The following is a 71,707-nucleotide window of genomic DNA, read 5'->3' on the forward strand; positions in this document are numbered from 1 at the left end:
TCTGCCCAGGCTCCTCCCCCTTCCTCTCTGACCCCACCCAATTTGACTAGGCTCCTCCCAAACCCCTCCTCTGCTGTCTGACCCCACCCAATCTGCCCAAGCTCCTCCCCGTTCCTCTCTGATCCCACCCAATCTGACTAGGCTCCTCCCAAACCCCTCCTCTGCTGTCTGTCCCCACCCTTTGTGTCCAGGCTCCACCTATACTCCTCCTCTTTGACCCCACCCAATCTGACTAGGCTCCTCCCAAACCCCTCCTCTGCTGTCTGACCCCACCCAATCTGCCCAGGCTCCTCCCCCTTCCTCTCTGACCCCACCCAATCTGCCCAGGCTCCTCCCCCTTCCTCTCTGACCCCCCCCAATGTGACTAGGCTCCTCCTGAACCCCTCCTCTCTGACCACCCCCAATCTGACTACACACAACACCTGTTCCCTTGCTTTCACCTGTCTCTCTTCAGGCCACACCTATTTTACTTACCAACCAATCTGCAATCCCTCATTCGCTAGGCATGATTCCACTCTTACAGGCATTTACCGTAATGTACAGCCCCTCTCAGTACACCCAGACTACACTTCGTAAAATCATAAATACATGTTTTGCCCAACAGTAAGGCCAGGCCTATCCTCTGTAGTTCATAGCCAATGTAAGGAGGAAAAAATAAACTGAAGAGCATGCCAAAATTCTCTACAGACACTGCCAATCCTCACACATTTTACTTACCAATTTGCCATTTAGGCCCACCTCGAACTTACCTCTGCTCGGCCACCATCAGTCACCTGGTGCCGAACCCGGGATTTGAACCCTGGTTGCCTAGATTGAAGGCAGGAACTTACCCACTGGACCACACTGGCTTCCATGTAAATAGCCTTTCAAATTGTCCTAATGTCATGGTCATCCTTTTTATGTGCAATGGAAGCTGCAGGGAAGGACACCAAGGCCTGTATGTTGCTTATAGTTACTACTGCAATCCTCAAGACCACCAAGGAGCTATAGCTCAAAGGTAAGTCTTGTACCTTTGGTGGGGACAGCCCTCACAGGCCAGGGTTCGAATCCTGCCAATGCTGTAGAAGTATACCAAGGTGGGAAATTTTCAAACAGTAAGTTTTTTTTTTTTTTTTGCTAAGTTTTTTTTTGGCAGGTTTGTCCAAACATTTCAAATGTTTTCCCTCATGACCTTCTACCAACCGCCCTATTTCTCAAGTAGGTGCAATAGGGACAAGGCCTTATCTTCCTTTATCAATGTCTTCATTCTTTGTCCTTTAAGTTTGGTGAATTGCAGAGTGCAATTGTGGTATTGGGGGTTATAACTGAGCACAAGAATGCAAGGAAGGTGCTACACTTATTGTAAAATAGGAAGGATGATGGTGATTTTTCATTTTGGTGTGAGCCACTCGCTCAAATCAGGGGTTTGGTGCCAGTGAACTTGGATAGAAATAAAGGTCAAGTATGAACTCTGGCTAATGAAATGATGGGTTGAGTTTGAGGCAAGCTAGAGTCCATTTATTAGGTGCAATAAGAAGCTAGAAAGATTGTTTCCTTTAAGAGACAGACAAGGGCAGAGTCAAGCCTTTGCTCTAGTAGGTCTGCATCATGCCTGCTGCAGGATGTGAAGGAATGGACCTCCACAGCAGTGCGCTGTGCCAGACTGGGCTGCGCTGGGCTGGGCTGGGCCTGCCCTGGCACTGTGGATTTAATCACCCACCTCCTTCCTTTGAGGAACGCTCACGAACGCCCTTGTTCTGTTTACAGGCTGACAGCAGGCAATTTAGGACCCTGCTAAATGAGGGTGATGTCCCCATGTGCTTCCTTTGAGTGGCAAAATCCTTCGTCTAAGGCAGGTGGGCTTTTTAAAAATTTGGTTGAAGACCATATGTTGAAGGCGGTATCACGGCACAAGCCGCCGACCGTCTCGGAAGAAAGTATGCATGGGAGGACATCATTTGCATAGGACAGCCCTCTTCTCAGACCCATTCTTATGCTGCAGTTGCCATGAAGTGTTACTAGAGGGCAGCAGTATGAACAAAAGAGCACACTGAGGCTTTTCTTCTGCTTGCTGACATGATTCTTGTTCATGGTGGTCTTGCAGGGCCTAAGGAGTGAAGGACTGCGATGACTGAGGGGATGAGGAATGGCTGGCCTGTATTTGTGGTGAAGGGGGAATATTTGGAAGGTAAACAGCAAGATGAAAGCGTCAAAGTATATATGTTTGCTGAGTGATTGAGTCTGTGTGTCACTTGTCTCTTTGAAGGGACATGTGAGAAAGGAACAGCAGCACCATAGACTTCAGATGGGAGAGCAAGCAAGGATGAATATTTCCCTCAAATCCAAATACATACAGCACCTCAAAGATGACAAGTGCGATATGATGTTCTGCAATTGTAAGGATTTGCCATGTGTGGTGCATAAATATGCATGGTTAGTGAGGTTTTTCCCAGAATGTGAGTATCGTTAGGCTGGCAAATGTCAGGCACTACTTTGGGGGTATGAGGCCAAGAAAAAAATTGGGAAGTTTGATACAGTCATCTGTAGGATCGAAAGACACTGGGGAATCGTTACAGAGGGAGCCAGGCTGCACAAAATGTGGTAACAGTTGGACAGAAATCTTTAGCAGGGACTTTTGACTACCCCCAATGTGGGACCAGGACCACAGCACCTCTGTGCCTCTAAAACGTATTTTGACCTCTGGACACCACCATCTCAATACCCCTCAAATGTTCCTTGCTGGTACCCCAGCTTTGGTAGTGCATCAACTAGGTTTCAATCATTTGAGTGAACACAAACACCCTTCCTATGTGCCTTCTATATACATTCAGTCAGTAACCCAGCTGCTTCGTTCGCTGTTCAATCTCAAGCGACAGTTGGATGCACATTGCAGGGGTATACAGGCATTTACCGTAATGTACAGTCCCTCTCAGTACACCCAGACTACACTTCGTAAAATCATAAATACATGTTTTGCCCAACAGTAAGGCCAGGCCTTTCCTCTGTAGTTCATAGCCAATGTAAGGAGGAAAAAATAAACTGAAGAGCATGCCAAAATTCTCTACAGACACTGCCAATCCTCACACTTCTGCCTATTTGCATGCCGAGGTTATTCACTATGACCCACCAAACCAATTGCCAACAGTAGCCTCTCCCTGCCTCATTCGTATGCTCCGATGCCACCTTTATTTAGCAATTGTTAGTGCTCTAGGATTTCGTAGCGCGATTCGCTATAGCCTCTGTTTTCAACAGAAATGTCCTAAAGGTACCTATACCAATCTGCAGGGTGGGTAGGAGGGGGGCTGCTGCTGCTGGCAGTAAAATGTTTGGGCACCCCACCTGCAAAAATACAGCCACATGCTCCTTGTTGTACCTTTCAATACAATAACTGCAGCAGAATCGTATGGTCACCCCTGTTGGTAAAAGAAACTGTCAAACAGCCTTTTGCCGCCCCCTCTCCCCCGTTGCCCCTAACCAGTTGGGGTACACCCCATGAGGGAGGATCAGAGCAATAAAAACTAATGGTAGCCCCCCAAAAAGTACCTAGAAGCCATGCCGTTCTGTGCACCTCATCGCCCTTCACGTTGCGCCCAAGCACCTTTTAATACTGCTCCCCCAAATTTTGACTGCCCCCTCCCAACAGAAATCAGAGAGTATAAGGGGTGCATTAAAAAAGTTTTTGTAGTTCCCCACCATAAGTCAGGATCCCTTCATAGTCCCTCAGTACCTACGCCTATTCCTCTGCTGTCTGACCCCACCCAATCTCACTAAGCTCCTCCCAAAACCCTCCTCTGCTGTCTGACCCCACCCAATCTGCCCAGGCTCATCCCCCTTCCTCTCTGACCCCACCCAATTTGACTAGGCTCCTCCCAAACCCCTCCTCTGCTGTCTGACCCCACCCAATCTGCCCAAGCTCCTCCCCCTTCCTCTCTGACCCCACCCAATCTGACTAGGCTCCTCCCAAACCCCTCCTCTGCTGTCTGACCCCACCCTTTGTGTCCAGGCTCCACCTATACTCCTCTTCTCTGACCCCACCCAATCTGCCCAGGCTCCTCCCCCTTCCTCCCTGAGCCCACCCAATCTGACTAGGCTCCTCCCAAACCCCTCCTCTGCTGTCTGACCCCACCCAATCTGCCCAGGCTCCTCCCCCTTCCTCTCTGACCCCACCCAATCTGCCCAGGCTCCTCCCCCTTCCTCTCTGACCCCCCCCATGTGACTAGGCTCCTCCTGAACCCCTCCTCTCTGACCACCCCCAATCTGACTACACACAACACCTGTTCCCTTTCTTTCACCTGTCTCTCTTCAGGCCACACCTATTTTACTTACCAACCAATCTGCAATCCCTCATTCGCTAGGCATGATTCCACTCTTACAGGCATTTACCGTAATGTACAGCCCCTCTCAGTACACCCAGACTACACTTCGTAAAATCATAAATACATGTTTTGCCCAACAGTAAGGCCAGGCCTATCCTCTGTAGTTCATAGCCAATTTAAGGAGGAAAAAATAAACTGAAGAGCATGCCAAAATTCTCTACAGACACTGCCAATCCTCATACATTTTACTTACAAATTGGCCATTTAGGCCCACCTCCAACTTACCTCTGCTCTGCCACCATCAGTCACCTGGTGCCGAAACCGGGATTTGAACCCTGGTTGCCTGGATCGAAAGCAGGAACTTACCCACTGGACCATACTGGTTTCCATGTAAATAGCCTATCAAATTGTCCTTATGTCATGGTCATCCTTTTTATGTGCAATGGAAGCTGCAGGGAAGGACACCAAGGCCTGTATGTTGCTTATAGTTACTACTGCAATCCTCAAGACCACCAAGGAGCAATAGCTCAAAGGTAAGTCTTGTACCTTAGGAGGGGACAGCCCTCACAGGCCAGGGTTCGAATCCTGCCAATGCTGTAGAAGTATACCAAGGTGGGAAATTTTCAAACAGTAAGTTTTTTTTTTTTTTGCTAAGTTTTTTTTTGGCAGGTTTGTCCAAACATTTCAAATGTTTTCCCTCATGACCTTCTACCAACCGCCCTATTTCTCAAGTAGGTGCAATAGGGACAAGGCCTTATCTTCCTTTATCAATGTCTTCATTCTTTGTCCTTTAAGTTTGGTTAATTGCAGAGTGCAATTGTGGTATTGGGGGTTATAACTGAGCACAAGAATGCAAGGAAGGTGCTACACTTATTGTAAAATAGGTTGGATGATGGTGATTTTTCATTTTGGTGTGAGCCACTCGCTCAAATCAGGGGTTTGGTGCCAGTGAACTTGGATAGAAATAAAGGTCAAGTATGAACTCTGGCTAATGAAATGATGGGTTGAGTTTGAGGCAAGCTAGAGTCCATTTATTAGGTGCAATAAGAAACTAGAAAGATTGTTTCCTTTAAGAGACAGACAAGGGCAGAGTCAAGCCTTTGCTCTAGTAGGTCTGCATCATGCCTGCTGCAGGATGTGAAGGAATGGACCTCCACAGCAGTGCGCTGTGCCAGACTGGGCTGCGCTGGGCTGGGCTGGGCTGGGCTGGGCTGGGCCGGGCCTGCCCTGGCACTGTGGATTTAATCACCCACCTCCTTCCTTTGAGGAACGCTCACGAACGCCCTTGTTCTGTTTACAGGCTGAAAGCAGGCAATTTAAGACCCTGCTAAATGAGGGTGATGTCCCCATGTGCTTCCTTTGAGTGGCAAAATCCTTCGTCTAAGGCAGGTGGGCTTTTTTAAAATTTGGTTGAAGACTATATGTTCAAGGCGGTATCACGGCACAAGCCGCCGACCGTCTCAGAAGAAAGTATGCATGGGAGGACATCATTTGCATAGGACAGCCCTCTTCTCAGACCCATTCTTATGCTGCAGTTGCCATGAAGTGTTACTAGAGGGCAGCAGTATGAACAAAAGAGCACACTGAGGCTTTTCTTCTGCTTGCTGACATGATTCTTGTTCATGGTGGTCTTGCAGGGCCTAAGGAGTGAAGGACTGCGATGACTGAGGGGATGAGGAATGGCTGGCCTGTATTTGTGGTGAAGGGGGAATATTTGGAAGGTAAACAGCAAGATGATAGCGTCAAAATATATATGTTTGCTGAGTGATTGAATCTGTGTGTCACTTGTCTCTTTGAAGGGACATGTGAGAAAGGAACAGCAGCACCATAGACTTCAGATGGGAGAGCAAGCAAGGATGAATATTTCCCTCAAATCCAAATACATACAGCACCTCAAAGATGACAAGTGCGATATGATGTTCTGCAATTGTAAGGATTTGCCATGTGTGGTGCATAAATATGCATGGTTAGTGACGTTTTTCCCAGAATGTGAGTATCGTTAGGCTGGCAAATGTCAGGCACTACTTTGGGGGTATGAGGCCAAGAAAAAAATTGGGAAGTTTGATACAGTCATCTGTAGGATCGAAAGACACTGGGGAATTGTTACAGAGGGAGCCAGGCTGCACAAAATGTGGTAACAGTTGGACAGAAATCTTTAGCAGGGACTTTTGACTACCCCCAATGTGGGACCAGGACCACAGCACCTCTGTGCCTCTAAAACGTATTTTGACCTCTGGACACCACCATCTCAATACCCCTCAAATGTTCCTTCCTGGTACCCCAGCTTTGGTAGTGCATCAACTAGGTTTCAATCATTTGAGTGACCACAAACACCCTTCCTATGTGCCTTCTATTTACATTCAGTCAGTAACCCAGCTGCTTCGTTCGCTGTTCAATCTCAAGCGACAGTTGGATGCACATTGCAGGGGTATACAGGCATTTACCGTAATGTACAGTCCCTCTCAGTACACCCAGACTACACTTCGTAAAATCATAAACACATGTTTTGCCCAACAGTAAGGCCAGGCCTTTCCTCTGTAGTTCATAGCCAATGTAAGGAGGAAAAAATAAACTGAAGAGCATGCCAAAATTCTCTACAGACACTGCCAATCCTCACACTTCTGCCTATTTGCATGCCGAGGTTATTCACTATGACCCACCAAACCAATTGCCAAAAGTAGCCTCTCCCTGCCTCATTCATATGCTCCGATGCCACCTTTATTTAGCAATTGTTAGTGCTCTAGGATTTCGTAGCGTGATTCGCTATAGCCTCTGTTTTCAACAGAAATGTCCTAAAGGTACCTATACCAATCTGCAGGGTGGGGAGGAGGGGGGCTGCTGCTGCTGGCAGTAAAATGTTGGGGCACCCCACCTGCAAAAATACAGCCACATGCTCCTTGTTGTACCTTTCAATACAATAACTGCAGCAGAATCGTATGGTCACCCCTGTTGGTAAAAGAAACTGTCAAACAGCCTTTTGCCGCCCCCTCTCCCCCGTTGCCCCTAACCAGTTGGGGTACACCCCATGAGGGAGGATCAGAGCAATAAAAACTAATGGTAGCCCCCCAAAAAGTACCTAGAAGCCATGCCGTTCTGTGCACCTCATCGCCCTTCACGTTGCGCCCAAGCACCTTTTAATACTGCTCCCCCAAATTTTGACTGCCCCCTCCCAACAGAAATCAGAGAGTATAAGGGGTGCATTAAAAAAGTTTTAGCAGTTCCCCATCATAAGTCAGGATCCCTTCATAGTCCCTCAGTACCTACGCCTATTCCTCTGCTGTCTGACCCCACCCAATCTCACTAAGCTCCTCCCAAACCCCTCCTCTGCTGTCTGACCCCACCCAATCTGCCCAAGCTCCTCCCCCTTCCTCTCTGACCCCACCCAATCTGACTAGGCTCCATCCAAACCCCTCCTCTGCTGTCTGACCCCACCATTTGTGTCCAGGCTCCACCTATACTCCTCCTCTCTGACCCCACCCAATCTGCCCAGGCTCCTCCCCCTTCCTCTCTGAGCCCACCCAATCTGACTAGGCTCCTCCCAAACCCCTCATCTGCTGTCTGACCCCACCCAATCTGCCCAGGCTCCTCCCCCTTCCTCTCTGACCCCACCCAATCTGCCCAGGCTCCTCCCCCTTCCTCTCTGACCCCCCCCCCAATGTGACTAGGCTCCTCCTGAACCCCTCCTCTCTGACCAACCCCAATCTGACTACACACAACACCTGTTCCCTTTCTTTCACCTGTCTCTCTTCAGGCCACACCTATTTTACTTACCAACCAATCTGCAATCCCTCATTCGCTAGGCATGATTCCACTCTTACAGGCATTTACCGTAATGTACAGTCCCTCTCAGTACACCCAGACTACACTTCGTAAAATCATAAATACATGTTTTGCCCAACAGTAAGGCCAGGCCTATCCTCTGTAGTTCATAGCCAATGTAAGGAGGAAAAAATAAACTGAAGAGCATGCCAAAATTCTCTACAGACACTGCCAATCCTCACACATTTTACTTACCAATTGGCCATTTAGGCCCACCTCCAACTTACCTCTGCTCTGCCACCTTCAGTCACCTGGTGCCTAAACCGGGATTTGAATCCTGGTTGCCTGGATCGAAGGCAGGAACTTACCCACTGGACCACACTGGTTTCCATGTAAATAGCCTATCAAATTGTCCTAATGTCATGGTCATCCTTTTTATGTGCAATGGAAGCTGCAGGGAAGGACACCAAGGCCTGTATGTTGCTTATAGTTACTACTGCAATCCTCAAGACCACCAAGGAGCTATAGCTCAAAGGTAAGTCTTGTACCTTTGGTGGGGACAGCCCTCACAGGCCAGGGTTTGAATCCTGCCAATGCTGTAGAAGTATACCAAGGTGGGAAATTTTCAAACAGTACATTTTTTTTTTTGCTAAGTTTTTTTTTGGCAGGTTTGTCCAAACATTTCAAATGTTTTCCCTAATGACCTTCTACCAACCGCCCTATTTCTCAAGTAGGTGCAATAGGGACAAGGCCTTATCTTCCTTTATCAATGTCTTCATTCTTTGTCCTTTAAGTTTGGTGAATTGCAGAGTGCAATTGTGGTATTGGGGGTTATAACTGAGCACAAGAATGCAAGGAAGGTGCTACACTTATTGTAAAATAGGAAGGATGATGGTGATTTTTCATTTTGGTGTGAGCCACTCGCTCAAATCAGGGGTTTGGTGCCAGTGAACTTGGATAGAAATAAAGGTCAAGTATGAACTCTGGCTAATGAAATGATGGGTTGAGTTTGAGGCAAGCTAGAGTCCATTTATTAGGTGCAATAAGAAGCTAGAAAGATTGTTTCCTTTAAGAGACAGACAAGGGCAGAGTCAAGCCTTTGCTCTAGTAGGTCTGCATCATGCCTGCTGCAGGATGTGAAGGAATGGACCTCCACAGCAGTGCGCTGTGCCAGACTGGGCTGCGCTGGGCTGGGCTGGGCCTGCCCTGGCACTGTGGATTTAATCACCCACCTCCTTCCTTTGAGGAACGCTCACGAACGCCCTTGTTCTGTTTACAGGCTGACAGCAGGCAATTTAGGACCCTGCTAAATGAGGGTGATGTCACCATGTGCTTCCTTTGAGTGGCAAAATCCTTCGTCTAAGGCAGGTGGGCTTTTTAAAAATTTGGTTGAAGACCATATGTTGAAGGCGGTATCACGGCACAAGCCGCCGACCGTCTCAGAAGAAAGTATGCATGGGTGGACATCATTTGCATAGGACAGCCCTCTTCTCAGACCCATTCTTATGCTGCATTTGCCATGAAGTGTTACTAGAGGGCAGCAGTATGAACAAAAGAGCACACTGAGGCTTTTCTTCTGCTTGCTGACATGATTCTTGTTCATGGTGGTCTTGCAGGGCCTAAGGAGTGAAGGACTGCGATGACTGAGGGGATGAGGAATGGCTGGCCTGTATTTGTGGTGAAGGGGGAATATTTGGAAGGTAAACAGCAAGATGAAAGCGTCAAAGTATATATGTTTGCTGAGTGATTGAGTCTGTGTGTCACTTGTCTCTTTGAAGGGACATGTGAGAAAGGAACAGCAGCACCATAGACTTCAGATGGGAGAGCAAGCAAGGATGAATATTTCCCTCAAATCCAAATACATACAGCACCTCAAAGATGACAAGTGCGATATGATGTTCTGCAATTGTAAGGATTTGCCATGTGTGGTGCATAAATATGCATGGTTAGTGAGGTTTTTCCCAGAATGTGAGTATCGTTAGGCTGGCAAATGTCAGGCACTACTTTGGGGGTATGAGGCCAAGAAAAAAATTGGGAAGTTTGATACAGTCATCTGTAGGATCGAAAGACACTGGGGAATCGTTACAGAGGGAGCCAGGCTGCACAAAATGTGGTAACAGTTGGACAGAAATCTTTAGCAGGGACTTTTGACTACCCCCAATGTGGGACCAGGACCACAGCACCTCTGTGCCTCTAAAACGTATTTTGACCTCTGGACACCACCATCTCAATACCCCTCAAATGTTCCTTCCTGGTACCCCAGCTTTGGTAGTGCATCAACTAGGTTTCAATCATTTGAGTGACCACAAACACCCTTCCTATGTGCCTTCTATTTACATTCAGTCAGTAACCCAGCTGCTTCGTTCGCTGTTCAATCTCAAGCGACAGTTGGATGCACATTGCAGGGGTATACAGGCATTTACCGTAATGTACAGTCCCTCTCAGTACACCCAGACTACACTTCGTAAAATCATAAATACATGTTTTGCCCAACAGTAAGGCCAGGCCTTTCCTCTGTAGTTCATAGCCAATGTAAGGAGGAAAAAATAAACTGAAGAGCATGCCAAAATTCTCTACAGACACTGCCAATCCTCACACTTCTGCCTATTTGCATGCCGAGGTTATTCACTATGACCCACCAAACCAATTGCCAACAGTAGCCTCTCCCTGCCTCATTCGTATGCTCCGATGCCACCTTTATTTAGCAATTGTTAGTGCTCTAGGATTTCGTAGCGCGATTCGCTATAGCCTCTGTTTTCAACAGAAATGTCCTAAAGGTACCTATACCAATCTGCAGGGTGGGTAGGAGGGGGGCTGCTGCTGCTGGCAGTAAAATGTTGGGGCACCCCACCTGCAAAAATACAGCCACATGCTCCTTGTTGTACCTTTCAATACAATAACTGCAGCAGAATCGTATGGTCACCCCTGTTGGTAAAAGAAACTGTCAAACAGCCTTTTGCTGCCCCCTCTCCCCCGTTGCCCCTAACCAGTTGGGGTACACCCCATGAGGGAGGATCAGAGCAATAAAAACTAATGGTAGCCCCCCAAAAAGTACCTAGAAGCCATGCCGTTCTGTACACCTCATCGCCCTTCACGTTGCGCCCAAGCACCTTTTAATACTGCTCCCCCAGATTTTGACTGCCCCTCCCAACAGAAATCAGAGAGTATAAGGGGTGCATTAAAAAAGTTTTTGCAGTTCCCCACCATAAGTCAGGATCCCTTCATAGTCCCTCAGTACCTACGCCTATTCCTCTGCTGTCTGACCCCACCCAATCTCACTAAGCTCCTCCCAAACCCCTCCTCTGCTGTCTGACCCCACCCAATCTGCCCAGGCTCCTCCCCCTTCCTCTCTGACCCCACCCAATTTGACTAGGCTCCTCCCAAACCCCTCCTCTGCTGTCTGACCCCACCCAATCTGCCCAAGCTCCTCCCCCTTCCTCTCTGACCCCACCCAATCTGACTAGGCTCCTCCCAAACCCCTCCTCTGCTGTCTGACCCCACCCTTTGTGTCCAGGCTCCACCTATACTCCTCCTCTCTGACCCCACCCAATCTGCCCAGGCTCCTCCCCCTTCCTCTCTGAGCCCACCCAATCTGACTAGGCTCCTCCAAAACCCCTCCTCTGCTGTCTGACCCCACCCAATCTGCCCAGGCTCCTCCCCCTTCCTCTCTGACCCCACCCAATCTGCCCAGGCTCCTCCCCCTTCCTCTCTGACCCCCCCCCAATGTGACTAGGCTCCTCCTGAACCCCTCCTCTCTGACCACCCCCAATCTGACTACACACAACACCTGTTCCCTTTCTTTCACCTGTCTCTCTTCAGGCCACACCTATTTTACTTACCAACCAATCTGCAATCCCTCATTCGCTAGGCATGATTCCACTCTTACAGGCATTTACCGTAATGTACAGCCCCTCTCAGTACACCCAGACTACACTTCGTAAAATCATAAATACATGTTTTGCCCAACAGTAAGGCCAGGCCTATCCTCTGTAGTTTATAGCCAATTTAAGGAGGAAAAAATAAACTGAAGAGCATGCCAAAATTATCTACAGACACTGCCTATCCTCACACATTTTACTTACCAATTGGCCATTTAGGCCCACCTCCAACTTACCTCTGCTCTGCCACCATCAGTCACCTGGTGCCGAAACCGGGATTTGAACCCTGGTTGCCTGGATCGAAGGCAGGAACTTACCCACTGGACTACACTGGTTTCCATGTAAATAGCCCATCAAATTGTCCTTATGTCATGGTCATCCTTTTTATGTGCAATGGAAGCTGCAGGGAAGGACACCAAGGCCTGTATGTTGCTTATAGTTACTACTGCAATCCTCATGACCACCAAGGAGCAATAGCTCAAAGGTAAGTCTTGTACATTAGGAGGGGACAGCCCTCACAGGCCAGGGTTCGAATCCTGCCAATGCTGTAGAAGTATACCAAGGTGGGAAATTTTCAAACAGTAAGTTTTTTTTTTTTGCTACGTTTTTTTTTGGCAGGTTTGTCCAAACATTTCAAATGTTTTCCCTCATGACCTTCTACCAACCGCCCTATTTCTCAAGTAGGTGCAATAGGGACAAGGCCTTATCTTCCTTTATCAATGTCTTCATTCTTTGTCCTTTAAGTTTGGTTAATTGCAGAGTGCAATTGTGGTATTGGGGGTTATAACTGAGCACAAGAATGCAAGGAAGGTGCTACACTTATTGTAAAATAAGTTGGATGATGGTGATTTTTCATTTTGGTGTGAGCCACTCGCTCAAATCAGGGGTTTGGTGCCAGTGAACTTGGATAGAAATAAAGGTCAAGTATGAACTCTGGCTAATGAAATGATGGGTTGAGTTTGAGGCAAGCTAGAGTCCATTTATTAGGTGCAATAAGAAGCTAGAAAGATTGTTTCCTTTAAGAGACAGACAAGGGCAGAGTCAAGCCTTTGCTCTAGTAGGTCTGCATCATGCCTGCTGCAGGATGTGAAGGAATGGACCTCCACAGCAGTGCGCTGTGCCAGACTGGGCTGGGCTGCGCTGCGCTGGGCTGGGCTGGGCTGGGCCTGCCCTGGCACTGTGGATTTAATCACCCACCTCCTTCCTTTGAGGAACGCTCACGAACGCCCTTGTTCTGTTTACAGGCTGACAGCAGGCAATTTAGGACCCTGCTAAATGCGGGTGATGTCCCCATGTGCTTCCTTTGAGTGGCAAAATCCTTCGTCTAAGGCAGGTGGGCTTTTTAAAAATTTGGTTGAAGACCATATGTTGAAGGCGGTATCACGGCACAAGCCGCCGACCGTCTCAGAAGAAAGTATGCATGGGAGGACATCATTTGCATAGGACAGCCCTCTTCTCAGACCCATTCTTATGCTGCAGTTGCCATGAAGTGTTACTAGAGGGCAGCAGTATGAACAAAAGAGCACACTGAGGCTTTTCTTCTGCTTGCTGACATGATTCTTGTTCATGGTGGTCTTGCAGGGCCTAAGGAGTGAAGGACTGCGATGACTGAGGGGATGAGGAATGGCTGGCCTGTATTTGTGGTGAAGGGGGAATATTTGGAAGGTAAACAGCAAGATGAAAGCGTCAAAGTATATATGTTTGCTGAGTGATTGAGTCTGTGTGTCACTTGTCTCTTTGAAGGGACATGTGAGAAAGGAACAGCAGCACCATAGACTTCAGATGGGAGAGCAAGCAAGGATGAATATTTCCCTCAAATCCAAATACATACAGCACCTCAAAGATGACAAGTGCGATATGATGTTCTGCAATTGTAAGGATTTGCCATGTGTGGTGCATAAATATGCATGGTTAGTGAGGTTTTTCCCAGAATGTGAGTATCGTTAGGCTGGCAAATGTCAGGCACTACTTTGGGGGTATGAGGCCAAGAAAAAAATTGGGAAGTTTGATACAGTCATCTGTAGGATCGAAAGACACTGGGGAATCGTTACAGAGGGAGGCAGGCTGCACAAAATGTGGTAACAGTTGGACAGAAATCTTTAGCAGGGGCTTTTGACTACCCCCAATGTGGGACCAGGACCACAGCACCTCTGTGCCTCTAAAACGTATTTTGACCTCTGGACACCACCATCTCAATACCCCTCAAATGTTCCTTCCTGGTACCCCAGCTTTGGTAGTGCATCAACTAGGTTTCAATCATTTGAGTGACCACAAACACCCTTCCTATGTGCCTTCTATTTACATTCAGTCAGTAACCCAGCTGCTTCGTTCGCTGTTCAATCTCAAGCGACAGTTGGATGCACATTGCAGGGGTATACAGGCATTTACCGTAATGTACAGTCCCTTTCAGTACACCCAGACTACACTTCGTAAAATCATAAATACATGTTTTGCCCAACAGTAAGGCCAGGCCTTTCCTCTGTAGTTCATAGCCAATGTAAGGAGGAAAAAATAAACTGAAGAGCATGCCAAAATTCTCTACAGACACTGCCAATCCTCACACTTCTGCCTATTTGCATGCCGAGGTTATTCACTATGACCCACCAAACCAATTGCCAACAGTAGCCTCTCCCTGCCTCATTCGTATGCTCCGATGCCACCTTTATTTAGCAATTGTTAGTGCTCTAGGATTTCGTAGCGCGATTCGCTATAGCCTCTGTTTTCAACAGAAATGTCCTAAAGGTACCTATACCAATCTGCAGGGTGGGGAGGAGGGGGGCTGCTGCTGCTGGCAGTAAAATGTTGGGGCACCCCACCTGCAAAAATACAGCCACATGCTCCTTGTTGTACCTTTCAATACAATAACTGCAGCAGAATCGTATGGTCACCCCTGTTGGTAAAAGAAACTGTCAAACAGCCTTTTGCCGCCCCCTCTCCCCCGTTGCCCCTAACCAGTTGGGGTACACCCCATGAGGGAGGATCAGAGCAATAAAAACTAATGGTAGCCCCCCAAAAAGTACCTAGAAGCCATGCCGTTCTGTGCACCTCATCGCCCTTCACGTTGCGCCCAAGCACCTTTTAATACTGCTCCCCCAAATTTTGACTGCCCCCTCCCAACAGAAATCAGAGAGTATAAGGGGTGCATTAAAAAAGTTTTTGCAGTTCCCCACCATAAGTCAGGATCCCTTCATAGTCCCTCAGTACCTACGCCTATTCCTCTGCTGTCTGACCCCACCCAATCTCACTAAGCTCCTCCCAAACCTCTCCTCTGCTGTCTGACCCCACCCAATCTGCCCAGGCTCCTCCCCCTTCCTCTCTGACCCCACCCAATTTGACTAGGCTCCTCCCAAACCCCTCCTCTGCTGTCTGACCCCACCCAATCTGCCCAAGCTCCTCCCCCTTCCTCTCTGACCCCACCCAATCTGACTAGGCTCCTCCCAAACCCCTCCTCTGCTGTCTGACCCCACCCTTTGTGTCCAGGCTCCACCTATACTCCTCCTCTCTGACCCCACCCAATCTGCCCAGGCTACTCCCCCTTCCTCTCTGAGCCCACCCAATCTGACTAGGCTCCTCCCAAACCCCTCCTCTGCTGTCTGACCCCACCCAATCTGCCCAGGCTCCTCCCCCTTCCTCTCTGACCCCACCCAATCTGCCCAGGCTCCTCCCCCTTCCTCTCTGACCCCCCCCAATGTGACTAGGCTCCTCCTGAACCCCTCCTCTCTGACCACCCCCAATCTGACTACACACAACACCTGTTCCCTTTCTTTCACCTGTCTCTCTTCAGGCCACACCTATTTTACTTACCAACCAATCTGCAATCCCTCATTCGCTAGGCATGATTCCACTCTTACAGGCATTTACCGTAATGTACAGTCCCTCTCAGTACACCCAGACTACACTTCGTAAAATCATAAATACATGTTTTGCCCAACAGTAAGGCCTGGCCTATCCTCTGTAGTTCATAGCCAATGTAAGGAGGAAAAAATAAACTGAAGAGCATGCCAAAATTCTCTACAGACACTGCCAATCCTCACACATTTTACTTACCAATTGGCCATTTAGGCCCACCTCCAACTTACCTCTGCTCTGCCACCATCAGCCACCTGGTGCCGAAACCGGGATTTGAAACCCAGTTGCCTGGATCGAAGGCAGGAACTTACCCACTGGACCACACTGGTTTCCATGTAAATAGCCTATCAAATTGTCCTAATGTCATGGTCATCCTTTTTATGTGCAATGGAAGCTGCAGGGAAGGACACCAAGGCCTGTATGTTGTTTATAGTTACTACTGCAATCCTCAAGACCACCAAGGAGCTATAGCTCAAAGGTAAGTCTTGTACCTTTGGTGGGGACAGCCCTCACAGGCCAGGCTTCGAATCCTGCCAATGCTGTAGAAGTATACCAAGGTGGGAAATTTTCAAACAGTAAATTTTTTTTTTTTTGCTAAGTTTTTTTTTGGCAGGTTTGTCCAAACATTTCAAATGTTTTCCCTCATGACCTTCTACCAACCGCCCTATTTCTCAAGTAGGTGCAATAGGGACAAGGCCTTATCTTCCTTTATCAATGTCTTCATTCTTTGTCCTTTAAGTTTGGTGAATTGCAGAGTGCAATTGTGGTATTGGGGGTTATAACTGAGCACAAGAATGCAAGGAAGGTGCTACACTTATTGTAAAATAGGAAGGATGATGGTGATTTTTCATTTTGGTGTGAGCCACTCGCTCAAATCAGGGGTTTGGTGCCAGTGAACTTGGATAGAAATAAAGGTCAAGTATGAACTCTGGCTAATGAAATGATGGGTTGAGTTTGAGGCAAGCTAGAGTCCATTTATTAGGTGCAATAAGAAGCTAGAAAGATTGTTTCCTTTAAGAGACAGACAAGGGCAGAGTCAAGCCTTTGCTCTAGTAGGTCTGCATCATGCCTGCTGCAGGATGTGAAGGAATGGACCTCCACAGCAGTGCGCTGTGCCAGACTGGGCTGGGCTGCGCTGCGCTGGGCTGGGCTGGGCTGGGCCTGCCCTGGCACTGTGGATTTAATCACCCACCTCCTTCCTTTGAGGAACGCTCACGAACGCCCTTGTTCTGTTTACAGGCTGACAGCAGGCAATTTAGGACCCTGCTAAATGCGGGTGATGTCCCCATGTGCTTCCTTTGAGTGGCAAAATCCTTCGTCTAAGGCAGGTGGGTTCTTTAAAAATTTGGTTGAAGACCATATGTTGAAGGCGGTATCACGGCACAAGCCGCCGACCGTCTCAGAAGAAAGTATGCATGGGAGGACATCATTTGCATAGGACAGCCCTCTTCTCAGACCCATTCTTATGCTGCAGTTGCCATGAAGTGTTACTAGAGGGCAGCAGTATGAACAAAAGAGCACACTGAGGCTTTTCTTCTGCTTGCTGACATGATTCTTGTTCATGGTGGTCTTGCAGGGCCTAAGGAGTGAAGGACTGCGATGACTGAGGGGATGAGGAATGGCTGGCCTGTATTTGTGGTGAAGGGGGAATATTTGGAAGGTAAACAGCAAGATGAAAGCGTCAAAGTATATATGTTTGCTGAGTGATTGAGTCTGTGTGTCACTTGTCTCTTTGAAGGGACATGTGAGAAAGGAACAGCAGCACCATAGACTTCAGATGGGAGAGCAAGCAAGGATGAATATTTCCCTCAAATCCAAATACATACAGCACCTCAAAGATGACAAGTGCGATATGATGTTCTGCAATTGTAAGGATTTGCCATGTGTGGTGCATAAATATGCATGGTTAGTGAGGTTTTTCCCAGAATGTGAGTATCGTTAGGCTGGCAAATGTCAGGCACTACTTTGGGGGTATGAGGCCAAGAAAAAAATTGGGAAGTTTGATACAGTCATCTGTAGGATCGAAAGACACTGGGGAATCGTTACAGAGGGAGGCAGGCTGCACAAAATGTGGTAACAGTTGGACAGAAATCTTTAGCAGGGGCTTTTGACTACCCCCAATGTGGGACCAGGACCACAGCACCTCTGTGCCTCTAAAACGTATTTTGACCTCTGGACACCACCATCTCAATACCCCTCAAATGTTCCTTCCTGGTACCCCAGCTTTGGTAGTGCATCAACTAGGTTTCAATCATTTGAGTGACCACAAACACCCTTCCTATGTGCCTTCTATTTACATTCAGTCAGTAACCCAGCTGCTTCGTTCGCTGTTCAATCTCAAGCGACAGTTGGATGCACATTGCAGGGGTATACAGGCATTTACCGTAATGTACAGTCCCTCTCAGTACACCCAGACTACACTTCGTAAAATCATAAATACATGTTTTGCCCAACAGTAAGGCCAGGCCTTTCCTCTGTAGTTCATAGCCAATGTAAGGAGGAAAAAATAAACTGAAGAGCATGCCAAAATTCTCTACAGACACTGCCAATCCTCACACTTCTGCCTATTTGCATGCCGAGGTTATTCACTATGACCCATCAAACCAATTGCCAACAGTAGCCTCTCCCTGCCTCATTCGTATGCTCCGATGCCACCTTTATTTAGCAATTGTTAGTGCTCTAGGATTTCGTAGCGCGATTCGCTATAGCCTCTGTTTTCAACAGAAATGTCCTAAAGGTACCTATACCAATCTGCAGGGTGGGGAGGAGGGGGGCTGCTGCTGCTGGCAGTAAAATGTTGGGGCACCCCACCTGCAAAAATACAGCCACATGCTCCTTGTTGTACCTTTCAATACAATAACTGCAGCAGAATCGTATGGTCACCCCTGTTGGTAAAAGAAACTGTCAAACAGCCTTTTGCCGCCCCCTCTCCCCCGTTGCCCCTAACCAGTTGGGGTACACCCCATGAGGGAGGATCAGAGCAATAAAAACTAATGGTAGCCCCCCAAAAAGTACCTAGAAGCCATGCCGTTCTGTGCACCTCATCGCCCTTCACGTTGCGCCCAAGCACCTTTTAATACTGCTCCCCCAAATTTTGACTGCCCCCTCCCAACAGAAATCAGAGAGTATAAGGGGTGCATTAAAAAAGTTTTTGCAGTTCCCCACCATAAGTCAGGATCCCTTCATAGTCCCTCAGTACCTACGCCTATTCCTCTGCTGTCTGACCCCACCCAATCTCACTAAGCTCCTCCCAAACCCCTCCTCTGCTGTCTGACCCCACCCAATCTGCCCAGGCTCCTCCCCCTTCCTCTCTGACCCCACCCAATTTGACTAGGCTCCTCCCAAACCCCTCCTCTGCTGTCTGACCCCACCCAATCTGCCCAAGCTCCTCCCCCTTCCTCTCTGACCCCACCCAATCTGACTAGGCTCCTCCCAAACCCCTCCTCTGCTGTCTGACCCCACCCTTTGTGTCCAGGCTCCACCTATACTCCTCCTCTCTGACCCCACCCAATCTGCCCAGGCTACTCCCCCTTCCTCTCTGAGCCCACCCAATCTGACTAGGCTCCTCCCAAACCCCTCCTCTGCTGTCTGACCCCACCCAATCTGCCCAGGCTCCTCCCCCTTCCTCTCTGACCCCACCCAATCTGCCCAGGCTCCTCCCCCTTCCTCTCTGACCCCCCCAATGTGACTAGGCTCCTCCTGAACCCCTCCTCTCTGACCACCCCCAATCTGACTACACACAACACCTGTTCCCTTTCTTTCACCTGTCTCTCTTCAGGCCACACCTATTTTACTTACCAACCAATCTGCAATCCCTCATTCGCTAGGCATGATTCCACTCTTACAGGCATTTACCGTAATGTACAGTCCCTCTCAGTACACCCAGACTACACTTCGTAAAATCATAAATACATGTTTTGCCCAACAGTAAGGCCTGGCCTATCCTCTGTAGTTCATAGCCAATGTAAGGAGGAAAAAATAAACTGAAGAGCATGCCAAAATTCTCTACAGACACTGCCAATCCTCACACATTTTACTTACCAATTGGCCATTTAGGCCCACCTCCAACTTACCTCTGCTCTGCCACCATCAGCCACCTGGTGCCGAAACCGGGATTTGAACCCCCGTTGCCTGGATCGAAGGCAGGAACTTACCCACTGGACCACACTGGTTTCCATGTAAATAGCCTATCAAATTGTCCTAATGTCATGGTCATCCTTTTTATGTGCAATGGAAGCTGCAGGGAAGGACACCAAGGCCTGTATGTTGCTTATAGTTACTACTGCAATCCTCAAGACCACCAAGGAGCTATAGCTCAAAGGTAAGTCTTGTACCTTTGGTGGGGACAGCCCTCACAGGCCAGGCTTCGAATCCTGCCAATGCTGTAGAAGTATACCAAGGTGGGAAATTTTCAAACAGTAAATTTTTTTTTTTTTGCTAAGTTTTTTTTTGGCAGGTTTGTCCAAACATTTCAAATGTTTTCCCTCATGACCTTCTACCAACCGCCCTATTTCTCAAGTAGGTGCAATAGGGACAAGGCCTTATCTTCCTTTATCAATGTCTTCATTCTTTGTCCTTTAAGTTTGGTGAATTGCAGAGTGCAATTGTGGTATTGGGGGTTATAACTGAGCACAAGAATGCAAGGAAGGTGCTACACTTATTGTAAAATAGGAAGGATGATGGTGATTTTTCATTTTGGTGTGAGCCACTCGCTCAAATCAGGGGTTTGGTGCCAGTGAACTTGGATAGAAATAAAGGTCAAGTATGAACTCTGGCTAATGAAATGATGGGTTGAGTTTGAGGCAAGCTAGAGTCCATTTATTAGGTGCAATAAGAAGCTAGAAAGATTGTTTCCTTTAAGAGACAGACAAGGGCAGAGTCAAGCCTTTGCTCTAGTAGGTCTGCATCATGCCTGCTGCAGGATGTGAAGGAATGGACCTCCACAGCAGTGCGCTGTGCCAGACTGGGCTGCGCTGGGCTGGGCTGGGCCTGCCCTGGCACTGTGGATTTAATCACCCACCTCCTTCCTTTGAGGAACGCTCACGAACGCCCTTGTTCTGTTTACAGGCTGACAGCAGGCAATTTAGGACCCTGGTAAATGAGGGTGATGTCCCCATGTGCTTCCTTTGAGTGGCAAAATCCTTCGTCTAAGGCAGGTGGGCTTTTTAAAAATTTGGTTGAAGACCATATGTTGAAGGCGGTATCACGGCACAAGCCGCCGACCGTCTCAGAAGAAAGTATGCATGGGAGGACATCATTTGCATAGGACAGCCCTCTTCTCAGACCCATTCTTATGCTGCATTTGCCATGAAGTGTTACTAGAGGGCAGCAGTATGAACAAAAGAGCACACTGAGGCTTTTCTTCTGCTTGCTGACATGATTCTTGTTCATGGTGGTCTTGCAGGGCCTAAGGAGTGAAGGACTGCGATGACTGAGGGGATGAGGAATGGCTGGCCTGTATTTGTGGTGAGGGGGGAATATTTGGAAGGTAAACAGCAAGATGAAAGCGTCAAAGTATATATGTTTGCTGAGTGATTGAGTCTGTGTGTCACTTGTCTCTTTGAAGGGACATGTGAGAAAGGAACAGCAGCACCATAGACTTCAGATGGGAGAGCAAGCAAGGATGAATATTTCCCTCAAATCCAAATACATACAGCACCTCAAAGATGACAAGTGCGATATGATGTTCTGCAATTGTAAGGATTTGCCATGTGTGGTGCATAAATATGCATGGTTAGTGAGGTTTTTCCCAGAATGTGAGTATCGTTAGGCTGGCAAATGTCAGGCACTACTTTGGGCTATGAGGCCAAGAAAAAAATTGGGAAGTTTGATACAGTCATCTGTAGGATCGAAAGACACTGGGGAATCGTTACAGAGGGAGCCAGGCTGCTCAAAATGTGGTAACAGTTGGACAGAAATCTTTAGCAGGGACTTTTGACTACCCCCAATGTGGGACCAGGACCACAGCACCTCTGTGCCTCTAAAACGTATTTTGACCTCTGGACACCACCATCTCAATACCCCTCAAATGTTCCTTCCTGGTACCCCAGCTTTGGTAGTGCATCAACTAGGTTTCAATCATTTGAGTGACCACAAACACCCTTCCTATGTGCCTTCTATTTACATTCAGTCAGTAACCCAGCTGCTTCGTTCGCTGTTCAATCTCAAGCGACAGTTGGATGCACATTGCAGGGGTATACAGGCATTTACCGTAATGTACAGTCCCTCTCAGTACACCCAGACTACACTTCGTAAAATCATAAACACATGTTTTGCCCAACAGTAAGGCCAGGCCTTTCCTCTGTAGTTCATAGCCAATGTAAGGAGGAAAAAATAAACTGAAGAGCATGCCAAAATTCTCTACAGACACTGCCAATCCTCACACTTCTGCCTATTTGCATGCCGAGGTTATTCACTATGACCCACCAAACCAATTGCCAAAAGTAGCCTCTCCCTGCCTCATTCATATGCTCCGATGCCACCTTTATTTAGCAATTGTTAGTGCTCTAGGATTTCGTAGCGCGATTCGCTATAGCCTCTGTTTTCAACAGAAATGTCCTAAAGGTACCTATACCAATCTGCAGGGTGGGGAGGAGGGGGGCTGCTGCTGCTGGCAGTAAAATGTTGGGGCACCCCACCTGCAAAAATACAGCCACATGCTCCTTGTTGTACCTTTCAATACAATAACTGCAGCAGAATCGTATGGTCACCCCTGTTGGTAAAAGAAACTGTCAAACAGCCTTTTGCCGCCCCCTCTCCCCCGTTGCCCCTAACCAGTTGGGGTACACCCCATGAGGGAGGATCAGAGCAATAAAAACTAATGGTAGCCCCCCAAAAAGTACCTAGAAGCCATGCCGTTCTGTGCACCTCATCGCCCTTCACGTTGCGCCCAAGCACCTTTTAATACTGCTCCCCCAAATTTTGACTGCCCCCTCCCAACAGAAATCAGAGAGTATAAGGGGTGCATTAAAAAAGTTTTAGCAGTTCCCCACCATAAGTCAGGATCCCTTCATAGTCCCTCAGTACCTACGCCTATTCCTCTGCTGTCTGACCCCACCCAATCTCACTAAGCTCCTCCCAAACCCCTCCTCTGCTGTCTGACCCCACCCAATCTGCCCAAGCTCCTCCCCCTTCCTCTCTGACCCCACCCAATCTGACTAGGCTCCATCCAAACCCCTCCTCTGCTGTCTGACCCCACCATTTGTGTCCAGGCTCCACCTATACTCCTCCTCTCTGACCCCACCCAATCTGCCCAGGCTCCTCCCCCTTCCTCTCTGAGCCCACCCAATCTGACTAGGCTCCTCCAAAACCCCTCATCTGCTGTCTGACCCCACCCAATCTGCCCAGGCTCCTCCCCCTTCCTCTCTGACCCCACCCAATCTGCCCAGGCTCCTCCCCCTTCCTCTCTGACCCCCCCCCCCAATGTGACTAGGCTCCTCCTGAACCCCTCCTCTCTGACCAACCCCAATCTGACTACACACAACACCTGTTCCCTTTCTTTCACCTGTCTCTCTTCAGGCCACACCTATTTTACTTACCAACCAATCTGCAATCCCTCATTCGCTAGGCATGATTCCACTCTTACAGGCATTTACCGTAATGTACAGTCCCTCTCAGTACACCCAGACTACACTTCGTAAAATCATAAATACATGTTTTGCCCAACAGTAAGGCCAGGCCTATCCTCTGTAGTTCATAGCCAATGTAAGGAGGAAAAAATAAACTGAAGAGCATGCCAAAATTCTCTACAGACACTGCCAATCCTCACACATTTTACTTACCAATTGGCCATTTAGGCCCACCTCCAACTTACCTCTGCTCTGCCACCTTCAGTCACCTGGTGCCTAAACCGGGATTTGAATCCTGGTTGCCTGGATTGAAGGCAGGAACTTACCCACTGGACCACACTGGTTTCCATGTAAATAGCCTATCAAATTGTCCTAATGTCATGGTCATCCTTTTTATGTGCAATGGAAGCTGCAGGGAAGGACACCAAGGCCTGTATGTTGCTTATAGTTACTACTGCAATCCTCAAGACCACCAAGGAGCTATAGCTCAAAGGTAAGTCTTGTACCTTTGGTGGGGACAGCCCTCACAGGCCAGGGTTTGAATCCTGCCAATGCTGTAGAAGTATACCAAGGTGGGAAATTTTCAAACAGTACATTTTTTTTTTTTGCTAAGTTTTTTTTTGGCAGGTTTGTCCAAACATTTCAAATGTTTTCCCTAATGACCTTCTACCAACCGCCCTATTTCTCAAGTAGGTGCAATAGGGACAAGGCCTTATCTTCCTTTATCAATGTCTTCATTCTTTGTCCTTTAAGTTTGGTGAATTGCAGAGTGCAATTGTGGTATTGGGGGTTATAACTGAGCACAAGAATGCAAGGAAGGTGCTACACTTATTGTAAAATAGGAAGGATGATGGTGATTTTTCATTTTGGTGTGAGCCACTCGCTCAAATCAGGGGTTTGGTGCCAGTGAACTTGGATAGAAATAAAGGTCAAGTATGAACTCTGGCTAATGAAATGATGGGTTGAGTTTGAGGCAAGCTAGAGTCCATTTATTAGGTGCAATAAGAAGCTAGAAAGATTGTTTCCTTTAAGAGACAGACAAGGGCAGAGTCAAGCCTTTGCTCTAGTAGGTCTGCATCATGCCTGCTGCAGGATGTGAAGGAATGGACCTCCACAGCAGTGCGCTGTGCCAGACTGGGCTGCGCTGGGCTGGGCTGGGCCTGCCCTGGCACTGTGGATTTAATCACCCACCTCCTTCCTTTGAGGAACGCTCACGAACGCCCTTGTTCTGTTTACAGGCTGACAGCAGGCAATTTAGGACCCTGCTAAATGAGGGTGATGTCACCATGTGCTTCCTTTGAGTGGCAAAATCCTTCGTCTAAGGCAGGTGGGCTTTTTAAAAATTTGGTTGAAGACCATATGTTGAAGGCGGTATCACGGCACAAGCCGCCGACCGTCTCAGAAGAAAGTATGCATGGGTGGACATCATTTGCATAGGACAGCCCTCTTCTCAGACCCATTCTTATGCTGCATTTGCCATGAAGTGTTACTAGAGGGCAGCAGTATGAACAAAAGAGCACACTGAGGCTTTTCTTCTGCTTGCTGACATGATTCTTGTTCATGGTGGTCTTGCAGGGCCTAAGGAGTGAAGGACTGCGATGACTGAGGGGATGAGGAATGGCTGGCCTGTATTTGTGGTGAAGGGGGAATATTTGGAAGGTAAACAGCAAGATGAAAGCGTCAAAGTATATATGTTTGCTGAGTGATTGAGTCTGTGTGTCACTTGTCTCTTTGAAGGGACATGTGAGAAAGGAACAGCAGCACCATAGACTTCAGATGGGAGAGCAAGCAAGGATGAATATTTCCCTCAAATCCAAATACATACAGCACCTCAAAGATGACAAGTGCGATATGATGTTCTGCAATTGTAAGGATTTGCCATGTGTGGTGCATAAATATGCATGGTTAGTGAGGTTTTTCCCAGAATGTGAGTATCGTTAGGCTGGCAAATGTCAGGCACTACTTTGGGGGTATGAGGCCAAGAAAAAAATTGGGAAGTTTGATACAGTCATCTGTAGGATCGAAAGACACTGGGGAATCGTTACAGAGGGAGCCAGGCTGCACAAAATGTGGTAACAGTTGGACAGAAATCTTTAGCAGGGACTTTTGACTACCCCCAATGTGGGACCAGGACCACAGCACCTCTGTGCCTCTAAAACGTATTTTGACCTCTGGACACCACCATCTCAATACCCCTCAAATGTTCCTTCCTGGTACCCCAGCTTTGGTAGTGCATCAACTAGGTTTCAATCATTTGAGTGACCACAAACACCCTTCCTATGTGCCTTCTATTTACATTCAGTCAGTAACCCAGCTGCTTCGTTCGCTGTTCAATCTCAAGCGACAGTTGGATGCACATTGCAGGGGTATACAGGCATTTACCGTAATGTACAGTCCCTCTCAGTACACCCAGACTACACTTCGTAAAATCATAAATACATGTTTTGCCCAACAGTAAGGCCAGGCCTTTCCTCTGTAGTTCATAGCCAATGTAAGGAGGAAAAAATAAACTGAAGAGCATGCCAAAATTCTCTACAGACACTGCCAATCCTCACACTTCTGCCTATTTGCATGCCAAGGTTATTCACTATGACCCACCAAACCAATTGCCAACAGTAGCCTCTCCCTGCCTCATTCGTATGCTCCGATGCCACCTTTATTTAGCAATTGTTAGTGCTCTAGGATTTCGTAGGGCGATTCGCTATAGCCTCTGTTTTCAACAGAAATGTCCTAAAGGTACCTATACCAATCTGCAGGGTGGGTAGGAGGGGGGCTGCTGCTGCTGGCAGTAAAATGTTGGGGCACCCCACCTGCAAAAATACAGCCACATGCTCCTTGTTGTACCTTTCAATACAATAACTGCAGCAGAATCGTATGGTCACCCCTGTTGGTAAAAGAAACTGTCAAACAGCCTTTTGCTGCCCCCTCTCCCCCGTTGCCCCTAACCAGTTGGGGTACACCCCATGAGGGAGGATCAGAGCAATAAAAACTAATGGTAGCCCCCCAAAAAGTACCTAGAAGCCATGCCGTTCTGTACACCTCATCGCCCTTCACGTTGCGCCCAAGCACCTTTTAATACTGCTCCCCCAGATTTTGACTGCCCCTCCCAACAGAAATCAGAGAGTATAAGGGGTGCATTAAAAAAGTTTTTGCAGTTCCCCACCATAAGTCAGGATCCCTTCATAGTCCCTCAGTACCTACGCCTATTCCTCTGCTGTCTGACCCCACCCAATCTCACTAAGCTCCTCCCAAACCCCTCCTCTGCTGTCTGACCCCACCCAATCTGCCCAGGCTCCTCCCCCTTCCTCTCTGACCCCACCCAATTTGACTAGGCTCCTCCCAAACCCCTCCTCTGCTGTCTGACCCCACCCAATCTGCCCAAGCTCCTCCCCCTTCCTCTCTGACCCCACCCAATCTGACTAGGCTCCTCCCAAACCCCTCCTCTGCTGTCTGACCCCACCCTTTGTGTCCAGGCTCCACCTATACTCCTCCTCTCTGACCCCACCCAATCTGCCCAGGCTCCTCCCCCTTCCTCTCTGAGCCCACCCAATCTGACTAGGCTCCTCCAAAACCCCTCCTCTGCTGTCTGACCCCACCCAATCTGCCCAGGCTCCTCCCCCTTCCTCTCTGACCCCACCCAATCTGCCCAGGCTCCTCCCCCTTCCTCTCTGACCCCCCCCCCCCAATGTGACTAGGCTCCTCCTGAACCCCTCCTCTCTGACCACCCCCAATCTGACTACACACAACACCTGTTCCCTTTCTTTCACCTGTCTCTCTTCAGGCCACACCTATTTTACTTACCAACCAATCTGCAATCCCTCATTCGCTAGGCATGATTCCACTCTTACAGGCATTTACCGTAATGTACAGCCCCTCTCAGTACACCCAGACTACACTTCGTAAAATCATAAATACATGTTTTGCCCAACAGTAAGGCCAGGCCTATCCTCTGTAGTTTATAGCCAATTTAAGGAGGAAAAAATAAACTGAAGAGCATGCCAAAATTCTCTACAGACACTGCCAATCCTCACACATTTTACTTACCAATTGGCCATTTAGGCCCACCTCCAACTTACCTCTGCTCTGCCACCATCAGTCACCTGGTGCCGAAACCGGGATTTGAACCCTGGTTGCCTGGATCGAAGGCAGGAACTTACCCACTGGACTACACTGGTTTCCATGTAATTAGCCCATCAAATTGTCCTTATGTCATGGTCATCCTTTTTATGTGCAATGGAAGCTGCAGGGAAGGACACCAAGGCCTGTATGTTGCTTATAGTTACTACTGCAATCCTCATGACCACCAAGGAGCAATAGCTCAAAGGTAAGTCTTGTACATTAGGAGGGGACAGCCCTCACAGGCCAGGGTTCGAATCCTGCCAATGCTGTAGAAGTATACCAAGGTGGGAAATTTTCAAACAGTAAGTTTTTTTTTTTTGCTAAGTTTTTTTTTGGCAGGTTTGTCCAAACATTTCAAATGTTTTCCCTCATGACCTTCTACCAACCGCCCTATTTCTCAAGTAGGTGCAATAGGGACAAGGCCTTATCTTCCTTTATCAATGTCTTCATTCTTTGTCCTTTAAGTTTGGTTAATTGCAGAGTGCAATTGTGGTATTGGGGGTTATAACTGAGCACAAGAATGCAAGGAAGGTGCTACACTTATTGTAAAATAAGTTGGATGATGGTGATTTTTCATTTTGGTGTGAGCCACTCGCTCAAATCAGGGGTTTGGTGCCAGTGAACTTGGATAGAAATAAAGGTCAAGTATGAACTCTGGCTAATGAAATGATGGGTTGAGTTTGAGGCAAGCTAGAGTCCATTTATTAGGTGCAATAAGAAGCTAGAAAGATTGTTTCCTTTAAGAGACAGACAAGGGCAGAGTCAAGCCTTTGCTCTAGTAGGTCTGCATCATGCCTGCTGCAGGATGTGAAGGAATGGACCTCCACAGCAGTGCGCTGTGCCAGACTGGGCTGGGCTGCGCTGCGCTGGGCTGGGCTGGGCTGGGCCTGCCCTGGCACTGTGGATTTAATCACCCACCTCCTTCCTTTGAGGAACGCTCACGAACGCCCTTGTTCTGTTTACAGGCTGACAGCAGGCAATTTAGGACCCTGCTAAATGCGGGTGATGTCCCCATGTGCTTCCTTTGAGTGGCAAAATCCTTCGTCTAAGGCAGGTGGGCTTTTTAAAAATTTGGTTGAAGACCATATGTTGAAGGCGGTATCACGGCACAAGCCGCCGACCGTCTCAGAAGAAAGTATGCATGGGAGGACATCATTTGCATAGGACAGCCCTCTTCTCAGACCCATTCTTATGCTGCAGTTGCCATGAAGTGTTACTAGAGGGCAGCAGTATGAACAAAAGAGCACACTGAGGCTTTTCTTCTGCTTGCTGACATGATTCTTGTTCATGGTGGTCTTGCAGGGCCTAAGGAGTGAAGGACTGCGATGACTGAGGGGATGAGGAATGGCTGGCCTGTATTTGTGGTGAAGGGGGAATATTTGGAAGGTAAACAGCAAGATGAAAGCGTCAAAGTATATATGTTTGCTGAGTGATTGAGTCTGTGTGTCACTTGTCTCTTTGAAGGGACATGTGAGAAAGGAACAGCAGCACCATAGACTTCAGATGGGAGAGCAAGCAAGGATGAATATTTCCCTCAAATCCAAATACATACAGCACCTCAAAGATGACAAGTGCGATATGATGTTCTGCAATTGTAAGGATTTGCCATGTGTGGTGCATAAATATGCATGGTTAGTGAGGTTTTTCCCAGAATGTGAGTATCGTTAGGCTGGCAAATGTCAGGCACTACTTTGGGGGTATGAGGCCAAGAAAAAAATTGGGAAGTTTGATACAGTCATCTGTAGGATCGAAAGACACTGGGGAATCGTTACAGAGGGAGCCAGGCTGCACAAAATGTGGTAACAGTTGGACAGAAATCTTTAGCAGGGGCTTTTGACTACCCCCAATGTGGGACCAGGACCACAGCACCTCTGTGCCTCTAAAACGTATTTTGACCTCTGGACACCACCATCTCAATACCCCTCAAATGTTCCTTCCTGGTACCCCAGCTTTGGTAGTGCATCAACTAGGTTTCAATCATTTGAGTGACCACAAACACCCTTCCTATGTGCCTTCTATTTACATTCAGTCAGTAACCCAGCTGCTTCGTTCGCTGTTCAATCTCAAGCGACAGTTGGATGCACATTGCAGGGGTATACAGGCATTTACCGTAATGTACAGTCCCTCTCAGTACACCCAGACTACACTTCGTAAAATCATAAATACATGTTTTGCCCAACAGTAAGGCCAGGCCTTTCCTCTGTAGTTCATAGCCAATGTAAGGAGGAAAAAATAAACTGAAGAGCATGCCAAAATTCTCTACAGACACTGCCAATCCTCACACTTCTGCCTATTTGCATGCCGAGGTTATTCACTATGACCCACCAAACCAATTGCCAACAGTAGCCTCTCCCTGCCTCATTCGTATGCTCCGATGCCACCATTATTTAGCAATTGTTAGTGCTCTAGGATTTCGTAGCGCGATTCGCTATAGCCTCTGTTTTCAACAGAAATGTCCTAAAGGTACCTATACCAATCTGCAGGGTGGGGAGGAGGGGGGCTGCTGCTGCTGGCAGTAAAATGTTGGGGCACCCCACCTGCAAAAATACAGCCACATGCTCCTTGTTGTACCTTTCAATACAATAACTGCAGCAGAATCGTATGGTCACCCCTGTTGGTAAAAGAAACTGTCAAACAGCCTTTTGCCGCCCCCTCTCCCCCGTTGCCCCTAACCAGTTGGGGTACACCCCATGAGGGAGGATCAGAGCAATAAAAACTAATGGTAGCCCCCCAAAAAGTACCTAGAAGCCATGCCGTTCTGTGCACCTCATCGCCCTTCACGTTGCGCCCAAGCACCTTTTAATACTGCTCCCCCAAATTTTGACTGCCCCCTCCCAACAGAAATCAGAGAGTATAAGGGGTGCATTAAAAAAGTTTTTGCAGTTCCCCACCATAAGTCAGGATCCCTTCATAGTCCCTCAGTACCTACGCCTATTCCTCTGCTGTCTGACCCCACCCAATCTCACTAAGCTCCTCCCAAACCCCTCCTCTGCTGTCTGACCCCACCCAATCTGCCCAGGCTCCTCCCCCTTCTTCTCTGACCCCACCCAATTTGACTAGGCTCCTCCCAAACCCCTCCTCTGCTGTCTGACCCCACCCAATCTGCCCAAGCTCCTCCCCCTTCCTCTCTGACCCCACCCAATCTGACTAGGCTCCTCCCAAACCCCTCCTCTGCTGTCTGACCCCACCCTTTGTGTCCAGGCTCCACCTATACTCCTCCTCTCTGACCCCACCCAATCTGCCCAGGCTACTCCCCCTTCCTCTCTGAGCCCACCCAATCTGACTAGGCTCCTCCCAAACCCCTCCTCTGCTGTCTGACCCCACCCAATCTGCCCAGGCTCCTCCCCCTTCCTCTCTGACCCCACCCAATCTGCCCAGGCTCCTCCCCCTTCCTCTCTGACCCCCCCCAATGTGACTAGGCTCCTCCTGAACCCCTCCTCTCTGACCACCCCCAATCTGACTACACACAACACCTGTTCCCTTTCTTTCACCTGTCTCTCTTCAGGCCACACCTATTTTACTTACCAACCAATCTGCAATCCCTCATTCGCTAGGCATGATTCCACTCTTACAGGCATTTACCGTAATGTACAGTCCCTCTCAGTACACCCAGACTACACTTCGTAAAATCATAAATACATGTTTTGCCCAACAGTAAGGCCTGGCCTATCCTCTGTAGTTCATAGCCAATGTAAGGAGGAAAAAATAAACTGAAGAGCATGCCAAAATTCTCTACAGACACTGCCAATCCTCACACATTTTACTTACCAATTGGCCATTTAGGCCCACCTCCAACTTACCTCTGCTCTGCCACCATCAGTCACCTGGTGCCGAAACCGGGATTTGAACCCCAGTTGCCTGGATCGAAGGCAGGAACTTACCCACTGGACCACACTGGTTTCCATGTAAATAGCCTATCAAATTGTCCTAATGTCATGGTCATCCTTTTTATGTGCAATGGAAGCTGCAGGGAAGGACACCAAGGCCTGTATGTTGCTTATAGTTACTACTGCAATCCTCAAGACCACCAAGGAGCTATAGCTCAAAGGTAAGTCTTGTACCTTTGGTGGGGACAGCCCTCACAGGCCAGGCTTCGAATCCTGCCAATGCTGTAGAAGTATACCAAGGTGGGAAATTTTCAAACAGTAAATTTTTTTTTTTTTGCTAAGTTTTTTTTTGGCAGGTTTGTCCAAACATTTCAAATGTTTTCCCTCATGACCTTCTACCAACCGTCCTATTTCTCAAGTAGGTGCAATAGGGACAAGGCCTTATCTTCCTTTATCAATGTCTTCATTCTTTGTCCTTTAAGTTTGGTGAATTGCAGAGTGCAATTGTGGTATTGGGGGTTATAACTGAGCACAAGAATGCAAGGAAGGTGCTACACTTATTGTAAAATAGGAAGGATGATGGTGATTTTTCATTTTGGTGTGAGCCACTCGCTCAAATCAGGGGTTTGGTGCCAGTGAACTTGGATAGAAATAAAGGTCAAGTATGAACTCTGGCTAATGAAATGATGGGTTGAGTTTGAGGCAAGCTAGAGTCCATTTATTAGGTGCAATAAGAAGCTAGAAAGATTGTTTCCTTTAAGAGACAGACAAGGGCAGAGTCAAGCCTTTGCTCTAGTAGGTCTGCATCATGCCTGCTGCAGGATGTGAAGGAATGGACCTCCACAGCAGTGCGCTGTGCCAGACTGGGCTGCGCTGGGCTGGGCTGGGCCTGCCCTGGCACTGTGGATTTAATCACCCACCTCCTTCCTTTGAGGAACGCTCACGAACGCCCTTGTTCTGTTTACAGGCTGACAGCAGGCAATTTAGGACCCTGGTAAATGAGGGTGATGTCCCCATGTGCTTCCTTTGAGTGGCAAAATCCTTCGTCTAAGGCAGGTGGGCTTTTTAAAAATTTGGTTGAAGACCATATGTTGAAGGCGGTATCACGGCACAAGCCGCCGACCGTCTCAGAAGAAAGTATGCATGGGAGGACATCATTTGCATAGGACAGCCCTCTTCTCAGACCCATTCTTATGCTGCATTTGCCATGAAGTGTTACTAGAGGGCAGCAGTATGAACAAAAGAGCACACTGAGGCTTTTCTTCTGCTTGCTGACATGATTCTTGTTCATGGTGGTCTTGCAGGGCCTAAGGAGTGAAGGACTGCGATGACTGAGGGGATGAGGAATGGCTGGCCTGTATTTGTGGTGAGGGGGGAATATTTGGAAGGTAAACAGCAAGATGAAAGCGTCAAAGTATATATGTTTGCTGAGTGATTGAGTCTGTGTGTCACTTGTCTCTTTGAAGGGACATGTGAGAAAGGAACAGCAGCACCATAGACTTCAGATGGGAGAGCAAGCAAGGATGAATATTTCCCTCAAATCCAAATACATACAGCACCTCACAGATGACATGTGCGATATGATGTTCTGCAATTGTAAGGATTTGCCATGTGTGGTGCATAAATATGCATGGTTAGTGAGGTTTTTCCCAGAATGTGAGTATCGTTAGGCTGGCAAATGTCAGGCACTACTTTGGGCTATGAGGCCAAGAAAAAAATTGGGAAGTTTGATACAGTCATCTGTAGGATCGAAAGACACTGGGGAATCGTTACAGAGGGAGCCAGGCTGCTCAAAATGTGGTAACAGTTGGACAGAAATCTTTAGCAGGGACTTTTGACTACCCCCAATGTGGGACCAGGACCACAGCACCTCTGTGCCTCTAAAACGTATTTTGACCTCTGGACACCACCATCTCAATACCCCTCAAATGTTCCTTCCTGGTACCCCAGCTTTGGTAGTGCATCAACTAGGTTTCAATCATTTGAGTGACCACAAACACCCTTCCTATGTGCCTTCTATTTACATTCAGTCAGTAACCCGGCTGCTTCGTTCGCTGTTCAATCTCAAGCGACAGTTGGATGCACATTGCAGGGGTATACAGGCATTTACCGTAATGTACAGCCCCTCTCAGTACACCCAGACTACACTTCGTAAAATCATAAATACATGTTTTGCCCAACAGTAAGGCCAGGCCTTTCCTCTGTAGTTCATAGCCAATGTAAGGAGGAAAAAATAAACTGAAGAGCATGCCAAAATTCTCTACAGACACTGCCAATCTGCCCAGGCTCCTCCCCCTTCCTCTCTGACCCCACCCAATCTGTCCAGGCTCCTCCCCCCTTCCTCTCTGAGCCCATCCAATCTGACTAGGCTCCTCCCAAACCCCTCCTCTGCTGTCTGACCCCACCCAATCTCATTAAGCTCCTCCCAAACCCCTCCTCTGCTGTCTGACCCCACCCAATCTGCCCAGGCTCCTCCCCCTTCCTCTCTGAGCCCACCCAATCTGCCCAGGCTCCTCCCCTTCCTCTCTGACCCCCCCCCCAATTTGACTAGGCTCCTCCCAAACCCCTCCTCTGCTGTCTGACCCCACCCAATCTCACTAATCTCCTCCCAAACCCCTCCTCTGCTGTCTGACCCCACCCAATCTGCCCAGGCTCCTCCCCTTCCTCTCTGACCCCAACCAATCTGACCAGGCTCCTCCCCCTTCCTCTCTGAGCCCCACCCAATCTGACTAGGCTCCTCCCAAACCCCTCCTCTGCTGTCTGACCCCACCCTTTCTGTCCAGGCTCCTCCTCTCTGACCCCACCAAATCTGCCCAGGCTCCTCCGCATTCCTCTCTGACACCACCCAATCTGCTCAAGCTCCTCCCCCTTCCTCTCTAACCCCACCCAATCTGACTAGGCTCCTCCCAAACCCCTCCTCTGCTGTCTGACCCCACCCTTTCTGTCCAGGCTCCACTTATACTCCTCTCTGACCCCACCCAATCTGCTCAGGCTCCTCCCCCTTCCTCTCTAACCCCACCCAATCTGACTAGGCTCCTCCCAAACCCCTCCTCTGCTGTCTGACCCCACCCTTTCTGTCCAGGCTCCTCCCCCTTCCTCTCTGACCCCACCCAATTTGACTAGGCTCCTCCCAAACCCCTCCTCTGCTGTCTGACCCCACCCTTTCTGTCCAGGCTCCTCCTATACTCCTCCTCTCTGACCCCACCCAATCTGCCCAGGCTCCTCCCCCTTCTCTGATCCCATCCAATCTCACTAAGCTCCTCCCAAACCCCTCCTCTGCTGTCTGACCCCACCCAATCTGCCAAAGCTCCTCCCCCTTCCTCTCTGACCCCACCCAATCTGACTATGCTCCTCCCAAACCCCTCCTCTGCTGTCTGACCCCACCCTTTCTGTCCAGGCTCCACCTATACTCCTCCTCTCTGACCCCACCCAATCTGCTCAGGCTCCTCCCCCTTCCTCTCTAACCCCACCCAATCTGACTAGGCTCCTCCCAAACCCCTCCTCTGCTGTCTGACCCCAACCAATCTGCCCAGGCTCCTCCCCCTTCCTCTCTGACCCCACCCAATCTGCTCAGGCTCCTCCCCCTTCCTCTCTAACCCCACCCAATCTGACTAGGCTCCTCCCAAACCCCTCCTCTGCTGTCTGACCCCACCCAATCTGCCCAGGCTCCTCCCCCTTCCTCTCTGAGCCCACCCAATCTGCCCAGGCTCCTCCCCCTTCCTCTCTGACCCCATCCAATCTGACTAGGCTCCTCCCAAACCCCTCCTCTGCTGTCTGACCCCACCCTATCTGCCCAGGCTCCTCCCCCTTCCTCTCTGACCCCATCCAATCTGACTAGGCTCCTCCCAAACCCCTCTTCTGCTGTCCCCACCCAATCTCACTAAGCTCCTCCCAAACCCCTCCTCTGCTGTCTGACCCCACCCAATCTGCCCAGGCTCGGCTCCTCCCCCTTCCTCTCTGACCCCACCCAATCTGACTAGGCTCCTCCCAAACCCCTCCTCTGCTGTCTGACCCCACCCAATCTGCCCAGGCTCCTCCCCCTTCCTCTCTGACCCCACCCAATTTGACAAGGCTCCTCCCAAACCCCTCCTCTGCTGTCTGACCCCACCCAATCTGCCCAGGCTCCTCCCCCTTCCTCTCTGAGCCCACCCAATCTGACTAGGCTCCTCCCAAACCCATCCTCTGCTGTCTGACCCCACCCAATCTCACTAAGCTCCTCCCAAACCCCTCCTCTGCTGTCTGACCCCACCCAATCTGCCCAGGCTCCTCCCCCTTCCTCTCTGACCCCACCCAATCTGACTAGGCTCCTCCCAAACCCCTCCTCTGCTGTCTGACCCCACCCTTTCTGTCCAGGCTCCTCCCCCTTCCTCTCTGACCCCCACCCAATCTGACTAGGCTCCTCCCAAACCCCTCCTCTGCTGTCTGACCCCACCCTTTCTGTCCAGGCTCCTCCTATACTCCTCCTCTCTGACCCCACCAAATCTGCTCAAGCTCCTACCCCTTCCTCTCTGACCCCACCCAATCTGCTCAAGCTCCTCCCCCTTCCTCTCTAACCCCACCCAATCTGACTAGGCTCCTCCCAAACCCCTCCTCTGCTGTCTGACCCCACCCAATCTGCCCAGGCTCCGTCCCCTTCCTCTCTGAGCCCACCCAATCTGCCCAGGCTCCTCCCCCTTCCTCTCTGAGCCCACCCAATCTGACTAGGCTCCTCCCAAACCCCTCCTCTGCTGTCTGACCCCACCCAATCTCACTAAGCTCCTCCCAAACCCCTCCTCTGCTGTCTGACCCCACCCAATCTGCCCAGGCTCCTCCCCCTTCCTCTCTCACCCCACCCAATCTGACTAGGCTCCTCCCAAACCCCTCCTCTGCTGTCTGACCCCACCCTTTCTGTCCAGGCTCCACCTATACTCCTCCTCTCTGACCCCACCCAATCTGCCCAGGCTCCTCCCCTTCCTCTCTGACCCCACCCAATCTGACTAGGCTCCTCCCAAACCCCTCCTCTGCTGTCTGACCCCACCCTTTCTGTCCAGGCTCCACCTATACTCCTCCTCTCTGACCCCACCCAATCTGCTCAGGCTCCTCCCCCTTCCTCTCTAACCCCACCCAATCTGACTAGGCTCCTCCCAAACCCCTCCTCTGCTGTCTGACCCCACCCAATCTCACTAAGCTCCTCCCAAACCCCTCCTCTGCTGTCTGACCCCCAACCATCTCAATACCCCTCAAATGTTCCTTCCTGGTACCCCAGCTTTGGTAGTGCATCAACTAGGTTTCAATCATTTGAGTGACCACAAACACCCTTCCTATGTGCCTTCTATTTACATTCAGTCAGTAAACCAGCTGCTTCGTTCGCTGTTCAATCTCAAGCGACAGTTGGATGCACATTGCAGGGGTATACAGGCATTTACCGTAATGTACAGCCCCTCTCAGTACACCCAGACTACACTTCGTAAAATCATAAATACATGTTTTGCCCAACAGTAAGGCCAGGCCTTTCCTCTGTAGTTCATAGCCAATGTAAGGAGGAAAAAATAAACTGAAGAGCATGCCAAAATTCTCTACAGACACTGCCAATCTGCCCAGGCTCCTCCCCCTTCCTCTCTGACCCCACCCAATCTGTCCAGGCTCCTCCCCCTTCCTCTCTGAGCCCATCCAATCTGACTAGGCTCCTCCCAAACCCCTCCTCTGCTGTCTGACCCCACCCAATCTCACTAAGCTCCTCCCAAACCCCTCCTCTGCTGTCTGACCCCACCCAATCTGCCAAAGCTCCTCCCCCTTCCTCTCTGACCCCACCCAATCTGACTAGGCTCCTCCCAAACCCCTCCTCTGCTGTCTGACCCCACCCAATCTGCCCAGGCTCCTCCCCCTTCCTCTCTGACCCCACCCAATGTGCCCAGGCTCCTCCCCCTTCCTCGCTGACCCCCCCCCAATGTGACTAGGCTCCTCCTGAACCCCGCCTCTCTGACCACCCCCAATCTGACTACACACAAGACCTGTTCCCTTTCTTTCACCTGTCTCTCTTCAGGCCACACCTATTTTACTTACCAACCAATCTGCAATCCCTCATTCGCTAGGCATGATTCCACTCTTACACAACACACAGACACATTTTACTTACCAATTGGCCATTTAGGCCCACCTCCAACTTACCTCTGCTCTGCCACCATCAGTCACCTGGTGCCGAACCCGGGATTTGACCCCGGTTGCCTGGATCGAAGGCAGGAACTTACCCACTGGACCACACTGGTTTCCATGTAAATAGCCTATCAAATTGTCCTTATGTCATGGTCATCCTTTTTATGTGCAATGGAAGCTGCAGGGAAGGACACCAAGGCCTGTATGTTGCTTATAGTTACTACTGCAATCTTAAGACCACCAAGGAGCTATAGATCAAAGGTAAGTCTTGTACCTTTGGTGGGGACAGCCCTCACAGGCCAGGGTTCGAATCCTGCCAATGCTGTAGAAGTATACCAAGGTGGGAAATTTTCAAACAGTAATTTTTTTTTTTTTTTTGCTAAGTTTTTTTTGGCAGGTTTGTCCAAACATTTCAAATGTTTTCCCTCATGACCTTCTACCAACCGCCCTATTTCTCAAGTAGGTGCAATAGGGACAAGGCCTTATCTTCCTTTATCAATGTCTTCATTCTTTGTCCTTTAAGTTTGGTTAATTGCAGAGTGCAATTGTGGTATTGGGGGTTATAACTGAGCACAAGAATGCAAGGAAGGTGCTACACTTATAGTAAAATAGGTTGGATGATGGTGATTTTTCATTTTGGTGTGAGCCACTCGCTCAAATCAGGGGTTTGGTGCCAGTGTACTTGGATAGAAATAAAGGTCAGGTATGAACTCTGGCTAATGAAATGATGGGTTGAGTTTGAGGCAAGCTAGAGTCCATTTATTAGGTGCAATAAGAAGCTAGAAAGATTGTTTCCTTTAAGAGACAGACAAGGGCAGAGTCAAGCCTTTGCTCTAGTATGTCTGCATCATGCCTGCTGCAGGATGTGAAGGAATGGACCTCCACAGCAGTGCGCTGTGCCAGACTGGGCTGCGCTTGGCTGGGCTGGGCTGGGCCTGCCCTGGCACTGTGGATTTAATCACCCACCTCCTTCCTTTGAGGAACGCTCACGAACGCCCACGAACGCCCTTGTTCTGTTTACAGGCTGACAGCAGGCAATTTAGGACCCTGCTAAATGAGGGTGATGTCCCCATGTGCTTCCTGTGAGTGGCAAAATCCTTCGTCTAAGGCAGGTGGGCTTTTTAAAAATTTGGTTGAAGACCATATGTTGAAGGCGGTATCACGGCACAAGCCGCCGACCGTCTCAGAAGAAAGTATGCATGGGAGGACATTATTTGCATAGGACAGCCCTCTTCTCAGACCCATTCTTATGCTGCAGTTGCCATGAAGTGTTACTAGAGGGCAGCAGTATGAACAAAAGAGCACACTGAGGCTTTTCTTCTGCTTGCTGAAATGATTCTTGTTCATGCTGGTCTTGCAGGGCCTAAGGAGTGAAGGACTGCGATGACTGAGGGGATGAGGAATGGCTGGCCTGTATTTGTGGTGAAGGGGGAATATTTGGAAGGTAAACAGCAAGATGAAAGCGTCAAAGTATATATGTTTGCTGAGTGATTGAGTCTGTGTGTCACTTGTCTCTTTGAAGGGACATGTGAGAAAGGAACAGCAGCACCATAGACTTCAGATGGGAGAGCAAGCAAGGATGAATATTTCCCTCAAATCCAAATACATACAGCACCTCAAAGATGACAAGTGCGATATGATGTTCTGCAATTGTAAGGATTTGCCATGTGTGGTGCATAAATATGCATGGTTAGTGAGGTTTTTCCCAGAATGTGAGTATCGTTAGGCTGGCAAATGTCAGGCACTACTTTGGGGGTATGAGGCCAAGAAAAAAATTGGGATGTTTGATACAGTCATCTGTAGGATCGAAAGACACTGGGGAATCGTTACAGAGGGAGCCAGGCTGCACAAAATGTGGTAACAGTTGGACAGAAATCTTTAGCAGGGACTTTTGACTACCCCCAATGTGGGACCAGGACCACAGCACCTCTGTGCCTCTAAAACGTATTTTGACCTCTGGACGCCACCATCTCAATACCCCTCAAATGTTCCTTCATGGTACCCCAGCTTTGGTAGTGCATCAACTAGGTTTCAATCATTTGAGTGACCACAAACACCCTTCCTATGTGCCTTCTATTTACATTCAGTCAGTAACCCAGCTGCTTCGTTCGCTGTTCAATCTCAAGCGACAGTTGGATGCACATTGCAGGGGTATACAGGCATTTACCGTAATGTACAGCCCCTCTCAGTACACCCAGACTACACTTCGTAAAATCATAAATACATGTTTTGCCCAACAGTAAGGCCAGGCCTTTCCTCTGTAGTTCATAGCCAATGTAAGGAGGAAAAAATAAACTGAAGAGCATGCCAAAATTCTCTACAGACACTGCCAATCTGCCCAGGCTCCTCCCCCTTCCTCTCTGACCCCACCCAATCTGTCCAGGCTCCTCCCCCTTCCTCTCTGAGCCCATCCAATCTGACTAGGCTCCTCCCAAACCCCTCCTCTGCTGTCTGACCCCACCCAATCTCATTAAGCTCCTCCCAAACCCCTCCTCTGCTGTCTGACCCCACCCAATCTGCCCAGGCTCCTCCCCCTTCCTCTCTGAGCCCACCCAATCTGCCCAGGCTCCTCCCCTTCCTCTCTGACCCCCCCCCAATTTGACTAGGCTCCTCCCAAACCCCTCCTCTGCTGTCTGACCCCACCCAATCTCACTAAGCTCCTCCCAAACCCCTCCTCTGCTGTCTGACCCCACCCAATCTGCCCAGGCTCCTCCCCTTCCTCTCTGACCCCAACCAATCTGACCAGGCTCCTCCCCTTCCTCTCTGAGCCCCACCCAATCTGACTAGGCTCCTCCCAAACCCCTCCTCTGCTGTCTGACCCCACCCTTTCTGTCCAGGCTCCTCCTCTCTGACCCCACCAAATCTGCCCAGGCTCCTCCGCATTCCTCTCTGACACCACCCAATCTGCTCAAGCTCCTCCCCCTTCCTCTCTAACCCCACCCAATCTGACTAGGCTCCTCCCAAACCCCTCCTCTGCTGTCTGACCCCACCCTTTCTGTCCAGGCTCCACTTATACTCCTCCTCTCTGACCCCACCCAATCTGCTCAGGCTCCTCCCCCTTCCTCTCTAACCCCACCCAATCTGACTAGGCTCCTCCCAAACCCCTCCTCTGCTGTCTGACCCCACCCTTTCTGTCCAGGCTCCTCCCCCTTCCTCTCTGACCCCACCCAATTTGACTAGGCTCCTCCCAAACCCCTCCTCTGCTGTCTGACCCCACCCTTTCTGTCCAGGCTCCTCCTATACTCCTCCTCTCTGACCCCACCCAATCTGCCCAGGTTCCTCCCCCTTCCTCTCTGATCCCATCCAATCTCACTAAGCTCCTCCCAAACCCCTCCTCTGCTGTCTGACCCCACCCAATCTGCCAAAGCTCCTCCCCCTTCCTCTCTGACCCCACCCAATCTGACTATGCTCCTCCCAAACCCCTCCTCTGCTGTCTGACCCCACCCTTTCTGTCCAGGCTCCACCTATACTCCTCCTCTCTGACCCCACCCAATCTGCTCAGGCTCCTCCCCCTTCCTCTCTAACCCCACCCAATCTGACTAGGCTCCTCCCAAACCCCTCCTCTGCTGTCTGACCCCACCCAATCTGCCCAGGCTCCTCCCCCTTCCTCTCTGAGCCCACCCAATCTGCCCAGGCTCCTCCCCCTTCCTCTCTGACCCCATCCAATCTGACTAGGCTCCTCCCAAACCCCTCCTCTGCCTGACGCCACCCTATCTGCCCAGGCTCCTCCCCCTTCCTCTCTGACCCCATCCAATATGACTAGGCTCCTCCCAAACCCCTCTTCTGCTGTCCCCACCCAATCTCACTAAGCTCCTCCCAAACCCCTCCTCTGCTGTCTGACCCCACCCAATCTGCCCAGGCTCGGCTCCTCCCCCTTCCTCTCTGACCCCACCCAATCTGACTAGGCTCCTCCCAAACCCCTCCTCTGCTGTCTGACCCCACCCAATCTGCCCAGGCTCCTCCCCCTTCCTCTCTGACCCCACCCAATTTGACAAGGCTCCTCCCAAACCCCTCCTCTGCTGTCTGACCCCACCCAATCTGCCCAGGCTCCTCCCCCTTCCTCTCTGAGCCCACCCAATCTGACTAGGCTCCTCCCAAACCCCTCCTCTGCTGTCTGACCCCACCCAATCTCACTAAGCTCCTCCCAAACCCCTCCTCTGCTGTCTGACCCCACCCAATCTGCCCAGGCTCCTCCCCCTTCCTCTCTGACCCCACCCAATCTGACTAGGCTCCTCCCAAACCCCTCCTCTGCTGTCTGACCCCACCCTTTCTGTCCAGGCTCCACCTATACTCCTCCTCTCTGACCCCACCCAATCTGCCCAGGCTCCTCCCCTTCCTCTCTGACCCCACCCAATCTGACTAGGCTCCTCCCAAACCCCTCCTCTGCTGTCTGACCCCACCCTTTCTGTCCAGGCTCCACCTATACTCCTCCTCTCTGACCCCACCCAATCTGCCCAGGCTCCTCCCCTTCCTCTCTGACCCCACCCAATTTGACCCCACCCAATTTGACTAGGCTCCTCCCAAACCCCTCCTCTGCTGTCTGACCCCACCCTTTCTGTCCAGGCTCCTCCTATACTCCTCCTCTCTGACCCCACCAAATCTGCCCAGGCTCCTCCCCCTTCCTCTCTAACCCCACCCAATCTGACTAGGCTCCTCCCAAACCCCTCCTCTGCTGTCTGACCCCAACCAATCTGCCCAGGCTCCTCCCCCTTCCTCTCTGACCCCACCCAATCTGCTCAGGCTCCTCCCCCTTCCTCTCTAACCCCACCCAATCTGACTAGGCTCCTCCCAAACCCCTCCTCTGCTGTCTGACCCCACCCAATCTGCCCAGGCTCCTCCCCCTTCCTCTCTGAGCCCACCCAATCTGCCCAGGCTCCTCCCCCTTCCTCTCTGACCCCATCCAATCTGACTAGGCTCCTCCCAAACCCCTCCTCTGCTGTCTGACCCCACCCTATCTGCCCAGGCTCCTCCCCCTTCCTCTCTGACCCCATCCAATCTGACTAGGCTCCTCCCAAACCCCTCTTCTGCTGTCCCCACCCAATCTCACTAAGCTCCTCCCAAACCCCTCCTCTGCTGTCTGACCCCACCCAATCTGCCCAGGCTCGGCTCCTCCCCCTTCCTCTCTGACCCCACCCAATCTGACTAGGCTCCTCCCAAACCCCTCCTCTGCTGTCTGACCCCACCCAATCTGCCCAGGCTCCTCCCCCTTCCTCTCTGACCCCACCCAATTTGACAAGGCTCCTCCCAAACCCCTCCTCTGCTGTCTGACCCCACCCAATCTGCCCAGGCTCCTCCCCCTTCCTCTCTGAGCCCACCCAATCTGACTAGGCTCCTCCCAAACCCCTCCTCTGCTGTCTGACCCCACCCAATCTCACTAAGCTCCTCCCAAACCCCTCCTCTGCTGTCTGACCCCACCCAATCTGCCCAGGCTCCTCCCCCTTCCTCTCTGACCCCACCCAATCTGACTAGGCTCCTCCCAAACCCCTCCTCTGCTGTCTGACCCCACCCTTTCTGTCCAGGCTCCTCCCCCTTCCTCTCTGACCCCCACCCAATCTGACTAGGCTCCTCCCAAACCCCTCCTCTGCTGTCTGACCCCACCCTTTCTGTCCAGGCTCCTCCTATACTCCTCCTCTCTGACCCCACCAAATCTGCTCAAGCTCCTACCCCTTCCTCTCTGACCCCACCCAATCTGCTCAAGCTCCTCCCCCTTCCTCTCTAACCCCACCCAATCTGACTAGGCTCCTCCCAAACCCCTCCTCTGCTGTCTGACCCCACCCAATCTGCCCAGGCTCCGTCCCCTTCCTCTCTGAGCCCACCCAATCTGCCCAGGCTCCTCCCCCTTCCTCTCTGAGCCCACCCAATCTGACTAGGCTCCTCCCAAACCCCTCCTCTGCTGTCTGACCCCACCCAATCTCACTAAGCTCCTCCCAAACCCCTCCTCTGCTGTCTGACCCCACCCAATCTGCCCAGGCTCCTCCCCCTTCCTCTCTCACCCCACCCAATCTGACTAGGCTCCTCCCAAACCCCTCCTCTGCTGTCTGACCCCACCCTTTCTGTCCAGGCTCCACCTATACTCCTCCTCTCTGACCCCACCCAATCTGCCCAGGCTCCTCCCCTTCCTCTCTGACCCCACCCAATCTGACTAGGCTCCTCCCAAACCCCTCCTCTGCTGTCTGACCCCACCCTTTCTGTCCAGGCTCCACCTATACTCCTCCTCTCTGACCCCACCCAATCTGCTCAGGCTCCTCCCCCTTCCTCTCTAACCCCACCCAATCTGACTAGGCTCCTCCCAAACCCCTCCTCTGCTGTCTGACCCCACCCAATCTCACTAAGCTCCTCCCAAACCCCTCCTCTGCTGTCTGACCCCCAACCATCTCAATACCCCTCAAATGTTCCTTCCTGGTACCCCAGCTTTGGTAGTGCATCAACTAGGTTTCAATCATTTGAGTGACCACAAACACCCTTCCTATGTGCCTTCTATTTACATTCAGTCAGTAAACCAGCTGCTTCGTTCGCTGTTCAATCTCAAGCGACAGTTGGATGCACATTGCAGGGGTATACAGGCATTTACCGTAATGTACAGCCCCTCTCAGTACACCCAGACTACACTTCGTAAAATCATAAATACATGTTTTGCCCAACAGTAAGGCCAGGCCTTTCCTCTGTAGTTCATAGCCAATGTAAGGAGAAAAAAATAAACTGAAGAGCATGCCAAAATTCTCTACAGACACTGCCAATCTGCCCAGGCTCCTCCCCCTTCCTCTCTGACCCCACCCAATCTGTCCAGGCTCCTCCCCCTTCCTCTCTGAGCCCATCCAATCTGACTAGGCTCCTCCCAAACCCCTCCTCTGCTGTCTGACCCCACCCAATCTCATTAAGCTCCTCCCAAACCCCTCCTCTGCTGTCTGACCCCACCCAATCTGCCCAGGCTCCTCCCCCTTCCTCCCTGAGCCCACCCAATCTGCCCAGGCTCCTCCCCTTCCTCTCTGACCCCACCCAATTTGACTAGGCTCCTCCCAAACCCCTCCTCTGCTGTCTGACCCCACCCAATCTCACTAAGCTCCTCCCAAACCCCTCCTCTGCTGTCTGACCCCACCCTTTCTGTCCAGGCTCCACCTATACTCCTCCTCTCTGACCCCACCCAATCTGCCCAGGCTCCTCCCAAACCCCTCCTCTGCTGTCTGACCCCAACCAATCTGACCAGGCTCCTCCCCCTTCCTCTCTGACCCCAACCAATCTGCCCAGGCTCCTCCCCCTTCCTCTCTGAGCCCATCCAATCTGACTAGGCTCCTCCCAAACCCCTCCTCTGCTGTCTGACCCCACCCAATCTGCCAAAGCTCCTCCCCCTTCCTCTCTGACCCCACCCAATCTGACTAGGCTCCTCCCAAACCCCTCCTCTGCTGTCTGACCCCACCCAATCTGCCCAGGCTCCTCCCCTTCCTCTCTGACCCCACCCAATCTGACTAGGCTCCTCCCAAACCCCTCCTCTGCTGTCTGACCCCACCCTTTCTGTCCAGGCTCCTCCCAAACCCCTCCTCTGCTGTCTGACCCCACCCAATCTGCCCAGGCTCCTCCCCCTTCCTCTCTGACCCCACCCAATCTGACTAGGCTCCTCCCAAACCCCTCCTCTGCTGTCTGACCCCACCCTTTTTGTCCAGGCTCCACCTATACTCCTCCTCTCTGACCCCACCCAATCTGCCCAGGCTCCTCCCCTTCCTCTCTGACCCCACCCAATCTGACTAGGCTCCTCCCAAACCCCTCCTCTGCTGTCTGACCCCACCCTTTCTGTCCAGGCTCCACCTATACTCCTCCTCTCTGACCCCACCCAATCTGCCCAGGCTCCTCCCCTTCCTCTCTGACCCCACCCAATTTGACTAGGCTACTCCCAAACCCCTCCTCTGCTGTCTGACCCCAACCAATCTGCCCAGGCTCCTCCCCCTTCCTCTCTGACCCCACCCAATCTGCTCAGGCTCCTCCCCCTTCCTCTCTAACCCCACCCAATCTGACTAGGCTCCTCCCAAACCCCTCTTCTGCTGTCCCCACCCAATCTCACTAAGCTCCTCCCAAACCACTCCTCTGCTGTCTGACCCCACCCAATCTGCCCAGGCTCCTCCCCCTTCCTCTCTGACTCCACCCAATCTGCCCAGGCTCCTCCCCCTTCCTCTCTGATCCCACCCAATGTGCCCAGGCTCCTCCCCCTTCCTCGCTGACCCCCCCCCCCCAATGTGACTAGGCTCCTCCTGAACCCCGCCTCTCTGACCACCCCCAATCTGACTACACACAACACCTGTTCCCTTTCTTTCACCTGTCTCTCTTCAGGCCACACCTATTTTACTTACCAACCAATCTGCAATCCCTCATTCGCTAGGCATGATTCCACTCTTACACAACACACAGACACATTTTACTTACCAATTGGCCATTTAGGCCCACCTCCAACTTACCTCTGCTCTGCCACCATCAGTCACCTGGTGCCGAACCCGGGATTTGAACCCTGGTTGCCTGGATCGAAGGCAGGAACTTACCCACTGGACCACACTGGTTTCCATGTAAATAGCCTATCAAATTGTCCTTATGTCATGGTCATCCTTTTTATGTGCAATGGAAGCTGCAGGGAAGGACACCAAGGCCTGTATGTTGCTTATAGTTACTACTGCAATCCTCAAGACCACCAAGGAGCTATAGCTCAAAGGTAAGTCTTGTACCTTTGGTGGGGACAGCCCTCACAGGCCAGGGTTCGAATCCTGCCAATGCTGTAGAAGTATACCAAGGTGGGAAATTTTCAAACAGTAATTTTTTTTTTTTTTGCTAAGTTTTTTTTTGGCAGGTTTGTCCAAACATTTCAAATGTTTTCCCTCATGACCTTCTACCAACCGCCCTATTTCTCAAGTAGGTGCCATAGGGACAAGGCCTTATCTTCCTTTATCAATGTCTTCATTCTTTGTCCTTTAAGTTTGGTTAATTGCAGAGTGCAATTGTGGTATTGGGGGTTATAACTGAGCACAAGAAAGCAAGGAAGGTGCTACACTTATTGTAAAATAGGTTGGATGATGGTGATTTTTCATTTTGGTGTGAGCCACTCGCTCAAATGAGGGGTTTGGTGCCAGTGAACTTGGATAGAAATAAAGGTCAAGTATGAACTCTGGCTAATGAAATGATGGGTTGAGTTTGAGGCAAGCTAGAGTCCATTTATTAGGTGCAATAAGAAGCTAGAAAGATTGTTTCCTTTAAGAGACAGACAAGGGCAGAGTCAAGCCTTTGCTCTAGTATGTCTGCATCATGCCTGCTGCAGGATGTGAAGGAATGGACCTCCACAGCAGTGCGCTGTGCCAGACTGGGCTGCGCTTGGCTGGGCTGGGCTGGGCCTGCCCTGGCACTGTGGATTTAATCACCCACCTCCTTCCTTTGAGGAACGCTCACGAACGCCCACGAACGCCCTTGTTCTGTTTACAGGCTGACAGCAGGCAATTTAGGACCCTGCTAAATGAGGGTGATGTCCCCATGTGCTTCCTGTGAGTGGCAAAATCCTTCGTCTAAGGCAGGTGGGCTTTTTAAAAATTTGGTTGAAGACCATATGTTGAAGGCGGTATCACGGCACAAGCCGCCGACCGTCTCAGAAGAAAGTATGCATGGGAGGACATTATTTGCATAGGACAGCCCTCTTCTCAGACCCATTCTTATGCTGCAGTTGCCATGAAGTGTTACTAGAGGGCAGCAGTATGAACAAAAGAGCACACTGAGGCTTTTCTTCTGCTTGCTGAAATGATTCTTGTTCATGCTGGTCTTGCAGGGCCTAAGGAGTGAAGGACTGCGATGACTGAGGGGATGAGGAATGGCTGGCCTGTATTTGTGGTGAAGGGGGAATATTTGGAAGGTAAACAGCAAGATGAAAGCGTCAAAGTATATATGTTTGCTGAGTGATTGAGTCTGTGTGTCACTTGTCTCTTTGAAGGGACATGTGAGAAAGGAACAGCAGCACCATAGACTTCAGATGGGAGAGCAAGCAAGGATGAATATTTCCCTCAAATCCAAATACATACAGCACCTCAAAGATGACAAGTGCGATATGATGTTCTGCAATTGTAAGGATTTGCCATGTGTGGTGCATAAATATGCATGGTTAGTGAGGTTTTTCCCAGAATGTGAGTATCGTTAGGCTGGCAAATGTCAGGCACTACTTTGGGGGTATGAGGCCAAGAAAAAAATTGGGATGTTTGATACAGTCATCTGTAGGATCGAAAGACACTGGGGAATCGTTACAGAGGGAGCCAGGCTGCACAAAATGTGGTAACAGTTGGACAGAAATCTTTAGCAGGGACTTTTGACTACCCCCAATGTGGGACCAGGATCACAGCACCTCTGTGCCTCTAAAACGTATTTTGACCTCTGGACACCACCATCTCAATACCCCTCAAATGTTCCTTCCTGGTACCCCAGCTTTGGTAGTGCATCAACTAGGTTTCAATCATTTGAGTGACCACAAACACCCTTCCTATGTGCCTTCTATTTACATTCAGTCAGTAACCCAGCTGCTTCGTTCGCTGTTCAATCTCAAGCGACAGTTGGATGCACATTGCAGGGGTATACAGGCATTTACCGTAATGTACAGCCCCTCTCAGTACACCCAGACTACACTTCGTAAAATCATAAATACATGTTTTGCCCAACAGTAAGGCCAGGCCTTTCCTCTGTAGTTCATAGCCAATGTAAGGAGGAAAAAATAAACTGAAGAGCATGCCAAAATTCTCTACAGACACTGCCAATCTGCCCAGGCTCCTCCCCCTTCCTCTCTGACCCCACCCAATCTGTCCAGGCTCCTCCCCCTTCCTCTCTGAGCCCATCCAATCTGACTAGGCTCCTCCCAAACCCCTCCTCTGCTGTCTGACCCCACCCAATCTCATTAAGCTCCTCCCAAACCCCTCCTCTGCTGTCTGACCCCACCCAATCTGCCCAGGCTCCTCCCCCTTCCTCTCTGAGCCCACCCAATCTGCCCAGGCTCCTCCCCTTCCTCTCTGACCCCCCCCCAATTTGACTGGGCTCCTCCCAAACCCCTCCTCTGCTGTCTGACCCCACCCAATCTCACTAAGCTCCTCCCAAACCCCTCCTCTGCTGTCTGACCCCACCCTTTCTGTCCAGGCTCCACCTATACTCCTCCTCTCTGACCCCACCCAATCTGCCCAGGCTCCTCCCCTTCCTCTCTGACCCCAACCAATCTGACCAGGCTCCTCCCCCTTCCTCTCTGAGCCCCACCCAATCTGACTAGGCTCCTCCCAAACCCCTCCTCTGCTGTCTGACCCCACCCTTTCTGTCCAGGCTCCTCCTCTCTGACCCCACCAAATCTGCCCAGGCTCCTCCGCATTCCTCTCTGACACCACCCAATCTGCTCAAGCTCCTCCCCCTTCCTCTCTAACCCCACCCGATCTGACAAGGCTCCTCCCAAACCCCTCCTCTGCTGTCTGACCCCACCCTTTCTGTCCAGGCTCCACTTATACTCCTCCTCTCTGACCCCACCCAATCTGCTCAGGCTCCTCCCCCTTCCTCTCTAACCCCACCCAATCTGACTAGGCTCCTCCCAAACCCCTCCTCTGCTGTCTGACCCCACCCTTTCTGTCCAGGCTCCTCCCCCTTCCTCTCTGACCCCACCCAATTTGACTAGGCTCCTCCCAAACCCCTCCTCTGCTGTCTGACCCCACCCTTTCTGTCCAGGCTCCTCCTATACTCCTCCTCTCTGACCCCACCCAATCTGCCCAGGCTCCTCCCCCTTCCTCTCTGATCCCATCCAATCTCACTAAGCTCCTCCCAACCCCCTCCTCTGCTGTCTGACCCCACCCAATCTGCCAAAGCTCCTCCCCCTTCCTCTCTGACCCCACCCAATCTGACTATGCTCCTCCCAAACCCCTCCTCTGCTGTGTGACCCCACCCTTTCTGTCCAGGCTCCACCTATACTCCTCCTCTCTGACCCCACCCAATCTGCTCAGGCTCCTCCCCCTTCCTCTCTAACCCCACCCAATCTGACTAGGCTCCTCCCAAACCCCTCCTCTGCTGTCTGACCCCAACCAATCTGCCCAGGCTCCTCCCCCTTCCTCTCTGACCCCACCCAATCTGCTCAGGCTCCTCCCCCTTCCTCTCTAACCCCACCCAATCTGACTAGGCTCCTCCCAAACCCCTCCTCTGCTGTCTGACCCCACCCAATCTGCCCAGGCTCCTCCCCCTTCCTCTCTGAGCCCACCCAATCTGCCCAGGCTCCTCCCCCTTCCTCTCTGACCCCATCCAATCTGACTAGGCTCCTCCCAAACCCCTCTTCTGCTGTCCCACCCAATCTCACTAAGCTCCTCCCAAAGCCCTCCTCTGCTGTCTGACCCCACCCAATCTGCCCAGGCTCCTCCCCCTTCCTCTCTGACCCCACCCAATCTGACTAGGCTCCTCCCAAACCCCTCCTCTGCTGCCTGACCCCACCCTTTCTGTCCAGGCTCCTCCTATACTCCTCCTCTCTGACCCCACCAAATCTGCCCAGGCTCCTCCCCCTTCCTCTCTAACCCCACCCAATCTGACTAGGCTCCTCCCAAACCCCTCCTCTGCTGTCTGACCCCAACCAATCTGCCCAGGCTCCTCCCCCTTCCTCTCTGACCCCATCCAATCTGACTAGGCTCCTCCCAAACCCCTCTTCTGCTGTCCCCACCCAATTTCACTAAGCTCCTCCCAAACCCCTCCTCTGCTGTCTGACCCCACCCAATCTGCCCAGGCTCGGCTCCTCCCCCTTCCTCTCTGACCCCACCCAATCTGACTAGGCTCCTCCCAAACCCCTCCTCTGCTGTCTGACCCCACCCAATCTGCCCAGGCTCCTCCCCCTTCCTCTCTGACCCCACCCAATTTGACAAGGCTCCTCCCAAACCCCTCCTCTGCTGTCTGACCCCACCCAATCTCACTAAGCTCCTCCCAAACCCCTCCTCTGCTGTCTGACCCCACCCAATCTGCCCAGGCTCCTCCCCCTTCCTCTCTGACCCCACCCAATCTGACTAGGCTCCTCCCAAACCCTTTCTCTGCTGTCTGACCCCACCCAATCTCACTAAGCTCCTCCCAAACCCCTCCTCTGCTGTCTGACCCCACCCAATCTGCCCAGGCTCCTCCCCCTTCCTCTCTGACCCCACCCAATCTGACTAGGCTCCTCCCAAACCCCTCCTCTGCTGTCTGACCCCACCCTTTCTGTCCAGGCTCCACCTATACTCCTCCTCTCTGACCCCACCCAATCTGCCCAGGCTCCTCCCCTTCCTCTCTGACCCCACCCAATCTGACTAGGCTCCTCCCAAACCCCTCCTCTGCTGTCTGACCCCACCCTTTTGGTTTGGGAGGAGCCTAGTCCGATTGGGTGGGGTTAGAGAGGAAGGGGGAGGAGCTTGATCAGATTGGGTGGGGTCAGAGAGGAAGGGGGAGGAGCCTGGGCAGATTTGGTGGGGTCAGAGAGGAGGACTATAGGAGGAGCCTGGACAGAAAGGGTGGGGTCAGACAGCAGAGGAGGGGTTTGGGAGGAGCCTAGTCAGATTGGGTGGGGGTCAGAGAGGAAGGGGGAGGAGCCTGGGCAAATTTGGTTGGGTCAGAGAGGAGGAGTATAGGAGGAGCCTGGACAGAAAGGGTGGGGTCAGACAGCAGAGGAGGGGTTTGGGAGGAGCCTAGTCAAATTGGGTGGGGTCAGAGAGGAAGGGAGAGGAGCCTGGGCAGATTGGGTGGGGTCAGAGAGGAGGAGTATAGGAGGAGCCTGGACAGAAAGGGTGGGGTCAGACAGCAGAGGAGGGGTTTGGGAGGAGCCTAGTCAAAATGGGTGGGGTCAGAGAGGAAGGGGGAGGAGCCTGGGCAGATTGGGTGGGGTCAGACAGCAGAGGAGGGGTTTGGGAGGAGCTTAGTGAGATTGGGTGGGGTCAGACAGCAGAGGAATAGGCGTAGGTACTGAGGGACTATGAAGGGATCCTGACTTATGGTGGGGAACTGCAAAAACTTTTTTAATGCACCCCTTATACTCTCTGATTTCTGTTGGGAGGGGCAGTCAAAATTTGGGGGAGCAGTATTAAAAGGTGCTTGGGCGCAACGTGAAGGGCGATGAGGTGCACAGAACGGCATGGCTTCTAGGTACATTTTGGGGGGCTACCATTAGTATTTATTGCTCTGATCCTCCCTCATGGGGTGTACCCCAACTGGTTAGGGGCAACGGGGGAGGGGGGGCGGAAAAAGGCTGTTTGACAGTTTCTTTTACCAACAGGGGTGACCATACGATTCTGCTGCAGTTATTGTATTGAAAGGTACAACAAGGAGCATGTGGCTGTATTTTTGCAGGTGGGGTGCCCCAACATTTTACTGCCAGCAGCAGCAGCCCCCCTCCTCCCCACCCTGCAGATTGGTATAGGTACCTTTAGGACATTTCTGTTGAAAACAGAGGCTATAGCGAATCGCGCTACGAAATCCTAGAGCACTAACAATTGCTAAATAGGGGAGGAGCCAAGCTCGCGTCCGAGATGGCCGCGCTTTAGCTCGGCTCCATTTACTTTCCTGTTCGAAACATGAATCCTGCTTTTATCCTGCCCCGGGAAGACAATTTCTGCTACGCTGTGGATCTACGGCGATTTATAGACACTTACCGTCTGTTCCGGTTGTCTCTGGGTGCCGTGGTTCCGGAACTGTGCCTTCGCTCGCTTCGGGGCCTCCGGAGCGGACTGGCCTGAGTCTCCTTGGCGGCGCCCGGACGGGGTGCTACGCTATGGCCGGCCCTTGATGGCGCAGTGGGCTCGGCCGACGAGGCGGTTGTGCAGAGAGGCCGGTTGCGGCTTTCTGGCCTGATCAGGCGGTCCCGTGGCCTGGGGTGGAGGCGCTGCCTTCCGTTGACGGGGCTGACCGTAAATGTGGCTTGTCCCCCCCCTTTGTTCTCCGGTCCGGCCATTTTGAGTGCCTCCGCCCGGACTCGGAGAACGGGGCCGGTGGCATTGGGGGGCCGGCGATCCTCCTTCTTCTGGTGGCCCCCCTTCCTGCTCTGGACGTATCTCTGCTGGTGGCTGGCTGAATTCCGTTTGCCTTGTTGCGGCCCGGGCGGGGGTCGAGGATTGCTGCGACCCCGCCGGGCTTCCAAGATGGCGGCCGACCCTGTATATCTCAGCCGGGCCGAGATGGGCGGCGGTGGTCCACGATGTGGCACAGAAGCCGGATACTGTAAAGGTGTTCCTACACTTGCCGACATCCTCGCCGCCCTGCGCTCCTGGGGTGCTCCTGTGGCCGCACCCGCTGTTAACCTGGAGGAGGCTTGTTTCGCTGGGCCGTTTGAGCCCCCCCTGGCGTGTGCGGCTACGTCGTTGCTGGGTGCAGCTGGAACTATCCTGGAAATTGTGGACCCGGTGGCTGCCGTTACTGCGGATATGCGGAGTTCCCCTGCCCTCCATCGTGGTGTGTCCTCTCCTGTGCTGTGGGTCGGTGGGCTGGGTCCTGTCCAGGCCGGTCTTGGTGGTTCTTCCTGTTCTTCATCTCCTCGAATGGCCGAACGTAGATCCTGTGCTGACTCCGCTGGGTCGACTTTCCTCAGATCATCTTCGGAACTGTGCCTGCATTGTGTACAATGGTTTCTGACTGTTCCGGATCATCCGAGTTTTACACGAAACATCTTATGCGGATTGAAGTTTGACCTCCCTGTTCTCTGCCTCCTGTTCCTCGTGGTCTGGTTCTTCGTGAGGCGGACTGCTACAGATTTGGAAAAACAAGGACAGGGATGAGACGATCTTGCCTTTGTGGAATGTTGTTTTGTAATGGTTGGATGATCGGCTTGTAACGTTATGACCATGTCGGATTTTTGTCGTATTCCTGGAATGTATCCTTAGAATTTTTGTCTTCCCGTGGACACTGATGTTTCGGACGGGAGGGTGGGAGCCTATGATTCTGTTTTATGGCCCTCTCCCGTGTTCTTTCCTCCCTTATTCCTTCTTTTCCCCTTTTTTGTCTTTATGGTTCCGTCTTGCTTTAGCTCTTCTATATTTCGGGTTCTGATTAGGGCGACAGGCACGCTGCTGGGGGGTAGGCCATAGCCTTCTGCAGGGGTGCAGGGTGGGCTTGCGGGGTAGGGGGGGGGGTCTGTCATTTCTTTGGGGTTTTTCTCCCCTCATTTTTCTCACTTTTTTGGTTCTATGGCTCTTGTGTGTCCTCTTTTTCGGGACGCGGTCTCAGCATGTGTCCCCCTGGGTGGGTTATTTTTGATGCACTAGCCGTTTGGTCTTACTGTGACTTTGGCTCACTACGTAATTTTGCTCCGGTTACTACTGGTTCTGTATACCGATTTGTGGTTTCCGGCCTCGTTTGCCATGGGGCGCGTGCTTGAGGTGGCGTTCTTCCTTTCCCCTTTTGTCCCCTTTTCCCTCTTTTTTCCTCCCTTTCTCCCCCCTCTCGTGGGGGGGTTTTTGTCCTTATTCCCTGGGTTGTGTGACGGAGGGCTTTATTGATAAGCTTTTTTCGATTCTGTGTGATATGATATGTTTTTGTTGTGGTGGGTGGGCGCTGAACGGCGGTTGCCACTGTTTTTCTGGCGGGGCTCCTATTCTGCCTTTACCGATATGTGTTTGTCATTATTGAGTTATCCTGTATCTTCTACCGCGGCTTGTTCGCGGCCCACCACGGCCCTCCGAGACTTCCTACCTGTTATTATCCTGTCATTCCCGTTTCTATATAAGAAAATCAACCTTCTCGTATCCTGCCCCTGCTGGTTGCTGTATGGCTTTTAGCCCTTATTTCCTGTATGATTTGTTGTGATATTCTGTATGCGTTTCTGCACTGTTGACTATGTTCCTTACTTGTGGTGGCCGGCCCGCTGGGTTGTAGGCCCGTATTTGTGAGCCTTCTCTGTACAATAAAGGTTTTCAAAAAAAACAAAAAAAAAAACAATTGCTAAATAAAGGTGGCATCGGAGCATACGAATGAGGCAGGGAGAGGCTACTGTTGGCAATTGGTTTGGTGGGTCATAGTGAATAACCTCGGCATGCAAATAGGCAGAAGTGTGAGGATTGGCAGTGTCTGTAGAGAATTTTGGCATGCTCTTCAGTTTATTTTTTCCTCCTTACATTGGCTATGAACTACAGAGGAAAGGCCTTACTGTTGGGCAAAACATGTATTTATGATTTTACGAAGTGTAGTCTGGGTGTACTGAGAGGGGCTGTACATTACGGTAAATGCCTGTATACCCCTGCAATGTGCATCCAACTGTCGCTTGAGATTGAACAGCGAACGAAGCAGCTGGGTTACTGACTGAATGTAATTATAGAAGGCACATAGGAAGGGTGTTTGTGGTCACTCAAATGATTGAAACCTAGTTGATGCACTACCAAAGCTGGGGTACCAGGAAGGAACATTTGAGGGGTATTGAGATGGTGGTGTCCAGAGGTCAAAATACGTTTTAGAGGCACAGAGGTGCTGTGGTCCTGGTCCCACATTGGGGGTAGTCAAAAGTCCCTGCTAAAGATTTCTGTCCAACTGTTACCACATTTTGTGCAGCCTGGCTCCCTCTGTAACGATTCCCCAGTGTCTTTCGATCCTACAGATGACTGTATCAAACATCCCGATTTTTTTCTTGGCCTCATACCCCCAAAGTAGTGCCTGACATTTGCCAGCCTAACGATACTCACATTCTGGGAAAAACCTCACTAACCATGCATATTTATGCACCACACATGGCAAATCCTTACAATTGCAGAACATCATATCGCACTTGTCATCTTTGAGGTGCTGTATGTATTTGGATTTGAGGGAAATATTCATCCTTGCTTGCTCTCCCATCTGAAATCTATGGTGCTGCTGTTCCTTTCTCACATGTCCCTTCAAAGAGACAAGTGACACACAGACTCAATCACTCAGCAAACATATATACTTTGACGCTTTCATCTTGCTGTTTACCTTCCAAATATTCCCCCCTCACCACAAATACAGGCCAGCCATTCCTCATCCCCTCAGTCATCGCAGTCCTTCACTCCTTAGGCCCTGCAAGACCACCATGAACAAGAATCATGTCAGCAAGCAGAAGAAAAGCCTCAGTGTGCTCTTTTGTTCATACTGCTGCCCTCTAGTAACACTTCATGGCAACTGCAGCATAAGAATGGGTCTGAGAAGAGGGCTGTCCTATGCAAATAATGTCCTCCCATGCATACTTTCTTCTGAGACGGTCGGCGGCTTGTGCCGTGATACCGCCTTCAACATATGGTCTTCAACCAAATTTTTAAAAAGCCCACCTGCCTTAGACGAAGGATTTTGCCACTCACAGGAAGCACATGGGGACATCACCCTCATTTAGCAGGGTCCTAAATTGCCTGCTGTCAGCCTGTAAACAGAACAAGGGCGTTCGTGGGCGTTCGTGAGCGTTCCTCAAAGGAAGGAGGTGGGTGATTAAATCCACAGTGCCAGGGCAGGCCCAGCCCAGCCCAGCGCAGCCCAGTCTGGCACAGCGCACTGCTGTGGAGGTCCATTCCTTCACATCCTGCAGCAGGCATGATGCAGACCTACTAGAGCAAAGGCTTGACTCTGCCCTTGTCTGTCTCTTAAAGGAAACAATCTTTCTAGCTTCTTATTGCACCTAATAAATGGACTCTAGCTTGCCTCAAACTCAACCCATCATTTCATTAGCCAGAGTTCATACTTGACCTTTATTTCTATCCAAGTACACTGGCACCAAACCCCTGATTTGAGCGAGTGGCTCACACCAAAATGAAAAATCACCATCATCCAACCTATTTTACAATAAGTGTAGCACCTTCCTTGCATTCTTGTGCTCAGTTATAACCCCCAATACCACAATTGCACTCTGCAATTAACCAAACTTAAAGGACAAAGAATGAAGACATTGATAAAGGAAGATAAGGCCTTGTCCCTATTGCACCTACTTGAGAAATAGGGCGGTAGGTAGAAGGTCATGAGGGAAAACATTTGAAATGTTTGGACAAACCTGCCAAAAAAAAACTTATAAAAAAAAAAAAATTTACTGTTTGAAAATTTCCCACCTTGGTATACTTCTACAGCATAGGCAGGATTCGAACCCTGGCCTGTGAGGGCTGTCCTCACCAAAGGTACAAGACTTACCTTTGAGCTATAGCTCCTTGGTGGTCTTGAGGATTGCAGTAGTAACTATAAGCAACATACAGGCCTTGGTGTCCTTCCCTGCAGCTTCCATTGCACATAAAAAGGATGACCATGACATAAGGACAATTTGATAGGCTATTTACATGGAAACCAGTGTGGTCCAGTGGGTAAGTTCCTGCCTTCGATCCAGGCAACCAGGGTTCAAATCCCGGGTTCGGCACCAGGTGACTGATGGTGGCAGAGCAGAGGTAAGTTGGAGGTGGGCCTAAATGGCCAATTGGTAAGTAAAATGTGTCTGTGTGTTGTGTAAGAGTGGAATCATGCCTAGCGAATGAGGGATTGCAGATTGGTTGGTAAGTAAAATAGGTGTGGCCTGAAGAGAGACAGGTGAAAGAAAGGGAACAGGTGTTGTGTGTAGTCAGATTGGGGGTGGTCAGAGAGGCGGGGTTCAGGAGGAGCCTAGTCACATTGGGGGGGGGGCAGCGAGGAAGGGGGAGGAGCCTGGGCAGATTGGGTGGGGTCAGACAGCAGAGGAGGGGTTTGGGAGGAGCTTAGTGAGATTGGGTGGGGGTCAGACAGCAGAGGAGGGGTTTGGGAGGAGCCTAGTCAGATTGGATGGGGTCAGAGAGGAAGGGGGAGGAGCCTGGGCAGATTGGAAGGGGGAGGAGAGGAAGGGGGAGGAGCCTGGGCAGATTGGGTGGGGTCAGACAGCAGAGGAGGGGTTTGGGAGGAGCCTAGTCAGATTGGGTGGGTTCAGAGAGGAAGGGGGAGGAGCCTGGGCAGATTGGGTGGGGTCAGAGAGGAGGAGTATAGGAGGAGCCTGGACAGAAAGGGTGGGGTCAGACAGCAGAGGAGGGGTTTGGGAGGAGCCTAGTCAAATTGAGTGGGGTCAGAGAGGAAGGGGGAGGAGCCTGGACAGAAAGGGTGGGGTCAGAGAGGAGGAGTATAGGTGGAGCCTGGACAGAAAGGGTGGGGTCAGACAGCAGAGGAGGGGTTTGGGAGGAGCCTAGTCAGATTGGGTGGGGTCAGAGAGCAGAGGAGGGGTTTGGGAGGAGCCTAGTCAGATTGGATGGGCACAGAGAGGAAGGGGGAGGAGCCTGGGCAGATTGGGTGGGGTCAGACAGCAGAGGAGGGGTTTGGGAGGAGCTTAGTGAGATTGGGTGGGGTCAGACAGCAGAGGAGGGGTTTGGGAGGAGCCTAGTCAGATTGGATGGGCACAGAGAGGAAGGGGGAGGAGCCTGGGCAGATTGGGTGGGGTCAGACAGCAGAGGAGGGGTTTGGGAGGAGCCTAGTCAGATTGGATGGGGTCAGAGAGCAGAGGAGGGGTTTGGGAGGAGCCTAGTCAGATTGGATGGGCACAGAGAGGAAGGGGGAGGAGCCTGAGCAGATTGGGTGGGGTCAGAGAGGAGGAGTATAGGTGGAGCCTGGACAGAAAGGGTGGGGTCAGACAGCAGAGGAGGGGTTTGGGAGGAGCCTGGGCAGATTGGGTGGGGTCAGACAGCAGAGGAGGGGTTTGGGAGGAGCTTAGTGAGATTGGGTGGGGTCAGACAGCAGAGGAGGGGTTTGGGAGGAGCTTAGTGAGATTGGGTGGGGGTCAGACAGCAGAGGAGGGGTTTGGGAGGAGCCTAGTCAGATTGGATGGGGTCAGAGAGGAAGGGGGAGGAGCCTGAGCAGATTGGGTGGGGTCAGAGAGGAGGAGTATAGGTGGAGCCTGGACAGAAAGGGTGGGGTCAGACAGCAGAGGAGTGGTTTGGGAGGAGCCTAGTCAGATTGGGTGGGGTCAGAGAGGAAGGGGAGGAGCCTGGGAAGATTGGGTGGGGTCAGAGAGGAGGAGTATAGGTGGAGCCTGGACAGAAAGGGTGGGGTCAGACAGCAGAGGAGCGGTTTGGGAGGAGCCTGGGCAGATTGGGTGGGGTCAGACAGCAGAGGAGGGGTTTGGGAGGAGCCTAGTCAAATTGGGTGGGGTCAGAGAGGAAGGGGGAGGAGCCTGGGCAGATTGGGTGGGCTCAGAGAGGAAGGGGGAGGAGCCTGGGCAGATTGGGTGGGGTCAGACAGCAGAGGAGGGGTTTGGGAGGAGCCTAGTCAGATTGAGTGGGGTCAGAGAGGAAGGGGGAGGAGCCTGGACAGAAAGGGTGGGGTCAGAGAGGAGGAGTATAGGTGGAGCCTGGACAGAAAGGGTGGGGTCAGACAGCAGAGGAGGGGTTTGGGAGGAGCCTAGTCAGATTGGGTGGGGTCAGAGAGCAGAGGAGGGGTTTGGGAGGAGCCTAGTCAGATTGGATGGGCACAGAGAGGAAGGGGGAGGAGCCTGGGCAGATTGGGTGGGGTCAGACAGCAGAGGAGGGGTTTGGGAGGAGCTTAGTGAGATTGGGTGGGGTCAGACAGCAGAGGAGGGGTTTGGGAGGAGCCTAGTCAGATTGGATGGGCACAGAGAGGAAGGGGGAGGAGCCTGGGCAGATTGGGTGGGGTCAGAGAGGAAGGGGGAGGAGCCTGGGCAGATTGGGTGGGGTCAGACAGCAGAGGAGGGGTTTGGGAGGAGCTTAGTGAGATTGGGTGGGGGTCAGACAGCAGAGGAGGGGTTTGGGAGGAGCCTAGTCAGATTGGATGGGGTCAGAGAGGAAGGGGGAGGAGCCTGGGCAGATTGGAAGGGGGAGGAGAGGAAGGGGGAGGAGCCTGGGCAGATTGGGTGGGGTCAGACAGCAGAGGAGGGGTTTGGGAGGAGCCTAGTCAGATTGGGTGGGGTCAGAGAGGAAGGGGGAGGAGCCTGGGCAGATTGGGTGGGGTCAGAGAGGAGGAGTATAGGAGGAGCCTGGACAGAAAGGGTGGGGTCAGACAGCAGAGGAGGGGTTTGGGAGGAGCCTAGTCAAATTGAGTGGGGTCAGAGAGGAAGGGGGAGGAGCCTGGACAGAAAGGGTGGGGTCAGAGAGGAGGAGTATAGGTGGAGCCTGGACAGAAAGGGTGGGGTCAGACAGCAGAGGAGGGGTTTGGGAGGAGCCTAGTCAGATTGGGTGGGGTCAGAGAGGAGGAGTATAGGTGGAGCCTGGACAGAAAGGGTGGGGTCAGACTGCAGAGGAGGGGTTTGGGAGGAGCTTAGTGAGATTGGATGGGCTCAGAGAGGAAGGGGGAGGAGCCTGGGCAGATTGGGTGGGGTCAGACAGCAGAGGAGGGGTTTGGGAGGAGCCTAGTCAGATTGGGTGGGGTTAGAGAGGAAGGTGGAGGAGCTTGAGCAGATTGGGTGGGGTCAGAGAGGAAGGGGGAGGAGCCTGGGCAGATTGGGTGGGGTCAGACAGCAGAGGAGGGGTTTGGGAGGAGCCTAGTCAAATTGGGTGGGGTCAGAGAGGAGGAGTATAGGTGGAGCCTGGACAGAAAGGGTGGGGTCAGACTGCAGAGGAGGGGTTTGGGAGGAGCTTAGTGAGATTGGATGGGCTCAGAGAGGAAGGGGGAGGAGCCTGGGCAGATTGGGTGGGGTCAGACGGCAGAGGAGGGGTTTGGGAGGAGCCTAGTCAGATTGGGTGGGGTTAGAGAGGAAGGTGGAGGAGCTTGAGCAGATTGGGTGGGGTCAGAGAGGAAGGGGGAGGAGCCTGGGCAGATTGGGTGGGCTCAGAGAGGAAGGGGAGGAGCCTGGGCAGATTGGGTGGGGTCAGACAGCAGAGGAGGGGTTTGGGAGGAGCCTAGTCAGATTGGGTGGGGTTAGAGAGGAAGGGGGAGGAGCCTGAGCAGATTGGTTGGGGTCAGACAGCAGAGGAGGGGTTTGGGAGGAGCCTAGTCAAATTGGGTGGGGTCAGAGAGGAAGGGGAGGAGCCTGGGCAGATTGGGTGGGGTCAGAGAGGAGGAGTATAGGTGGAGCCTGGACAGAAAGGGTGGGGTCAGACAGCAGAGGAGGGGTTTGGGAGGAGCTTAGTGAGATTGGATGGGCTCAGAGAGGAAGGGGGAGGAGCCTGGGCAGATTGGGTGGGGTCAGAGAGGAGGAGTATAGGTGGAGCCTGGACAGAAAGGGTGGGGTCAGACAGCAGAGGAGGGGTTTGGGAGGAGCCTAGTCAGATTGGGTGGGGTCAGAGAGGAAGGGGGAGGAGCCTGGGCAGATTGGGTGGGGTCAGACAGCAGAGGAGGGGTTTGGGAGGAGCTTAGTGAGATTGGGTGGGGTTAGAGAGGAAGGTGGAGGAGCCTGGGCAGATTGGGTGGGGTCAGAGAGGAAGGGGGAGGAGCCTGGGCAGATTGGGTGGGGTCAGACAGCAGAGGAGGGGTTTGGGAGGAGCCTAGTCAAATTGGGTGGGGTCAGAGAGGAAGGGGGAGGAGCCTGGGCAGATTGGGTGGGGTCAGACAGCAGAGGAGGGGTTTGGGAGGAGCTTAGTGAGATTGGATGGGCTCAGAGAGGAAGGGGGAGGAGCCTGGGCAGATTGGGTGGGGTCAGAGAGGAAGGGGGAGGAGCCTGGGCAGATTGGGTGGGGTCAGACAGCAGAGGAGGGGTTTGGGAGGAGCTTAGTGAGATTGGGTGGGGTCAGACAGCAGAGGAGGGGTTTGGGAGGAGCCTAGTCAGATTGGGTGGGGTTAGAGAGGAAGGGGGAGGAGCCTGAGCAGATTGGGTGGGGTCAGAGAGGAGGAGTATAGGTGGAGCCTGGACAGAAAGGGTGGGGTCAGACAGCAGAGGAGGGGTTTGGGAGGAGCCTAGTCAGATTGGGTGGGGTCAGAGAGGAAGGGGGAGGAGCCTGGGCAGATTGGGTGGGGTCAGACAGCAGAGGAGGGGTTTGGGAGGAGCCTAGTCAGATTGGGTGGGGTTAGAGAGGAAGGTGGAGGAGCTTGAGCAGATTGGGTGGGGTCAGAGAGGAAGGGGGAGGAGCCTGGGCAGATTGGGTGGGGTCAGACAGCAGAGGAGGGGTTTGGGAGGAGCTTAGTGAGATTGGATGGGCTCAGAGAGGAAGGGGGAGGAGCCTGGGCAGATTGGGTGGGGTCAGAGAGGAGGAGTATAGGTGGAGCCTGGACAGAAAGGGTGGGGTCAGACAGCAGAGGAGGGGTTTGGGAGGAGCCTAGTCAGATTGGGTGGGGTCAGAGAGGAAGGGGGGGGAGCCTGGGCAGATTGGGTGGGGTCAGACAGCAGAGGAGGGGTTTGGGAGGAGCTTAGTGAGATTGGGTGGGGACAGCAGAAGAGGGGTTTGGGAAGAGCCTAGTCAGATTGGATGGGGTCAGAGAGGAAGGGGGAGGAGCCTGGGCAGATTGGGTGGGCTCAGAGAGGAAGGGGAGGAGCCTGGGCAGATTGGTTGGGGTCAGACAGCATAAGAGGGGTTTGGGAGGAGCCTAGTCAGATTGGGTGGGGTTAGAGAGGAAGGGGGAGGAGCCTGGGCAGATTGGGTGGGGTCAGAGAGGAAGGGGGAGGAGCCTGGGCAGATTGGTTGGGGTCAGACAGCAGAGGAGGGGTTTGGGAGGAGCCTAGTCAGATTGGGTGGGGTTAGAGAGGAAGGGGGAGGAGCCTGAGCAGATTGGGTGGGGTCAGAGAGGAGGAGTATAGGTGGAGCCTGGACAGAAAGGGTGGGGTCAGACAGCAGAGGAGGGGTTTGGGAGGAGCTTAGTGAGATTGGATGGGCTCAGAGAGGAAGGGGGAGGAGCCTGGGCAGATTGGGTGGGGTCAGAGAGGAGGAGTATAGGTGGAGCCTGGACAGAAAGGGTGGGGTCAGACAGCAGAGGAGGGGTTTGGGAGGAGCCTAGTCAGATTGGGTGGGGTCAGAGAGGAAGGGGGAGGAGCCTGGGCAGATTGGGTGGGGTCAGACAGCAGAGGAGGGGTTTGGGAGGAGCCTAGTCAGATTGGGTGGGGTTAGAGAGGAAGGTGGAGGAGCTTGAGCAGATTGGGTGGGGTCAGAGAGGAAGGGGGAGGAGCCTGGGCAGATTGGGTGGGGTCAGACAGCAGAGGAGGGGTTTGGGAGGAGCCTAGTCAAATTGGGTGGGGTCAGAGAGGAAGGGGGAGGAGCCTGGGCAGATTGGGTGGGGTCAGAGAGGAAGGGGGAGGAGCCTGGGCAGATTGGGTGGGGTCAGAGAGGAGGAGTATAGGTGGAGCCTGGACAGAAAGGGTGGGGTCAGACAGCAGAGGAGGGGTTTGGGAGGAGCCTAGTCAGATTGGGTGGGGTCAGAGAGGAAGGGGGAGGAGCCTGGGCAGATTGGGTGGGGTCAGACAGCAGAGGAGGGGTTTGGGAGGAGCCTAGTCAGATTGGGTGGGGTTAGAGAGGAAGGTGGAGGAGCTTGAGCAGATTGGGTGGGGTCAGAGAGGAAGGGGGAGGAGCCTGGGCAGATTGGGTGGGGTCAGACAGCAGAGGAGGGGTTTGGGAGGAGCCTAGTCAAATTGGGTGGGGTCAGAGAGGAAGGGGGAGGAGCCTGGGCAGATTGGGTGGGGTCAGAGAGGAAGGGGGAGGAGCCTGGGCAGATTGGGTGGGGTCAGAGAGGAAGGGGGAGGAGCCTGGGCAGATTGGGTGGGGTCAGAGAGGAGGAGTATAGGGGGAGCCTGGACAGAAAGGGTGGGGTCAGACAGCAGAGGAAGGGTTTGGGAGGAGCCTAGTCAAATTGGGTGGGGTCAGAGAGGAAGGGGAGGAGCCTGGGCAGATTGGGTGGGGTCAGAGAGGAAGGGGGAGGAGCCTGGGCAGATTGGGTGGGGTCAGAGAGGAGGAGTATAGGAGGAGCCTGGACAGAAAGGGTGGGGTCAGAGAGGAGGAGTATAGGAGGAGCCTGGACAGAAAGGGTGGGGTCAGACAGCAGAGGAGGGGTTTGGGAGGAGCCTAGTCAGATTGGGTGGGGTCAGAGAGGAAGGGGGAGGAGCCTGGGCAGATTGGGTGGGGTCAGACAGCAGAGGAGGGGTTTGGGAGGAGCCTGGGCAGATTGGGTGGGGTCAGAGAGGAAGGGGGAGGAGCCTGGGCAGATTGGGTGGGGTCAGACAGCAGAGGAGGGGTTTGGGAGGAGCTTAGTGAGATTGGGTGGGGTCAGACAGCAGAAGAGGGGTTTGGGAGGAGCCTAGTCAGATTGGATGGGGTCAGAGAGGAAGTGGGAGGAGCCTGGGCAGATTGGGTGGGGTCAGACAGCAGAGGAGGGGTTTGGGAGGAGCTTAGTGAGATTGGGTGGGGTCAGACAGCAGAGGAATAGGCGTAGGTACTGAGAGACTATGAAGGGATCCTGACTTAAGGTGGGGAACTGCAAAAACTTTTTTAATGCACCCCCTATACTCTCTGATTTCTGTTGGGAGGGGGCAGTCAAAATTTGGGGGAGCAGTATTAAAAGGTGCTTGGGCGCAACGTGAAGGGCGATGAGGTGCACAGAACGGCATGGCTTCTAGGTACTTTTTGGGGGGCTACCATTAGTTTTTATTGCTCTGATCCTCCCTCATGGGGTGTACCCCAACTGGTTAGGGGCAACGGGGGAGGGGGGCGGCAAACGGCTGTTTGACAGTTTCTTTTACCAACAGGGGTGACCATACGATTCTGCTGCAGTTATTGTATTGAAAGGTACAACAAGGAGCATGTGGCTGTATTTTTGCAGGTGGGATGCCCCAACATTTTACTGCCAGCAGCAGCAGCCCCCCTCCTCCCCACCCTGCAGATTGGTATAGGTACCTTTAGGACATTTCTGTTGAAAACAGAGGCTATAGCGAATCGCGCTACGAAATCCTAGAGCACTAACAATTGCTAAATAAAGGTGGCATCGGAGCATACGAATGAGGCAGGGAGAGGCTACTGTTGGCAATTGGTTTGGTGGGTCATAGTGAATAACCTCGGCATGCAAATAGGCAGAAGTGTGAGGATTGGCAGTGTCTGTAGAGAATTTTGGCATGCTCTTCAGTTTATTTTTTCCTCCTTACATTGGCTATGAACTACAGAGGAAAGGCCTGGCCTTACTGTTGGGCAAAACATGTGTTTATGATTTTACGAAGTGTAGTCTGGGTGTACTGAGAGGGACTGTACATTACGGTAAATGCCTGTATAGCCCTGCAATGTGCATCCAACTGTCGCTTGAGATTGAACAGCGAACGAAGCAGCTGGGTTACTGACTGAATGTAAATAGAAGGCACATAGGAAGGGTGTTTGTGGTCACTCAAATGATTGAAACCTAGTTGATGCACTACCAAAGCTGGGGTACCAGGAAGGAACATTTGAGGGGTATTGAGATGGTGGTGTCCAGAGGTCAAAATACGTTTTAGAGGCACAGAGGTGCTGTGGTCCTGGTCCCACATTGGGGGTAGTCAAAAGTCCCTGCTAAAGATTTCTGTCCAACTGTTACCACATTTTGTGCAGCCTGGCTCCCTCTGTAACAATTCCCCAGTGTCTTTCGATCCTACAGATGACTGTATCAAACTTCCCAATTTTTTTCTTGGCCTCATACCCCCAAAGTAGTGCCTGACATTTGCCAGCCTAACGATACTCACATTCTGGGAAAAACCTCACTAACCATGCATATTTATGCACCACACATGGCAAATCCTTACAATTGCAGAACATCATATCGCACTTGTCATCTTTGAGGTGCTGTATGTATTTGGATTTGAGGGAAATATTCATCCTTGCTTGCTCTCCCATCTGAAGTCTATGGTGCTGCTGTTCCTTTCTCACATGTCCCTTCAAAGAGACAAGTGACACACAGACTCAATCACTCAGCAAACATATATACTTTGACGCTTTCATCTTGCTGTTTACCTTCCAAATATTCCCCCTTCACCACAAATACAGGCCAGCCATTCCTCATCCCCTCAGTCATCGCAGTCCTTCACTCCTTAGGCCCTGCAAGACCAGCATGAACAAGAATCATTTCAGCAAGCAGAAGAAAAGCCTCAGTGTGCTCTTTTGTTAATACTGCTGCCCTCTAGTAACACTTCATGGCAACTGCAGCATAAGAATGGGTCTGAGAAGAGGGCTGTCCTATGCAAATAATGTCCTCCCATGCATACTTTCTTCTGAGACGGTCGGCGGCTTGTGCCGTGATACCGCCTTCAACATATGGTCTTCAACCAAATTTTTAAAAAGCCCACCTGCCTTAGACGAAGGATTTTGCCACTCACAGGAAGCACATGGGGACATCACCCTCATTTAGCAGGGTCCTAAATTGCCTGCTGTCAGCCTGTAAACAGAACAAGGGCATTCGTGGGCGTTCGTGAGCATTCCTCAAAGGAAGGAGGTGGGTGATTAAATCCACAGTGCCAGGGCAGGCCCAGCCCAGCCCAGCCAAGCGCAGCCCAGTCTGGCACAGCGCACTGCTGTGGAGGTCCATTCCTTCACATCCTGCAGCAGGCATGATGCAGACCTACTAGAGCAAAGGCTTGACTCTGCCCTTGTCTGTCTCTTAAAGGAAACAATCTTTCTAGCTTCTTATTGCACCTAATAAATGGACTCTAGCTTGCCTCAAACTCAACCCATCATTTCATTAGCCAGAGTTCATACTTGACCTTTATTTCTATCCAAGTTCACTGGCACCAAACCCCTCATTTGAGCGAGTGGCTCACACCAAAATGAAAAATCACCATCATCCAACCTATTTTACAATAAGTGTAGCACCTTCCTTGCATTCTTGTGCTCAGTTATAACCCCCAATACCACAATTGCACTCTGCAATTAACCAAACTTAAAGGACAAAGAATGAAGACATTGATAAAGGAAGATAAGGCCTTGTCCCTATGGCACCTACTTGAGAAATAGGGCGGTTGGTAGAAGGTCATGAGGGAAAACATTTGAAATGTTTGGACAAACCTGCCAAAAAAAAACAGCAAAAAAAAAAAACATTTACTGTTTGAAAATTTCCCACCTTGGTATACTTCTACAGCATTGGCAGGATTCGAACCCTGGCCTGTGAGGGCTGTCCCCACCAAAGGTACAAGACTTACCTTTGAGCTATAGCTCCTTGGTGGTCTTGAGGATTGCAGTAGTAACTATAAGCAACATACAGGCCTTGGTGTCCTTCCCTGCAGCTTCCATTGCACATAAAAAGGATGACCATGACATAAGGACAATTTGATAGGTTATTTACATGGAAACCAGTGTGGTCCAGTGGGTAAGTTCCTGCCTTCGATCCAGGCAACCAGGGTTCAAATCCCGGGTTCGGCACCAGGTGACTGATGGTGGCAGAGCAGAGGTAAGTTGGAGGTGGGCCTAAATGGCCAATTGGTAAGTAAAATGTGTCTGTGTGTTGTGTAAGAGTGGAATCATGCCTAGCGAATGAGGGATTGCAGATTGGTTGGTAAGTAAAATAGGTGTGGCCTGAAGAGAGACAGGTGAAAGAAAGGGAACAGGTGTTGTGTGTAGTCAGATTGGGGGTGGTCAGAGAGGCGGGGTTCAGGAGGAGCCTAGTCACATTGGGGGGGGGTCAGCGAGGAAGGGGGAGGAGCCTGGGCACATTGGGTGGGATCAGAGAGGAAGGGGGAGGAGCCTGGGCAGATTGGGTGGGGTCAGACAGCAGAGGAGGGGTTTGGGAGGAGCTTAGTGAGATTGGGTGGGGACAGCAGAAGAGGGGTTTGGGAGGAGCCTAGTCAGATTGGGTGGGGTTAGAGAGGAAGGGGGAGGAGCCTGAGCAGATTGGGTGGGGTCAGAGAGGAAGGGGGAGGAGCCTGGGCAGATTGGTTGGGGTCAGACAGCAGAGGAGGGGTTTGGGAGGAGCCTAGTCAGATTGGGTGGGGTTAGAGAGGAAGGGGGAGGAGCCTGGGCAGATTTGGTGGGGTCAGAGAGGAGGAGTATAGGAGGAGCCTGGACAGAAAGGGTGGGGTCAGACAGCAGAGGAGGGGTTTGGGAGGAGCCTAGTCAAATTGGGTGGGGTCAAATTGGGTGGGGTCAGAGAGGAAGGGGAGGAGCCTAGTCAGATTGGGTGGGGTCAGAGAGGAAGGGGGAGGAGCCTGGGCAGATTGGGTGGGGTCAGACAGCAGAGGAGGGGTTTGGGAGGAGCTTAGTGAGATTGGGTGGGGACAGCAGAAGAGGGGTTTGGGAGGAGCCTAGTCAGATTGGATGGGGTCAGAGAGGAAGGGGGAGGAGCCTGGGCAGATTGGGTGGGCTCAGAGAGGAAGGGGAGGAGCCTGGGCAGATTGGGTGGGGTCAGACAGCAGAGGAGGGGTTTGGGAGGAGCCTAGTCAGATTGGGTGGGGTTAGAGAGGAAGGGGGAGGAGCCTGAGCAGATTGGGTGGGGTCAGAGAGGAAGGGGGAGGAGCCTGGGCAGATTGGTTGGGGTCAGACAGCAGAGGAGGGGTTTGGGAGGAGCCTAGTCAGATTGGGTGGGGTCAGAGAGGAAGGGGGAGGAGCCTGGGCAGATTGGGTGGGGTCAGACAGCAGAGGAGGGGTTTGGGAGGAGCTTAGTGAGATTGGGTGGGGTCAGACAGCAGAGGAGGGGTTTGGGAGGAGCCTAGTCAGATTGGGTGGGCTCAGAGAGGAAGGGGGAGGAGCCTGGGCAGATTGGGTGGGGTCAGACAGCAGAGGAGGGGTTTGGGAGGAGCCTTGTCAAATTGGGTGGGGTCAGAGAGGAAGGGGGAGGAGCCTGGGCAGATTGGGTGGGCTCAGAGAGGAAGGGGGAGGAGCCTGGGCAGATTGGGTGGGGTCAGACAGCAGAGGAGGGGTTTGGGAGGAGCCTAGTCAGATTGGGTGGGGTTAGAGAGGAAGGGGAGGAGCTTGAGCAGATTGGGTGGGGTCAGAGAGGAAGGGGGAGGAGCCTGGGCAGATTTGGTGGGGTCAGACAGGAGGAGTATAGGAGGAGCCTGGACAGAAAGGGTGGGGTCAGACAGCAGAGGAGGGGTTTGGGAGGAGCCTAGTCAAATTGGGTGGGGTCAGAGAGGAAGGGGGAGGAGCCTGGGCAGATTGGGTGGGGTCAGACAGCAGAGGAGGGGTTTGGGCGGAGCTTAGTGAGATTGGGTGGGGTCAGACAGCAGAGGAATAGGCGTAGGTACTGAGGGACTATGAAGTTATCCTGACTTATGGTGGGGAACTGCAAAAACTTTTTTAATGCACCCCCTATACTCTCTGATTTCTGTTGGGAGGGGGCAGTCAAAATTTGGGGGAGCAGTATTAAAAGGTGCTTGGGCGCAACGTGAAGGGCGATGAGGTGCACAGAACGGCATGGCTTCTAGGTACTTTTTGGGGGGCTGCCATTAGTTTTTATTGCTCTGATCCTCCCTCATGGGGTGTACCCCAACTGGTTAGGGGCAACGGGGGAGGGGGGCGGCAAAAGGCTGTTTGACAGTTTCTTTTACCAACAGGGGTGACCATACGATTCTGCTGCAGTTATTGTATTGAAAGGTACAACAAGGAGCATGTGGTTGTATTTTTGCAGGTGGGATGCCCCAACATTTTACTGCCAGCAGCAGCAGCCCCCCTCCTCCCCACCCGGCAGATTGGTATAGGTACCTTTAGGACATTTCTGTTGAAAACAGAGGCTATAGCGAATCGCGCTACGAAATCCTAGAGCACTAACAATTGCTAAATAAAGGTGGCATCGGAGCATACGAATGAGGCAGGTAGAGGCTACTGTTGGCAATTGGTTTGGTGGGTCATAGTGAATAACCTCGGCATGCAAATAGGCAGAAGTGTGAGGATTGGCAGTGTCTGTAGAGAATTTTGGCATGCTCTTCAGTTTATTTTTTCCTCCTAACATTGGCTATGAACTACAGAGGAAAGGCCTGGCCTTACTGTTGGGCAAAACATGTATTTATGAATTTACGAAGTGTAGTCTGGGTGTACTGAGAGGGGCTGTACATTACGGTAAATGCCTGTATACCCCTGCAATGTGCATCCAACTGTCGCTTGAGATTGAACAGCGAACGAAGCAGCTGGGTTACTGACTGAATGTAAATAGAAGGCACATAGGAAGGGTGTTTGTGGTCACTCAAATGATTGAAACCTAGTTGATGCACTACCAAAGCTGGGGTACCAGGAAGGAACATTTGAGGGGTATTGAGATGGTGGTGTCCAGAGGTCAAAATACGTTTTAGAGGCACAGAGGTGCTGTGGTCCTGGTCCCACATTGGGGGTAGTCAAAAGTCCCTGCTAAAGATTTCTGTCCAACTGTTACCACATTTTGTGCAGCCTGGCTCCCTCTGTAACGATTCCCCAGTGTCTTTCGATCCTACAGATGACTGTATGAAACATCCCAATTTTTTTCTTGGCCTCATACCCCCAAAGTAGTGCCTGACATTTGCCAGCCTAACGATACTCACATTCTGGGAAAAACCTCACTAACCATGCATATTTATGCACCACACATGGCAAATCCTTACAATTGCAGAACATCATATCGCACTTGTCATCTTTGAGGTGCTGTATGTATTTGGATTTGAGGGAAATATTCATCCTTGCTTGCTCTCCCATCTGAAGTCTATGGTGCTGCTGTTCCTTTCTCACATGTCCCTTCAAAGAGACAAGTGACACCCAGACTCAATCACTCAGCAAACATATATACTTTGACGCTTTCATCTTGCTGTTTACCTTCCAAATATTCCCCCTTCACCACAAATACAGGCCAGCCATTCCTCATCCCCTCAGTCATCGCAGTCCTTCACTCCTTAGGCCCTGCAAGACCAGCATGAACAAGAATCATTTCAGCAAGCAGAAGAAAAGCCTCAGTGTGCTCTTTTGTTCATACTGCTGCCCTCTAGTAACACTTCATGGCAACTGCAGCATAAGAATGGGTCTGAGAAGAGGGCTGTCCTATGCAAATAATGTCCTCCCATGCATACTTTCTTCTGAGACGGTCGGCGGCTTGTGCCGTGATACCGCCTTCAACATATGGTCTTCAACCAAATTTTTAAAAAGCCCACCTGACTTAGACGAAGGATTTTGCCACTCACAGGAAGCACATGGGGACATCACCCTCATTTAGCAGGGTCCTAAATTGCCTGCTGTCAGCCTGTAAACAGAACAAGGGCGTTCGTGGGCGTTCGTGAGCATTCCTCAAAGGAAGGAGGTGGGTGATTAAATCCACAGTGCCAGGGCAGGCCCAGCCCAGCCCAGCCAAGCGCAGCCCAGTCTGGCACAGCGCACTGCTGTGGAGGTCCCTTCCTTCACATCCTGCAGCAGGCATGATGCAGACCTACTAGAGCAAAGGCTTGACTCTGCCCTTGTCTGTCTCTTAAAGGAAACAATCTTTCTAGCTTCTTATTGCACCTAATAAATGGACTCTAGCTTGCCTCAAACTCAACCCATCATTTCATTAGCCAGAGTTCATACTTGACCTTTATTTCTATCCAAGTTCACTGGCACCAAACCCCTCATTTGAGCGAGTGGCTCACACCAAAATGAAAAATCACCATCATCCAACCTATTTTACAATAAGTGTAGCACCTTCCTTGCTTTCTTGTGCTCAGTTATAACCCCCAATACCACAATTGCACTCTGCAATTAACCAAACTTAAAGGACAAAGAATGAAGACATTGATAAAGGAAGATAAGGCCTTGTCCCTATGGCACCTACTTGAGAAATAGGGAGGTTGGTAGAAGGTCATGAGGGAAAACATTTGAAATGTTTGGACAAACCTGCCCAAAAACAACTTAGCAAAAAAAAAAAAAAATTTACTGTTTGAAAATTTCCCACCTTGGTATACTTCTACAGCATTGGCAGGATTCGAACCCTGGCCTGTGAGGGCTGGCCCCACCAAAGGTACAAGACTTACCTTTGAGCTATAGCTCCTTGGTGGTCTTGAGGATTGCAGTAGTAACTATAAGCAACATACAGGCCTTGGTGTCCTTCCCTGCAGCTTCCATTGCACATAAAAAGGATGACCATGACATAAGGACAATTTGATAGGCTATTTACATGGAAACCAGTGTGGTCCAGTGGGTAAGTTCCTGCCTTCGATCCAGGCAACCAGGGTTCAAATCCCGGGTTCGGCACCAGGTGACTGATGGTGGCAGAGCAGAGGTAAGTTGGAGGTGGGCCAATTGGTAAGTAAAATGTGTCTGTGTAAGAGTGGAATCATGCCTAGCGAATGAGGGATTGCAGATTGGTTGGTAAGTAAAATAGGTGTGGCCTGAAGAGAGACAGGTGAAAGGAAACAGGTGTTGTGTGTAGTCAGATTGGGGGTGGTCAGAGAGGCGGGGTTCAGGAGGAGCTTAGTCACATTGGGGGGGGGGGCAGCGAGGAAGGGGGAGGAGCCTGGGCACATTGGGTGGGGTCAGAGAGGAAGGGGGAGGAGCCTGGGCAGATTGGGTGGGGTCAGACAGCAGAGGAGGGGTTTGGGAGGAGCTTAGTGAGATTGGGTGGGGTCA

This window comes from Lissotriton helveticus, chromosome 5_1, assembly GCF_964261635.1.
Source record: "Lissotriton helveticus chromosome 5_1, aLisHel1.1, whole genome shotgun sequence".
NCBI lineage: Eukaryota > Metazoa > Chordata > Amphibia > Caudata > Salamandridae > Lissotriton > Lissotriton helveticus.